We start from the raw sequence: 72,089 nt of genomic DNA on the forward strand, positions 1-72,089 counted from the left end.
CGTTTGTTTCGGTTTCATACGAACTGGTAATTATTATTACGCTTAGTAAATTTACCACACAAATGCATGGGTCTAGACCTACATTTGGGTCAAGTTTCGTAGAATTCTGAGAATGATCAAAATTTAGTTGTTTTGCACAATTTTTATTAAAGAATGTTTGTTTCCCTTTCATACTAACTTGTAGTTATTATTACGCTTAGCAAATTTTCCACATTAATGTATGGCTCTAGACTTATATTTGGGTCAAGTCTCGTGGAATTTTGATAACGTTCAAAATTTAATTATTTTGCACGGTTCTATTAAAGGAAGTTTTTTTTTCTCTTACATACTTACTAACTTGTAGTTATTATTACGCTTAGGTAATTTACCACACAATTACATGGGTCTAGACCAACATTTGGGTCAAGTTTCCTAGAATTCTAAAAACGTTCAAAATTTAGTTGGTTTGCACGGTTTTATTAAAGAATATTTGTTTTCCTTTCATACTAACTTATAGTTATTATTATGCATAGCAAATTTACGACATAAATGCATGGGTTGAGACCTATGTTTGTATCAAGTTTCGTGGAATTTTGAGAACGTTCAAAATTTAATTATTTTGCACGATTTTATTAAATAAAGTTTGTTTCCCTTTCATACTAACTCGTAATTATTATTATGCTTTGCAAATTTACCACTGAAATGCATGTGTCCAGACCTACATTAGGGTCAAGTTTCGTAGAATTTTTAAAACTTTCAAAATTTAGCTGTTTTGCACGGTTTTATTAAAGAAAGTTTGTATGACTTTCATATTAACCTGTAGTTATTATTATGTTTGGGAAATTTACCACACTAATGCATGGGTAAAGAAATATTTTTGGGTAAAGTTTAGTGGAATTTTGAGAACGTTCAAAATTTAGTAGTTTTGCACTGTTTTATTAAATAAAGTTTGTTTCCCTTCCATTCTAACTCATAGGTATTATTACGCTTTCCAAATTTACCACAAATGCATGGGTCTAGACCTACATTTGGGTCAAGTTTCGTGCAATTCTGAGAACATTCCAAATTTAGAGGTTTTGCACGATTTCATTAAAGAGAGTTTGTTTCCCTTTCATACTAACTTGTTGTTATTATTACGATTAGCAAATTTTTCACACTAATGTATAGGTCTAGACCAACGTTTGGGTCAAGTTTCGTGGAATTCTGAGAACGTTCAAATTTAGTTAGTTTGCACGATTTTATTAAAAATGTTTCTTTCGCTTTCATACTAACTTGTAGTTATTATTATGCTGAGTAAATTTAAGATACAAATGCATGGGTCTAGACCTACGTTTAGGTCAAGTTTCATGAAATTTTGAGAATGTTCAGAATTTAGCTTTTTTGCATGTTTTTATTAACTAAAGTTTGCTTCCCTTTCACACTAACTCGTAGTTATTATTATGCTTCGCAAATTTACAACACAAATGCACGGGTCTAGACCTACGTTTGGGTCTATTTTCGTAGAATTCTGAGAACGTTCAGAATTTAGCTATTTTGCACGGTATTATTAAAGAATGTTTGTTTTTCTTTCATACTAATGTATAGTTATTATTATGCTTAGAAAATTTATCACACTAATGCATGGGTCTAGACCTATGTTTAGGTCAAGTTTAGTGGAATTCTGAGAACGATAAAAGTTTAGTTGTTTTGCACGATTTTATTAAAAGAAGCATGTTTCGCTTTCATACTAACTTGTAGTTATTATTACTCTTAGCAAATTTACCACACAAATGCATGTTGGGTCGAGTTTCGTGGAATTTTGAGAACGTTCAAAATTTAGTTGTTTTACACGATTTTATTAAAGCAAATTTGTTTCCCTTTCATACTAACTCGTAGTTATTATTACGCTTCGCAAATTTACCACACAAATGCATGGGTAAATAGCTACGCTTGGATCAAGTTTCGTAAAATTCTGAAAACGTTCAAAATTGACTTGGTTTGCACGGTTTTATTAAAGAAAGTTTGTTTCCCTTTCATACTAACTTGTAGTTATTATTACACTTAGCAAATTTTCTACACTAATGCATGGGTCTAGACTTATATTTGGGTCAAGTTTCGTTAAATTTTGAAAACGTTCAAAATTTAGTTGTTTAGCATGGTTTTATTAAAGAAAGTTTGTTTCGCTTTCGTACTAACTTGTAGTTGCTACTACACTTAACAAATTTACCTCACAAATGCATTGGTCCGGACCTACATTTGGGTCAAGTTTCTTGGAATTTTGAGAATGTTCAAAATTTAGTTGTTCTGCACGGTCTTATTAACGAACGTTTGTTTCGTTTTCATATTTACTTGTAGTAGTTATTACGCTTCACAAATTTACCACACAAATGCATGGGTCTGGACAAACGTTTAGGTCACGTTTTTTTGGAATTTTTACAACGTTCAAAATTTAGCTGTTTTGCACGGTTTTATTAATGAATGTTTCTTTCCCTTTCATACTAACTTGTAGTTATTATTACGCTTCGCTAATTGGCCACACAAATGCATGGGTCTAGACCAACGTTTGGGTAAAATTTCTTGGAATTCTGTGAACGTTCAAAATTTAGTTGTTTTGCACGATTTTATTAAAGAAAGTTTGTTTCCCTTTCATACTAGACCTAAGTTTGGGTCAAGTTTCGTGGAATTCCACGAACGTTCCAAATTTAGTTGTCTTGCACGGTTTATTTAGAAAAGTTTGTTTTCCTTTCATACTAACTTGTAGTTATTATTACGCTTAGCAAATTTACCAAACAAATGCATGGGTCTAGACCAACGTTTCGGTCAAATTTTTTGGAATTTTTAGAACTTTCAAAATTTATCAATTTTGCTTGGTTTTATTAAATAAAGTTTGTTTCCTTATCATACGAACTGGTAATTATTATTACGCTTAGCAAATTTACAACACAAATGCATGGCTCTAGACCTACGTTTAGGTCAAGTTAAGTGGAATTCTGAAAAGGTTCAAAATTTAGTTGTTCTGCACGATTTTATTAAATTAAGTACGTTTCGCTTTTATACTAACTTGTACGTTTGGGTCAGGTTTCGTGGAATTTTGAGAACATTCAAAATTTAATTGTTTTTCACGATTTTATTAAATAATGTTTCTTTTGCTTTCATACTAACCTATAGTTATTATTACGCTTAGTAAATTTAACGTACAAAGGCATGGGTCTAGACCTACGTTTGGGTGATGTTTCGTGGAATTCTAAGAACGTTCAAAATTTAGTTGTTTTCCACGGTTTTATTAAAGAAAGTTTGTTTCTCTTTCATACTACCTCGTAGTTATTATTACGCTTCGCAAATTTACCACACAAATCCATGGGTAAAGACCTACGTTTGGGTCAAGTTTCGTGTAATTCTGAAAATGTTCAAAATTTACTTGGTTTGTACGGTTTTATTAAAGAAAGTTTGTTTCTCTTTCATACTAACTTGTAGTTATTACTACACTTAGTAAATTTTCCACACTAATGCATGGGTCTAGACTTATATTTGTGTCAAGTTTCGTGAAATTTTGAGAACGTTCAAAATTTAATTGTTTAGCATGGTTTTATTAAAGAAAGTTTGTTTCTCTTTCATACTAACTTGTAGTTGCTATTACGCTTAAAAAATTTACCTCACAAATGCATTGGTCCAGACCTACGTTTTGGTCAAGTTTCTTAGAATTTTGAGAACGTTCAACATTTAGTTGTTTTGCACGGTTTTATTAACGAAAGTTTGTTTCATTTTCATACTTACTTGTAGTTATTATTACGCTTCACAAATTTACCACACAAATGCATGGGTCTAGACCTATGTTTGCATCAACTTTAGTGGAATTCTGATAACATTCAAAATTTAGTTGTTTTGCATGGTTTTATTAAAGAAAGTTTGTTTCCCTTTCATACTAACTTGTAGTTATTATTCCGCTTGGCAAATGTTCCAAACTAATGCATGGGTCTAGACTTATATTTGGGCCAATTTTTGTGGAATTTTGATAACGTTCAAAATTTAGTTGTTTTGCATTGTTTTATTAGAGAAAGTATGTTTCTCTTTCATACTAACTTGTAGTTACTATTACGCTTATCAAATTTACCATACAAATGCATTGGTCTAGACCTACGTTTGGGTCAAGTTTCCTGGAATTCTTATAACGTTCAAAATTTAGCAGTTTTGCGCGGTTTTATTAAAGAAAGTTTGTTTCCCTTTCATACTAACTTTAGTTATTATTGCGTTTAGCAAATTTACCACACAAACGTATAGGTCTAGACCTACGTTTTGGTCAAGTTTTTTGAAATTTTGATAACGTTCAAAATTTAGCTATTTTGCACGGTCTTATTAAAGAAGCTTCCCTTTCATACTAACTTGTAGTTATTATTACGCTTTGTAAAATTCTGCGAACGTTCAAAATTTATCTGTTTTCCACGATTTTATGAAAGAAAGTTTGTTTCCTTTTCATACTAACATGTAGTTATTATGCTTACAAAATTTACCATACAAATTCATAGGACTAGACCTACATTTGGGTAGAGTTTAGTGGAATTCTGAGAACGTTCAAAATTTAGCTGTTTTGCACGATTTTATTAACGAAAGTTTGTTTCCTTTTCATACTAACCTGTAGTTATTATTACGCTTAGCAAATTTTTGCCACACAAATGCATGGGTCTAGACGTACGTTTGGGTCAAGATTGGAGGAATTCTGCGAATTTTCAAAATTTACCTGTTTTGCACAGTTTTATTAAAAAAAGTTTGTTTGTCTTTCATATGTAGTTATTGTTACACTTAGAAAATTTACCACACAAACCCATGGGTCTAGACCTACGTTTGGGTCATGTTTAGTGGAATTTTGAGAACATACAAAATTTAGCTGTTTTGCACGGTTTCATTAAAGAAAGGTTGTTTTTCTTTCATACAAACATGTACTCATTATTACGTTTACCAAATTTACCAAACAAATGCATGCACCTACGTATGGGTCAAGTTTCGTGGAATTCTGAGAATGTTCAAAATTTAGTTGTTTTGCACGGTTATATTAAAGAAAGTTTGTTTCTCTTTCATATTACGCTTAAAAAATTTTCCACACAAGTGCATGGGTCGAGACCTAGGTTTGGGTCATTTTTCGTGGAATTCTAGAATGTTCACAATTAAGCTGTTTTGCACGATTTTATTAAAGAAAGTTTGTTTCCCTTTCATACTAACTTGTAGTTATTATTATGCTTAGCAAATTTTCCAGACAAACGCATGGGTCTAGACCTACGTTTGGATCAAGTTTTGTGAAATTTTGAGAACATTCAAAATTCAACTGTTTAGCACGACTTTATTAAAAAAGTTTCTTTCAATTTCATATTAACCTGTAGTTATTATTATGCTAAGAAAATTTACCAAACAAATGCTGGGATCTAGACCTACGTCTAGGTCATCTTTAGTGGAATTTTGACAACGTTCAAAATATAGCAGTTTTGCATGATTTTATTAAAGAATGTTTGTTTCCTTTTCATACTAACCTGTAGTTATTATTGCTCTTAGCAAATTTGTACAACACAAATGCATGGGTCTAGACCAATATTTTGTTCTAGTTTTGTGGAATTCTGATAATGGTCAAAATTTAGTTGTTTTGCGCGGTATTATCAAAGGAAGTTTGTTTCTCTTTCATACTAACTTGTAGTTATTATTACGCTTATCGAATTAACCACACAAATGCATGGGTCTAGACCTACGTTTGTGTCATGTTCTGTGAAATTCTGAAAACGTTCAAAGTTTAGCTGTTTTACATGGTTTTATCAAAGGAAGTTTGTTTTCCTTCCATACCAACTTGTAGTTATTATTACGCTTACGAAATTACCACACAAATGCTTAGGTCTACACCTACGTTTGGGTCAAATTTCTTGAAATTCTGAGAACGTTCAAAACTTAGCTGTTTTGCACGGTCTTATTAAAGAAAGTTTGTTTCCCTTTCAGACTAACTTGTAGTTACTATTATGCTTAACAAATTTACCAACAAATGCATGGGTCTAGACCGATGTCTGGGTCAAGTTCCGTGAAATTCTGAGAACATTCAAAATTTAGCTGTTTAGCACGATTTTATTAAAGAAAGTTTGTTTCGCTTTCATACTCAGCTCTATTTATTATTACACTAAGAAAATTTACCACACAAATGCATTGATCTAGACCTATGTTTGGGTCCTGTTTAGTGCAATTCCGAGAACGTCCAAATTTAGTAGTTTTGCATGGATTTATTGAAGAAAGTTTGTTTTCTTTTCATACTAATCTGTAGTTATTGTAACGCTTAGCAAACTTTACCAGACAAATGCATGGGTCTAGACCAATGTTTGATTCAAGTTTCCTGAAATTCTAATTACGTTCAAAATTTAGCTGTTTTCCACGGTTTTATCAAAGTAAGTTTGTTTCCCTTTTATACTAATTTGTAGTTATTATTACGCTTAGCAAATTTACCACACAAAATGCTTGGGTTGAGTCCTACGTTTGGGTCAAGTTTCATGAAATTATGAGAACGTTCAATGTTTGTTTCCCTTTCATACTAACCTGTAGTTGTTGTTACGCTTAACAAACTAACCACACAAATGCATGGGTCGAGACCTACGTTTGGGACAAATTTCATATAATTCCGAGAACGTTCAAAATTTTGTTGTTTTGCACATTTTTATCAAAGGAAGTTTATTTTCCTTTCATACCAACTTGTAGTATTTATTACGCTTAGCAAATTACCATACAAATGCATGGGTCTAGACCTACATTTGGGTCAAGTTTTGTATAATTCTGAAATTTAGTTGTTTTTCATGTTTTTATTAAAGATAGTTTGTTTCCCTTTCATACTAACATGTAGTTATAATTACGCTTCGCAAATTTACCACACAAATGCATGGGTCTACACCTACGTTTGGGTCAAGTTTCGTGAAATTCTAAAAACGTTCAGAATTTAGCTGTTTCGCATGGTTTTATCGAAGGAAGTTTGTCTTCCTTTCATACCAACATGTAGCTTTTATTTTAGGTAAATGTAAATTTCATTAAGTAAAGAATGGTATAGTACAACAATGTGGTTTTCAAATGGTTTCTCCCTCGACAGAACAAGGGATACGCCACAGTCTATACAAAGCACGTGTACTGACTGATGAAGCCAAGTTAATGCCGAGGATCCTCTGTCGTACATCCTCGACAATCAAGCTACCCAAGATGTTCGGAGTCCGCTCGGTGTTTTCAAACTGCCTCAAGTTCCTCTCCCTCCAAATATGATATACACACGATGCAAGTAGAATACGGTATGCCATGTTAATAATGTGCCTACCTCTCCATTTTCGCATCGCCCATTCAATGTCAACTGCCCAATTCGTATTGGGCTAGTGAAACCGAATCTTTCTGCAAATCTCAGAAGGCACTGTCGGCTGAATCTGTATCGGAAGAATAAATGTGAATGGGATTCCGTAATTCCCTCGTCACATAATGTACAAGCCCCCAAGTGGGATAGCCAGGGTTTGTCCGTAGTGGGTAGCTTGCCAAGAATTGTGAGCCTCAAAATGAACGAGTGACGAGGGATCTTCAGAGGACCCGAAAGTAGTGAAGACCAACCTACTTTCGGCCTTGGGGGATCAATTAACTGATAGAGGATCTGTGTGGTGGATTGTCCTTTGTCAGATTTCCAAACAACCCGATCCTCTCCTCCATAAATATGCGGTAGAGTATGAGTAATCTCCAAACATTCGAAATTCGTGATGGGGGGGCATTGCCATTCTCCTCCTGAAATCACCAAGATGGCCTAGGCCCTATAGGAACCGCTCAATATGTGGTTCAAGATGGTTCCATGGGTCCTGCCAATAATAAAAACTCTCTTTGTTACCAATCTGGTATTCCATAATAGAGCGAAGATAAGGCCAGAGTCTCAGCATTTTCCGCCATCCCCAAGAACCACCATGTTCCCGTATAGTCCAGACCGATGCGTCCCGTAAATGGCCATGATATAGCCATTGCACCCAAATGGAGGTCCTATCACACCTAATAATATCACAAAGTTTCTTGTTCATTAGTGCACAATTCAAGGTAGTAATGTCCTTGAACCCAAGTCCCCCCTCATCCACCAGTCAACACACATCATTCCATGCTACCTTTCCGTAGCCACTATTCGTTGTGCCCTTCCAGAGGAACTTTCTAAGTCTCTTCTCAATTTCATTAATAACCTTCTTCGATAATATAAAACCAGAAGCCCCGTATAAGCTCAATGCTGAAAGTACTGATTTGATAAGCTCTACTCTCCCATCATATGATAACAAGATACCTTCCCAATTAGAGATATGTGCATTTATTTTAGATAAAAGTGGTTGACAGTCAGCAGTAGACAGTCTAGAAGAGATAAGAGGTAGACCCAGGTACCTCATAGGGAGCTGCCCCTCCTGGAATCCCAAAATCACCAATATCTGTTCTTCCATTCTTGAGCGGACCGAGAGATAATTAAGTGGCTCTTTTGTACGTTGAGCCAGAGGCCCGAAAACTCTGCAAATTAGTCCAATCCTACCTTGAAGACTCTGATGGAGTCCAAATCAGCTCTACAGAAGAGAAGAAGATCATTTGCAAATCCCAATTGGAAGACCCTCACTGGTTCGCACTTCCAATGATAAGTGAACTGCATATCTTGTTCTATCAGTTGTAAAATTCCCAAATGTAAGACTTCCATTACAAGCACAAAGAAGTAAGGAGAAAGAGGGTCTCCCTGTCGGAGTCCTCTCGCTCCTGCAAAAAACCTATGGGGTTCTCCATTGAGTCCAATCGAGAATGATGTCGTAGAAATACACTCTTCAATCCACCTTATGAAATAGGTGGAAATCCAAACAGTTGTAGAGTCGCAAGAAAAAAGTCCCACTCCACCGTATCATAAGCCTTTCTAATATCTACTTTAAGTGCACATCTCGGAGGGAGGCGCATCTGATTGTATCCCATGAATAGGTCTTGAGCTAACATAATATTATCCCCAATGCTTCTTCCCGGGATGAAGGCTGTCTGGCAGGGACTAATAATTTTGTCCAAAACCCTACTCAATCATTGGACAAGGAGTTTAGCAATGAGATAGGTTTGAAATCATTAACCGACATCCTGCGTGTTTACCTTTGGTATTAAGGCCAAAATTGTGGAGTTGACCTGCTTTAGAACTTTTTCGGTATCAAAGAATTCCAGTACTGCCCTTGTGACTTCTTCCCCCACTACAGGCCAGGCTGCCTTTAAAATCCCAAACGAGTAGCCATCGCGTCCCGAAGCCTTGTTTTCAACAATGTCAAAAACAGCCAGCTTCACGTCATTCTGTGAGAATGTAATGCATAGTTGGTTTGCTTCCTCATCAGTAAGGATGTGCCTCGCCCATGGTCTCAAAAAACAAACATCGACCGTCGATTGTTTTGTCTGTCAAAGCTCACTTATTGTTGGGCCTCATCAAGAAATCCTTTGGCCTTTTCGACATTCAGTGTCAAATCCCCCTTATTCCTCCATTGTAGACGGAAGACCGGTTTAAGAGGCTTCAGTTTACGTGTCACCGTGTACACAGACACACCAACAATCTCATGGTGCCAAATGTTTTGCACATTAGGGATAAAGTCAGGTGAAAGGGCAAGGTAGTTATTGAATCGAAACATACCTCCATTATGTTGTTCAGTATCTCCACATAAGACAAGTGGTGAGTGGTCAGACATCCTTGGTGTAAGACAATGATATGATGATGTGGGAAACCACGCAAGCCATCTATCATTAATAAGAATACGATCTAACCACTTTCATAAACTCCGTGTGGTCATACTACAATTATGCTAAGTGTACCATTATCCTTGCATTGGTAGTGGCAGCAATCCGACCTCTTGAATACCAATATTAAATTCATTAATGGCCAGCCTAATATCTCCAGATACACCACAAACTTCATTAAGGTCTCGAACAGCATTGAAATCCCCTCCGACCATCCATGGAACATTGGAGCACTGCTGGGCCAGTGTCCTAAACAAATTCCTACGATCAATCACCTCAGAAGCACCATAGACAACAGTGATAATTATATGTTCATTTATAATCCTGCTAGTAACCCGACAATGCACAAAGTGTTCTCCCAATTCAAGGATATGTACATCAACAACATTCTTGTCCCAAACAAGCCAAATGCGATTTCCAATCGAAGCATAATCAACAAACAATTTTCATTGTTGAAGTAAAAATGACTGGATATGCATGACATTACTAAATCGAACATGAGTTTCAAGAATACCCAAGAAGTGTAACCTGTATTCCGAGACAAGGTCTTTAACAACGAGCTGATGGTCTCATGTGTTTAGCCCACGGACATTCCAGACAGCCATGTTCAACATGGATCATTACTAACGGGGCTGAATGTGTTAGGGACCTCAGATGCCTCAATTGTGTCGTCAATTAAGTGCAGAGCATAAAAAGTATTGAATGTAACAACTTTCTTACCCCTGTTATCATGTTTGGAAGTATTCCGTTCGACTTGGAAATCACCCACATCTGCTTTCGAGCCATCCACTACTACACATTCACGGTTTGGTTTCTTTCGTTCCTTTGCAAGTGGTGGTGGTGGGGGTAGATTAAGTTTTGGCACATATACAGTAACCAGTTGTTTAGTTGGTTTTTGAGTTATGTTCATTGCACAATCCTTTGTCGTATGTCCCAGTGTCATGCAAGCAGTGCATTTTGGAGGGAGCCATTCTAATTCTACATCCACTTTACAAGGTGTCTCCTCTCCATCTTCATCTGGCGTCATGACAATGATATATTTAGGAATTTTCTGTCTAACGTCAATCATCATGCATACACGAGCGAAGTCCAGTCTCGTGCATGCTCTCGTAATAGCGTCTGGGTAAATGGGTCAACCCACTCCACTTGCTATAGTACTCAACCCTTCCGATGTCAGAATTCCATCGGGAAATGACGCAACTTAATCCAAATAGGTACTTGTGTATGTTTCAACTGCCTCATAGCCATTCCCGATTCCCATCTTTGGAGAATGATCGGTTGTCCTAAAAATAACCACGGTCCCCCTTCGATCACCTCCTCCATATCAATAACAGTCTTGAACTGAAAGAAGAAGAAGCCATTAGCAGTCGCTGTGACTTCATGTAAATTCCTTTAAGTGGTGATAGTACGGTCTTTTCCCCAAAAAGTAACCAACTGTCGTAGTTTTGCAAAGCCTAGACCCATCACGCACTGTGTCCAAAGAGGGACGAACCACGACCTCCCCGTTTTGCATCTTTGGGGTAATAAATTATAATGTTTTCCGTGATGAATTGTTGAACGCTTGAGCAATTTTATCATCAATAATCGCATTTGACCAAGCATGTAATGGAATGTTCCCGACAAACAATCTCGTGTGGACCGCATTAGTGTGAGCATCAAATGGACTGCAATCTGCCACATCAGCCCTTACCTCACTGTCCAAGTCAGCAGTTTCAGTAGCAGTGACGTCAGCCATGACGTTATCCATGACATCAGCAACTTCTACAGCGGTGACGTCAGCCATGACATCAACAAGTTCAGCAGCCACTGCATCAGCAAAATCTGCAGACAACTCAGCGTTCGCCAGCGCCACCTCATCCATTCTGGTCGCCGGTGAGTCTAGGATTGTCGCCATTGGTTTTTTGTACGTCGCCGGCGTCTAAATAGCCTGTGAAGACAAAACGGCAACAGTAGAAGACGATGTAGAAACAGCAGTTCGAACGCTTCTTTCATTCCCTCGTTTTCCGGCCAAATCGACGCCGGACATTGGCAAAAGGCATCCCAAAGCCTTGCGATGACTAACAGCCGCCGGAGCTATCCCTGTTTGCTGAAAACCACGTTGGCCAAACTTTGTCTCCCACCAGATTTTGAGTTCGTGTAATGCAGCCATGGAGGCTTCATTCCCGTCTACTACTTTGTTTGCTAGGTTCAGAAACTCCTCAATATTAAAGTCCACCGGCGAGGGAGGCGGCTGCCGATCACCATCAACGACAACTGAAGAGGGGCCGACACAAAACCCTAAAATCGATCCCCCATTAAACGACGTAAAGATTGTTTCTTTTTCAATAGGTAATGATCCTCCATCCCCCACGATGCTAGATCCACCTTGAGAAGTCGAAAAATCGCTTGAAATCATCGTCTTTATGCTGCGTGTCATTTTGTCTCCAAAAATCGCTAACAATGGTGGTGCCATTGTTGGAGCTTGTTCACGCCTCAGCTTTCCGTCAAACCCCACTGGAAGAGACTTGGGGTTCCATTCTTAGTCGAAAATCTGGCAGAAATAGCCGGAAAAATGAGCGACGAGTTTTCGGCTTCAACTCGAAAATCCATTTTTTCCATCGGAAATCCATCTCCGGGGACACCACTGGAGGTCTGACAACAACCAGTCGGTTCCCCATCGTCGGCCGACCTTTCCGCATCGGCCGAAGAGACAACCCCACCATCTCCTTCACCATCCATGCATTGAATGCTAGTGTATGTTTTTGAGTGTGTACTAGTGAGTGAGAGAGAAGAGAGAGAAAATTTAGTGTCCATTTTTTTCAAAACTTTGAATTCCAAGTTTAACTCGTAGTTATTATTACGCTTAGCAAATTTACCACACAAATGCATGAGTCTATACCTACGTTTAGGTCAGGTTTCGTGAAAGTCTAAGAACGTTCAATATTTAGGTATTTTGTGCGATTTTATTAAAGGAAGTTTGTTTCTCTTTAATACAAACCTGTTGTTATTATTACGTTTAAAAAATTTACCAAATAAATACATGGGTCTAGACCTACGTTTGGGTCAAGTTTCGTGGAATTTTGAGAACGATCAAAATTTAGCTGTTTTGCATGGTTTTATCAAAGGAAGTTTGTTTCCTTTCATACCAATTTGAAGTTATTATTATGCATACCAAATTCACCAAACAAATGCAGGGGTCTAAATCAATGTTTGGGTCAAGTTTTGTGGAATTCTGAGAATGTTCAAAATTTAGACGTTTTGCACGGTTTTATTATTACGCTTAGCAAATTTTACCACAGAAATGTATAGGTCTTGAACTACGTTTGGGTCAAGTTTCATGGAATTATGAGAACGTACAAAGTTTAGCTGTTTTGCACTATTTTATCAAAGGAAGTTTGTTTTTCTTTCATAACAACTATAGTTCTTATTACGGTTAGCAAAATTTATCCCACAAATGCATGGGTCTAGACCAACGTTTGGGTCAAGTCTCTTGGAATTTTCTGAACGTTCAAAATTTAGTTATTTTGCACGGTTGTATTAAATAAAGTTTGTTTCCCTTTCATACTAACTTGTAGTTATTATTGCGCTTAGCAAATTTATCCCACAAATGCATTGGTTTAGACCTACGTTTGGGTCAACTTTCGTGTAATTCTGAGAACGTTCACAATTTAGTTGTTTTGCATGGTGTTATAAAAGAATGTTTGTTTCCCTTTCATATCAAACTATAGTTATAATTACGCTTAGCAAATTTACCACATAAATGCATGGGTCTAGACTAATGTTGGGGTCGAGTTTTGTGGAATTCTAAGAGCGTTAGAATTTAGCTGTTTTGCACGATCTTATTAAAGAAAGTTTGTTTCCCATTCATACTAAACTGTAGTTATTAATACGCTTTGCAAATTTACCTGACAAATGCAAGTTACTTAGAATTCTGAAAATGTTTAAAATTTAGTTGTTTTGCACCGTTTTATCAAAGAAAGTTTTTTTCCCTTTCATACCAATTTCTAGTTATTATTACGCTTAGCTACAAATGCTTGGGTCTAGACTTACGTTTTTGTTTCAAGTTTCGCGAAATTCTGAGAACGTTCAAAATTTAACTATTTTGTTTCCCTCTCATACTAACTTGTAGTTATTATTACACTTAGAAAATTTACCATACAAATTCATGTGTCTAGACCTACGTTTGGTTCAAGTTTCGTGGAATTTTGAGAACGTTCAAAATTTAGCTGTTCTGCACGGTTTACTAAATGATGTTTGTTTCCCTTTCATACTAACTTGTAGTTAATATTACTATTAGCAAATTTACCACACAAATGCATGGGTCGAGACCTACATTTGAGTCAAGGTTCGTGAAATTCTGAGAAGGTTCAAAATTTAGTTGTTTTACCCGATTAAAAGGAAGTTTGTTTTTCTTTTATACCAACTTGTAGTTATTATTAGCTTTGAAAGTTTACCACACAAATGCAAAGGTCAAGACATACGTTTGGGTCAAGTTTCATCGAATTCTGAGAGCATACAAAACATAGCTGTTTTGCACGATTTTATCAAAGGAGGTTTGTTTCCCTCTCATACTAACTTGTAGTTATTATTAGCTTAGCAAATTTACCACACAAATACATAGGTCGAGACCTACATTTGGGTCAAGTTTTGTCGAATTCTGAGAGCGTACAAAATTTAGTTGTTTTGTAAGGTTTTATCAAAGGAAATTTGTTTCCCTTTCATACCAACTTGTTGTTACTATTACGCATTGCAAATTTACTAAACTATTGCATGGATCTAGACCTATGTTTGGGTCAAATTTCGTGGAATTCTGAAAAATGTTCAAAATTTAGCATTTTACCATGGTTTTATTAATGAATTTTTTTATTATCCTTTCGTACTAGCCTGTAGTTACTATTACGCTTAGCAGTTTTACCGCACAAATGTATGGTTCTTCACCTACGTTTGGATCAAGTTTCATGGAATTCTGCGAACGTACAAAATTTAGTTGTTTTGCACTGTTTTATCAAAGGAAGTTTGTTTTCCTTTCATACCAACTTGTAGTTATTATTACGATTAGCAAATTTATTCCACAGATGCATGGGTGTAGACCAACGTTTGGGTCAAGTTTTTTGGAATTCTGAGAATGTTCAAAATTGAGTTGTATTACACGGTTTTATTAAATAATATTTATTTACCTGTCATACCAACTTGTAGTTATTATTACGCTTAGCAAATTTATCTCACAAATGCATGGGTCTAGACCTACGTTTGGGTCAACTTTTGAAAAATTCTGTGAATGTTCAAAATTTAGCTGTTTTGCACGATTTTGTTATAGAAAGTTTGTTTCCATTTCATACTAACCTGCAGTCATTATTATTATTAGCAGATTTACCACATAAATGCATGGGTCTAGACCTAAGTTTGAGTCAAGTATCGTGGAATTCTGAGAAGGCTCAAAATTTAGTTGTTCTGCTTGGTTTTATAAAAGAAAGTTTGTTACCCTTTCATACCAACTTATAGTTATTATTACGCTAAGCAATTTACCACACAAATGAATGTATATAGACGTACGCTTGGGTCAAGTTTCGTGGAATTCTGGTAACGTTCAAAATTTAGCTGTTTTGCACTATTTTGTCAAAGGATGTTCGTTTTTCTTTCTTGTAGCTATTATAACGCTTAGCATATTTACCACACAAATGCATGGGTCTAGGCTTATGTTGGGTCAACTTTCGTGGAATTTCGAGAACATTCAAAATTTAGTTGTTCTACATGGTTTTATAGAGGAAAGTTTGCTTTCGTTTCATACCAACTTGTAGTTATTATTATGCTTAGCAAAATTATCACACAAATGCATGGGTTTAGACATACATTTGGGTCAAGTTTCGTAGAATTATGAGAATGTTCAAAATTTAACTATTTTGCACTGTTTTATTAAAGGAGGTTTATTTCCCTTACATACTAAGTTGTAGTTATTATTACGCTTAGCAAATTTACCACACAAATGTATGGGTCGAGACCTATGTTTGGGTCCAGTTTTGTCGAATTCTGAGAGCGTAAGAAATTTAGCTGTTTTGTACGGTTTTATTAAAGTAAGTTTGTTTCACTTTCAAACTAACTTGTAGATATTATTACGCTTAGCAAATTTACTACACAAATGCGTGGGTCGAGACCTACGTTTGGCTCAAGTTTCGTGGAATTCTGAGAACGTTCAAAATTTAGTTGTTTTGCAACGTTTTATTAAAGGAGGTTTGTTTCCTTACATACTAAGTTGTAGTTATTATTACACTTAGAAAATTTACCACACAATGCATGGGTCGAGACCTACGTTTGGGTCAAGTTTTGTCGAATTCTGAGAGCGTAAGAAATTTAGCAGTTTTGCACGATTTTATTAAAGAAAGTTTGTTTCCCTTTCATACCAACTTGTAGTTATTATTACGCTCAGTAAATTTACCATAGAAATGCATGAGTCTAGGCTTACGTTTGAGTCAAGTTTCATGGAATACCGAGACTGTTCAAAATTTAGCTGTTTTGAACAGTTTTATCAAAGAAACTTGATTTTCCTTTCATACAAACCTATAGTTATTATTATGCTTAGCAAATTTACCACACAAATGCATGGGCCTAAACCTACATTTCGGTCAAGTTTCGTGGAATTTTGAGAACGTTCAAAATTTAGCTGTTTTGCACGGTTTTATTAATCAAAGTTTGTTTCCCTTTCATACTAACTTGTAAGTATTATTACACTTAGCAAATTTATCAGACCAATGCATGGGTCGAGACCAACATTTGGGTCAAGTTTCCAGGAATTCTGAGACGTTCAAAATTTAGCTATTTTGCCCGATTTCATTAAAGGAAGTTTGTTTCTCTTTCGTACCAACTTGTTTTTATTACTAGCTTAGCAAACTTACCACACAAATGCATGGGTCAGGACCTACGTTTGGGTTAAGTTTGGGTTAAGTTTGTTAACAAAAGTTTGTTACCCTTTCATACCAACCTATAGTTATTATTACACTTAGGAAATTTACCACACAAATGCATGGGTATAGGCTTATCTTTAGGTCAAGTTTCGTGAAATTCCGAGAACGTTCAAAATTTAGCCATTCGGTAACGTTTTATAAAAGAAAGTTTGTTTTCCTTTCGTACTAACTTGTAGTTATTATTACACTTAGCAAATTTACCACACAAATGAATGGGTCCAGACCTACGTTTTGGTCATGTTTCATGGATTTTTGAAAACGTTGAAAATTTAGCTATTTTGCACCATTTTATGAAAGGAAGTTTGTTTCCCTTTCACACCAACTTGTAGTTATTACTGCCCTTACAAAATTTTTACCACACAAATACATGGGCCTAGACCTACGTTTGAGTTAACTTTCGTGAAATTTTAAGAACGTCTAAAATTTAGCTATTTTGCACCGTTTTGTCAAAGGAAGTTTGTTTCACTTTCACACCAACTTGTAGTTATTATTACGTTTAGCAAATTTACCACACAAATGCATAGGTCTAGACCTACATTTGGGTCAAGTTTCATGGAATTTTGACAACGTTCAAAATTTAGTTGTTTTGCAGGGTTTTATTAAAAAAGTTTGTTTCTCTTTCATACTAACTTGTAGTTATTATTACACTTAGCAAATTTACCACACCAATGCATGGGTCGCGACATTCGTTTGGGTCAAGTTTCGTGGAATGCTTAGAATGTTCAAAATTTAGTTGTTTTGTCTGATTTTATTAAAGGAAGTTTGTTTCTCTTTCATACCAACTTGTAGTTATTATTAGCTTAGAAAATTGACCACACAAATGCATTTCGAAACCTACATTTGGGTCAAGTTTCGTGGAATTCTGATAAGCTTAAAAATTTAGCTCTTTTGCCCGATTTTATTAAAGGAAGTTTGTTTCGCTTTGATACCAACTTGTAGTTATTATTAGCTTAGCAAATTTACCACACAAATGCATGGGTCGAGACCTACGTTTGGGTCAAGTTTTTTCGAATTCTGAGAATGTACAAAATTTAGCCGTTTTGCACGGTTTTATTAAAGAAAGTTTGTTTCACTTTCAAACTAAATTGTAGTTATAATTACACTTAGAAAACTTACCACACAAATGCATGGGTCGAGACCTACGTTTGGGTCAAATTTTATGGAATTCTAAGAACGTTCAAAATTTAGCTGTTTTGCAACGTTTTATCAAAGGAAGTTTGTTTCCCTTTCATAACAACTTGTCGTTATTATTACACTTAGCGAATTTACAACACAAATGCATAGGTCTAGAGCTACGTTTGGGTCATATTTCATAGAATTCTGAGAACGTTCAAAATTTAACTGTTTTGCACCGTTTTATCAAAGGAAGTTTGTTTCCCTTGCAAATCAATTTGTAGTTATTATTACGCTTAGAAACTTTTATCATACAAAAGCATAGGTCTAGGCTTATGTTTGGGTCATGTTTCGTGGAATACTGGGACGTTTCAAAATTTCACTGTTTTGCATAGTTTTATTAAAGAAACTTATGTTTTCCTTTCATACAAACCTATAGTTATTATTACGCTAGCAAATTTACCACACCAATGCATGGGTGTATACCTACGTTTAGGTCAAGTTTCGTGGAATTCTGAGAACGTTCAAGATGCAGCTGTTTTTGCATTGTTTTATCAAAGGAAGTTTGTTTCCCTTCATACCAACTTGTAGTTACTATCACGCATAGCAAATTTACCACACAAATACATCGGTGTACACCTATGTTTTTGGTTCAAGTGTCGTGGAATTTTGAGTACGTTTAAAATTTAGTTGTTTTGCACTGTTTTATTAATGGAGGTTTTTTCCCTTTCATACTAAGTTGTAGTTATTATTATACTTAACAAATTTACCACACAAATGCATGGGTCTAGACCTACGTTTGGGTCAAGTTTCGTAGAATTCTGAGAACGTTTGGGTCTAGACCTACGTTTGGGTCAAGTTTCGTAGAATTCTGAGAACGTTCAAAATTTAGCTGTTTTGCACCTTTTTATCAAAGGAAGTTTGTTTTCCTTTCATACCAACTTGTAATTATTATTATGCTTAGCAAATTTATCATACAAATGCATGGTTGTAGACCTACGTTTGGGTTCAATTTCGTGGAACTTTTTGAGAACGTTCAAAATTTAGCTGTTTTGCACGGTTTTATTAAAGAATGTTTGTTTCCCTTACGTACTAAATTGTAATTTTTATTACATTAGAAAATTTACCACACTAATGCATGGATCGAGACCTATGTTTAGGTTGAGTTTCGTGGAATTCTAAAAACGTTCAAAATTTAGCTGTTTTGTATGGTTTATCAAAGGAAGTTTGTTTCCATTTCATACCATTTGTAGTTATAATTATGCTTAGCAAATTTAACCCACAAATATTTGGGTCTAGACATACATTTGGATCAAGTTTCGTCCAATTTTGAGAACGTTCAAAATTAGCTGATTTGCACAATTTTATTAAAGGAGGTTTGTTTCCCTTTCATACTAACTTGTAGTTATTGTTACCATACAAATGCATGGGTCTAGGCCTACGTTTGGATCAAGTTTCGTAGAATTCTGGGAACGTTTGAAATTTAACTGTTTTGCACAGTTTTATTAAAGAAAGTTTGTTTACGTTTCATACTAACATGTAGTCATTATTACGCTTAGCAAATTTACCACACAAATGCATGGGTGTAGACCTACGTTTAGGTCTTTGTTCGTGGAATTCTGAAAACGTTCATAATTTAGCTGTGTTGCACCGTTTTATCAAAGGAAGTTTGTTTTTCTTTCATACAAACTTGTTATTATTACGTTTAGCAAATTTACCACACAAATGCTTGGGTCTAGACTTCCCTTTTTGGGTCAAGCTTCGCGGTATTTTGAGAACGTTCAAAATTTAACTGTTTTGCACTGTTTTATTAAAGGAGGTTTGATTTACTTTCATACTAACTTCTAGTTATTATTACGCTTGGCAAATTTATCACACAAATGCATGGGACTAGACCTACGTTTGTCTCAATTTTCGTGGAATTCTGATAACGTCCAAAACTTAGTTGTTTTGTACCATTTTATCAAAGAAAGTTTGTTTCCTTTTCACACCAACTTGTAGTTGTTATTACGCTTAGCAAATTTACCACACAAATGCATGGGTCTAGACATACGTTTGGGCCGAATTTCGTGGAATTTGAGAACGTTCAAAATTTAGTCATTCTACACGGTTTTATAAAAGAAAGTTTGTTTCCCTTTCATACTATCTTGTAGTTATTGTTACACTTAGCAAATTTACCAGACCAATGCATGGATCGAGATCTACGTTCGAGTGAAGTGTCGTGGAATTCTCAAAACGTTCAAAATTTTGATGTTTTGCACCGTTTCATCAATGGGAGTTTGTTTCCCTTTCACACCATCTTGTAGTTATTATTATAGCAAATTTACCACACAAATGCATGGGTCAAACCTTCGTTTTTGGGTCTACTTTTATGGAATTCTTATAATATTCAAAATTTAGTCGTTTTGCACGATTTTATCAAAGGATGTTTGTTTCCCTTTCATACTAATTTGTAGTTATTATTACACTTAGCAAAATTTACCACAAAGTTGCATGGGTCTAGAACTACGTTTGTGTCAAGTTTCATTGAATTCTGAGAACGCTCGAAATTTACCTGTTTTTCACCATTTTATTAAAGCAAGTTTGTTTTTCTTTCACACCAACTTGTAATTATTATCACGCTTAGCAAATTCACCACAGAAATGCATGGGTCTAGACCTCGTTTGGGTCAAGTTTCATGGAATTTTGAGAACGTTCGAAATTTAACTGTTTTGCACGGTTTTATTATAGAAGGTTAGTTTTGGTTTCATACTAACTTGTAGTTATTATTACACTTAATAAATTTACTACACAAATGCATGGGTCGAGACGTGCGTTTGGGTCAAGTTCCAGGGGTCTAGACCTACGTTTAGTTCAAGTTTCGTGGAATTCTAAGAACGTTCAAAATTTAGCTGTATTGCATGTTTTTATCCAAGGAAGTTTGTTTCCCTTTCATACCAACTTGCAGTTCTTATTACGCATATCAAATCTACCACACAAATGCATGGGTCTAGACCTATGTTTTTGGGTAAAGTTTTGTCGAATTCTGAGAATGTTCAAAATATAGCTGTTTTGCACGATTTTATTAATGAAAGTTTGTTACCCTTTCATACTAACCTATAGTTATTATTATCCTTAGCAAATTTACCATACAAATGCATGGGTCTTGACCTACATTTGGGTCAAGTTTTGAGAAATTTTGAGAACATTCAAAATTTAGTTGTTTTGCACGATTTTATTAAGGGAGGTTAGTTTCACTTTCATACTAACTTGAAGTTATTATTACACTTAGCAAATTTACCACACAAATGCATGGGTCGAGACCTACGTTTGGGTCAAGTTTTGTGAAATTGTGAGAACATTCAAATTTTAACTGTTTTGCCCGGTTTTATTAAAGTAAGTTTGTTTCTCTTTCATACCAACTTGTGGATATTATTAGCTTAGCAGATTTACCACACAAATGCATGGGTCGAAACCTACATTTGGGTCTATACATGTTTTAGTCAAGTTTTGTGGAATTCTAAGAACGTTCAATATTTAGTTGTTTTGTGCAGTTTATTTAAGAAAGTTAGTTTCCCTTTCATATTTACTTGTCGTTATTATTACACATAGCAAATTTACTATAGAAATGCATGGGCTGAGACCTACGTTTGGGTCAAATTTCGTGGAATTTTGAGAGCGTTCAAAATTCAGCTCTTTTGCAAGGTTTTATTAAAACAACTTCGTTTTCCCTTCATACTAACTTATAGTTATTATTATGTTTAGCAAATTTATCACACAAATGTATCGACCGAGACCTACATTTGGGTCAAGTTTTGTGGAATTCTTAGAACGTTCGAAATTTAGCTTTTTTGCACGATTTTATTAGAGAAAGTTTGTTTACCTTTCATACCAACTTGTAGTTATTATTACGTTTAGCATATTTACCACACAAATGCACGGGACTAGATCTACGTTTGGTTCAAGTTCCATGAATTTCTGAGAACGTTCAAAATTTTATTGTTTTGCACGGATTGTATTAACGAAAGTTTGTTTCCGTTTCATAGTAAGCTGTAGTTATTATTACGCTTAGCAAATTTCCACAGAAATGCATGGGTCTAGACCTACGTTTGGGTCAAGTTTCATGAAATTCTAAGAACGTTCAAAATTTAGCTATTTTGCATCGTTTTATAAAAGAAAGTTTGTTTCTCTTCCATACTAACTTGTAGTAAATATTACGTTTAGCAAATTTACCACAGTAATGCACGGTTCTAGACCTATGTTCTGGTCATGTTTCATGGAATTCTAATAACGTTCAAAATATAGCTGTTTTCCACGATTTTATTAAAGGAAGTATGTTTCCCTTTCATACTAACCTGTAGTTATTATTACGCTTTGCAAATTTGACATACAAATGCATGTGTCTAGACCTAGGTTGCGTTCAAGTTTCGTGGAATTCTGAAAAAATTCAAAATTTAGCTGTTTTGCAACGTTTTATCAAAGGAAGTTTGTTTCCCTTTCATACCAACTTGTAGTTATTATTACGCTTAGCAAATTTGCCACACAAATGCATAGGTCTAGACCTACGTTTGGGTCATGTTTCATGGAATTCTGAGAAGTTTCAAAATTTGGCTGTTTTCCACGGTTCTATTAAAGCAAGTTTGTTTTCCTCTGATACTAACCTATAGTTATTATTACGCTTAGCAAATTTACCACATAAATGCATAGGTCAAGACCTACGTTTGGGTTATGTTTTGTAGAATTCTGAGAACGTTCAAAGTTTAGCTGTTTTGCACGGTTTTATTAAAGAAAGTTTATTTCCATTTCATACTAACCTATAGTTATTATTACGCTTTGCAAATTTACCACACAAATGCATGGGTCTAGACCTACGTTTGGGTCAAGTTTCGTGGAATTCTGAGAACGTACAAAATTTACCTGTTTTGCATCGTTTTATCAAAGAAAGTTTGTTTCGCCTTTATACCAACTTGTAATTTTTATTACACTTAGCAAATTTACCACATAAATGCATGGGTCTATACCTATGTTTTAGTCAAGTTTTGTGGAATTCTAAAAACGTTCAAAATTTAGTTGTTTTGCGCAGTTTATTAAAGAAGGTTAGTTTTCTTTTCATACTAACTTGTCGTTCTTATTACACATAGCAAATTTACTATACAAATGCATGGGTTGAGACCTACGTTTGGGTCAAATTTCGTGAAATTTTGAGAGGGTTCTAAATTTAGCTGTGTTGCAATGTTTTATTAAAAAAACATTATTTCCCCTCCATACTAACTTATAGTTATTATTATGCTTAGCAAATTTATCACACAAATATATGGATCGAGACCAACATTGGGGTCAAATTTTAAACGTTCGGAATTTAGCTTTTTTGCACGGTTATATTAGAGAAAGTTTCTTTACCTTTCATACCAACTTGTAGTTATTATTACGTTTAGCATATTTACCACACAAATGTATGAGACTAGACCTACGTTTGGTTCAAGTTTCGTGAAATTTTCAGAACGTTCAAACTTTTGATGTTTTGCACGGTTTGTATTAACGAAAGTTTATTTCCCTTTCATACTAAGCTGTAGTTATTATTACGCTTAGCAAATTTTCACAGAAATGCATGGGTCTAGACCTACGTTTGGGTCAAGTTTCATGAAATTCTAAAAACGTTCAAAATTTAGCTATTTTGCATTATTTTATAAAAGAAAGATTGTTTCCCTTTCATACTAACTTGTACTTAATATTACGCTTAGCAAATTTACCACACTAATGCACGGTTCTAGACCTATGTTCTGGTCATGTTTCGTGGAATTCCTAGAACGTTTGAAATTTAGCTGTTTTGCACGGTTTTATTATAGAAGGTTAGTTTTGGTTTCATACTAACTTGTAGTTATTATTACACTCAATAAATTTACAACACAAATGCATGGGTCGAGACCTACGTTTGGGTCAAGTTCCAGTGGTCTAGACCTACGTTTAGGTCAAGTTTCGTGGAAACCTGAGAACGTTCAAAATTTAGCTGTATTGCATGGTTTTATCTAAGGAAGTTTGTTTCCCTTTCACACCAACTTGCAGTTCTTATTACGCATAGCAAATTTACCACATAAATGCACGGGTCTAGACCTATGGTTTTTGGTCAAGTTTTGTCGAATTCTGAAAATGTGCAAACATTAGCCATTTTGCACGATTTTATTAATGAAAGTTTGTTACCCTTTCATACTAACCTGTAGTTATTATTATCCTTAGCAAATTTACCATACAAATGCATGGATCTTGACCTACATTTGGGTCAAGTTTTGTGAAATTCTGAGAACATTCAAAATTTAGTTGTTTTGCACGATTTTATTAAAGGAGGTTAGTTTCGCTTTCATACTAACTTGTAGTTATTATTACACTTAGCAAATTTACTAAATGAATGCATGGGTCAAGACCTACGTTTGGGTCAAGTTTTGTGAAATTCTGAGAACATTCAACTTTTAACTATTTTGCCCGGTTTTATTAAAGGAAGTTTGTTTCTCTTTCATACCAACTTGTGGATATTATTAGCTTAGCAAATTTACCACACAAATGCATGAGTCGAAACCTACGTTTGGGTCTATACATGTTTTAGTCAAGTTTTGTGGAATTCTAAGAACGTTCAATATTTAGTTGTTTTGCGCAGTTTATTAAAGAAGGTTAGTTTCCCTTTCATACATACTTGTCGTTATTATTACACATAGCAAATTTACTATACAAATGCATGGGCTGAGACCTACGTTTGGGTCAAATTTCGTGGAATTTTGAGAGCGTTCAAAATTCAGCTGTGTTGCAAGGTTTATTAAAAAAACTTTGTTTCTCGCTCATACTAACTTATAGTTATTATTATGCTTAGCAAATTTATCACACAAATGTATGGATCGAGACCAACATTTGGGTCAAGTTTTGTGGAATTCTTAGAATGTTCGAAATATAGCTTTTTTTCACGGTGTTATTAGAGAAAGTTTGTTTACCTTTCATACCAACTTGTAGTATTGTTACGTTTAGCATATTTACCACACAAATGCATGGGACTAGACCTACGTTTGGTTCAAGTTCCGTGAAATTCTGAGAACGTTCAAAATTTTATTGTTTTGCACGGTTTGTATTAACGAAAGTTTGTTTCCCTTTCATAGTAAGCTGTAGCTATTATTACACTTAGCAAATTTCCACAGAAATGCATGGGTCTAGACCTACGTTTGGGTCAAGTTTCATGGAATTCTAAGAACGTTCAAAATTTAGCTATTTTGCATTATTTTATAAAAGAAAGTTTGTTTCCCTTTCATACTAACTTGTAGTTAATATTACGCTTAGCAAATTTACCACACTAATGCACGGTTCTAGACCTATGTTCTGGTCATGTTTCGTGGAATTCTAAGAACGTTCTAAATTCAGCTGTTTTCCACGGTTTTATTCAAGGAAGTATGTTTCTCTTTCATATTAACCTATAGTTATTATTACGCTTTGCAAATTTGACATACAAATGCATGTGTCTACATCTAGGTTGCGGTCAAGTTTCGTGGAATTCTGAAAACATTCAAAATTTAGCTGTTTTGCAACGTTTTATAAAAGGAAGTTTGTTTCCCTTTCATACCAACTTGTAGTTATTATTACGCTTAGCAAATTTGCCACACAAATGCATAGGTCAAGACCTACGTTTGGGTCATGTTTCGTGGAATTCAGAGAATGTTCAAAATTTAGCTGTTTTGCACGGTTTTATTAAACAAAGTTTATTTCCATTTCATACTAACCTATAGTCATTATTACGCTTTGCAAATTTACCACACAAATGCATGGGTCTAGACCTACGTTTGGGTCAAGTTTCGTGGAATTCTAAGAACGTACAAAATTTAGTTGTTTTCCACGGTTTTATTAAAGGAAGTATGTTTCCCTTTCATACCAACCTGTAGTTATTATTACGCTTAGCAAATTTGACATACAAATGCATGTGTTTAGACCTAGGTTTTGGTCAAGTTTAGTGAAATTCTGAAAACGTTCAAAATTTAGCAGTTTTGCAACGTTTTATCAAAGGAAGTTTGTTTCCCTTTCATACCAACTTGTAGTTATTATTACGCTTAGCAAATTTACCACACAAATGCATGGGTCTAGACCTACGTTTGGGTCATGTTTAATGGAATTCTGAGAAGTTTCAAAATTTGGTTGTTTTCCACTGTTCTATTAAAGAAAGTTTGTTTTCCTCTGATACTAATCTATAGTTATTATTACGCTTAGCAAATTTACCACATAAATGCATATGTCTAAACCTACGTTTGGGTCATGTTTCGTGGAATTCTGAGAACATTCGAAATTTAACTGTTTTGCACGATTTATTAAAGAAAGTTTATTTCCCTTTCATACTAACCTGTAGTTATTATTACGCTTAGCAAATTGACCACACAAATGCATGGATCTAGACCTACGTTTGGGTCAAGTTTCGTGGAATTCTGATAACGTACAAAATTTAGCTATTATGCATGATTTTATTAAAGAAGGTTTGTTTTCCTTTCATACTAACTTATAGTTATTATTACGCTTAGCAAATTTAGCACACAAATGCATGGGTCTAGATCTATGTTTAGGTCAACTTTCGTGGAATTCTGAAAACGTTCAAAATTTAACTGTTTTGCATTGCTTTATCAAAGAAAGTTTGTTTCCCTTTTATACCTACTTGTAATTTTTATTACACTTAGCAAATTTACCACGCAAATGCATGGGTTTATACCTACGTTTTAGTCAAGTTTTGTGGAATTCTAAGAACGTTCAAAATTTAGTTGTTTTGCGCAGTTTATTAAAGAATGTTAGTTTTTCCTTTTCATACTAACTTGTCGTTCTTATTACACATAGCAAATTTACTATACAAATGCATAGGTCGAGACCTACGTTTGGATCAAATTTCGTGGAATTTTGAGAGCATTCAAAACATAGTTGTTTAGCAAGGTTGTATTAAAAAAACTTTGTTTTCCTTCATACTAACTTATAGTTATTATTATGCTTAGCAAATTTATCCCACAAATGTATGGATCGAGACCTACATTTGGGTCATGTTTTGTGGAATTTTTAGAACGTTCGAAATTTAGCTTTTTTGCACGATTCTATTAGAGAAAGTTTGTTTACCTTTCATACAACCTTGTAGTTATTATTACGTTTAGCATATTTACCACACAAATGCATGGGACTAGACCTACGTTTGGTTCAAGTTTCGTGAAATTTTGAGAACGTTCAAAATTTTGTTGTTTTGCACGGTTTGTATTAACGAAAGTTTATTTTCCTTTCATACTAAGCTGTAGTTATTATTACGCTTAGCAATTTTCCACAGAAATGCATGGGTCTAGACCTACGTTTGGGTCAAGTTTCATGAAATTCTAAGAACGTTCAAAATTTTGCAATTTTGCATCGTTTTATAATAGAAAGTTTGTTTCCCTTTCATACTAACTTGTAGTTAATATTACGCTTAGCAAATTTACCACACTAATACACGGTTCTAGACCTATGTTCTGGTCATGTTTCGTGGAATTCTAAGAACGTTCAAAATTAGCTGTTTTCCACGATTTTATTAAAGAAAGTATGTTTCCCTTTCATATTAACCTGTAGTTATTATTACGCTTAGCAAATTTGACATACAAATGCATGTGTCTAGACCTAGGTTTCGGTCAAGTTTCGTGGAATTCTGAAAACGTTCAAAATTTAGCAGTTTTGCAACGTTTTATCAAAGGAAGTTTGTTTCCTTTCATACCAACTTGTAGTTAATATTACGCTTAGCAAATTTGCCACACAAATGCATGGGTCTAGACCTACGTTTGGGTCATGTTTCATTAAATTCTGAGAAGTTTCAAAATTTGGATGTTTTCCACTGTTCTATTAAAGAAAGTTTGTTTTCCTCTGATACTAACCTATAGTTATTATTACGCTTACCAAATTTACCACATAAATGCATATGTCTAGACCTACGTTTGGGTCATGTTTCGTGGAACTCTAAGAACGTTGGAAATTTAGTTATTTTGCATCGTTTTATCAAAGAAAGTTTGTTTCCCTTTTATACCAACTTGTAATTTTTATTACGTTTAGCATATTTACCACACAAATGCATGGGACTAGACCTATGTTTGATTTAAGTTTCGTGAAATTCTGAGAACGTTCAAAATTTTGTTCTTTTGCACGGTTTGTATTAACGAAAGTTTATTTCCCTTTCATACTAATCTGTAGTTATTATTTCCACAGAAATGCATGGGTCTAGACCTACATTTGGGTCATGTTTCATGGATATTCTAAAAACGTTCAAAATTTAGCTATTTTGCATCGTTTTATAAAAGAAGGTTTTATCCTTTCATACTAATTTGTAGTTATTATTACCTTAGCAAATTTACCACACTAATGCACGGTTCTAGACCTATGTTCGGGTCATGTTTCGTGGAATTATAAGAACGTTCAAAATTTAGCTGTTTTCCACGGTTTTATCAAAGGAAGTATGTTTCCCTTTCATATTGACCTGTAGTTATTATTACGCTTAGGAAATTTGACACACAAATGCATGTGTCTAGACCTAGGTTTCGGTCAAGTTTCGTGGAATTCTGAGAACGTTCAAAATTTAGCTGTTTGGCAACATTTTATCAAAGGAAGTTTGTTTCCCATTCATACCATCTTGTAGTTATTATTACACTTAGCAAATTTGCCAAACAAATGCATGGGTCTAGACCTACGTTTAGGTCATGTTTCATGGAATTTTGTTGAGAACGTTCAAAATTTAGCTATTTTCCACGGTTCTATTAAAGCAAGTTTGTTTTCTCTCATACTAACCTATAGTTATTATTACGCTTAGCAAATTTACCACACAAATGCATAGGTCTAGACCTAGGTTTGGGTCATGTTTCTTGAAATTCTGAGAACGTTTGAAATTTAGCTGTTTTGTACGGTTTTATTAAAGAAAGTCTTTTTTCCCTTTCATACTAACCTGTAGTTATTATTACGCTTAGCAAATTTACTAAACAAATGCATGGGTTTAGACCTGCGTTTGGGTTAAGTTTTAGGAAATTCTGAGGACGTTCAAAATTTAGCTGTTTTGCACGGGTTTATCACAGGCATGTCAAATGAATACTCTGAATAAAAAAATGTTGTGAAACATGCTAGCTGCCATTATTATGTCGCCCACTCAAAAATTTCAGTATGGTCAGTGAAAAGATGGCCGCAACGATTTCGTGTCGTAGCCAACATGCTTGCATTGAAGCTTCTCAAGCAATCTTCAAAAACAACACTATAGCTACGAGGGATTAAATTAACTCAATTACTGGAATAATGAACAAACGGAGAGCACATATTCTCATAACTTTCATATTGTACAAAATCCTTAGCAAACAGAATTTCAAGAAATACTGGCACGAGCCTCTTTAGAATCATATAATTTCCACATGTGATAAAGTAAATATAATCTCGAAGCCCAGGAAGCAATAGATATTTGTGGAGAATTGCAAAACATGCAAGCACGTCCACTTATAAACATATTAATATGCCGTTTTTGAGTAATGACTTACTTCCTCCAGTTGTTTCTTTTCTTCCATTATACGAAGTATCTCCTCCTTTGATATTCTCTTTTGTTTTATTGTTTCATATGCTTTCTTTTTCTCTTTCGTAAAGCATCCATTTTATTTTGTCGACTCAGGATTGAACCCCACAATCCATTATACAGGCTTTGTATTCACATGCCTAAGAAATCATCAATACAGTCATTTAAATAGGATAATAAAATAAACAATAGATCAATCTATATTAATTCACATATTTCAGTATGGTCGGTGATAAGATGGCATCAAGCCCTACCAAAGAAAATTCTCTCTCTTGGATAGCACTCAAAGAAACCTGTCACGGGCATGTCAAATGAATACTAAGTATCCAAAATTGTTCTGAAATATCCTAGATGCCATCAATATGTCACCCACTCACATATTTCAGTATGGTCAGTGAAGAAATGGCAGCAATATTTTCGTGACGTAGCCAATATGCTAGTAGGGAAGCTTCTCGGGCAAGCTTCAAAAACAACACTGTAGCTACAAGGAAATGAATTAACTCAATTTGGAATAATGAGCATGCCGAGAGCACATATTCTCATAACTTTCATATACTATAAAATCCTTAGCAAACAGAATTTCCAGAAATACTGGCACGAGCGTCTTTTTCCACGTGTGATAAAGTAAATAGTAATGTTTCTACACCAGGTATTACGAAAATTGGAAGCCTCGAAAGCAATAGATATCTGTGCAGATTCACAGAAAAATAAGTCCAGTTGTTCCATTCCATTTTGTCCTAAATGGCCTACTATACTCAATTCCAGCTGTGATGTGCTCAATTGAAAGGCTATTATTATATGACTGGTTTCCATGAACGAATGTTCGTGGCATTCCAACCACACAAGAACAGAAAGTGATTTCATTTTCTGTTAGAAACTGATTTCATTTTTTGTTTGAAAAGCTAGTTTGATTCAAGGATTATGAGTTACTATGAGTAACTTTATGAAGGTGATAAACGACTACCAACAAGTATGCAAGCCATTGTCTAGAATATTTATGGAAACTACTTGCTATAACAAAAATAAATTAAGTAATAGCACCCTCACTTAAACAACAAACTACTAACCAAGTACCTTGCATGCAGTAATATCGGCGGTTATGTCTTCATCTTATGAGCAGCAAAATCTAATTTTCAAGCACTCAATTGTCAATGCATCCAGAGCAACAACTCCAAGTTGGCAAGTGGATACTGCTATTTTTTCTTTTTCTTTTCTCATGTGGATATTGTTTTTTTTTTTTTCTGTTTCTTTTTCTTCTTTTTTTTATATATATTGCTTTTTTCTATTTTTTTTTCTTTTTTGTGGGGATTTCACTTTTTTTCTCTGTTTCTTTTCTTTTTCTTGGGGATATTGCTTTTTGTTATTATCTTTTTGTTCTTCTTTTTTTTGTATATATTGCTTTTTTTGTTTCTTTTTTTTTTTGTGCGCACATTCCTCTTTCTCTATGTTTCCTTTTTCTTCTTTTATGGATATTGCTTTCCTCATTTGCTTCCTAGTTCTCTTGTGCTTGTCTCCAAATGCATCTTCAGAAATCTGTAGAAAAAATACCAGAGAAATAGAGAGGTCAGTGTAGAACAACCAATCATTTATAAAATCGTTGTTGCAGTAGTATTGTATGGAGCAAACAAAATATGCAACTGCAGAATTTCACATAATTCTGTTGCAAATTTTTTCTGCACTAATTCGGCACATTCTACTAATGCAGAATTGAATTTTGGCAGCAACATAAATCAATATGCAGAAGAATTCATTTAAACATATTGAATTATGCAATTTATTTACACACAGAAGTTGGAAATGGAATGTGAGTTGCAGGATCCATGCATGAGGTTTAACACGTAATCTACGTTAGTTCTTACTTAAGATAGAGGTGCACAATTACATTAATTGGTTATCTAATCCTTGTGACTTACGTATTTCCTTAGAAACTTAACTATTTTCATGTAACATTGAAAATGCACTCCCTCATCCTCTTTCTCCTACCCAATCTTTAGGGAACCAAAAGAGCCTTAAATGAGTTCATCCGCTGTATCCTTTGTCATTCGACATCAAAAGATAATAATAGACACAACCAAGAATCAAAATTTAACAACTAGAAACAAGAGCACAAAAACAATCATTTTTTAGAGAAATCGAAAAACAGAGATAAGATGATCATTCTAGTTAATTCACATATTTATACACATATGTGTGCAAAGTGGTATTAATTAAAATAGCATTCATGGTAATTGAATGAATGAGAACATAGAAAATCTTCATAAAAACATTGACCACTAGGGAAAGGACAATTACCATAGAAATTTCTTCAGGAACTACCGTAGTTCATACAATAGTTCTTTCCATGGGGTTTGACGTTATGCGATATGTAAGCCTTTTTTCTGCAAACCTTGTGACCAGATGTCCTAAACTAAGAAAGCCAAAAATAGCTTAGGCGCCTTGAAGGTAGAGAATGGATTCCGGAGGAAGAAGAACAAAAAAAGGACAAATAAAGAAAATTCTTACCTCCAATTGATCCTAGTTCCACCGCATTTTTATCAATTTCAGCTACAATGGATTTTAGAGCATATTTTCCCTTTTCCCACTTCTACATCTCCTTCTTATATTTTTTCATCACAGCAGCTTCTTTTGCTATTTTCGAAGAATCAAGTAGATTAAATAATATGTTAGATAAATAAAAAACATGCAAGGACATACACATATAAACATATTGATATGCAGTTTTAGAGTAATGACTTACTTCTTTCAATTGTTTTTCCTTTCATTAGACGTAGTATCTCCTCCTTTGATTTTCTCTTTGGTGTATTATCAGTTAGACATTAGGCACCTGAATCATGATTGATCTTGATGTCCTCTTATCATCTTCTTCAATCCACGAATCAGTATGTAGTTTATCCTAAATATGGAATCAATTTGTCCCTCTCCAGGGGCAGATTATGTTTTTGGTTTCTTCCAAAGAGGTTTTTGCAATAAATCACAATGCTGCAAACAAAAATAATAAACATTTTTTCTTGATAAGTTACATGAACCTAAATCAATAAGGACAAGTGCCACCTAAGTGAAACCATAGCATGGTAGCATTACCACATTGGAAACTAAAAAGGATCCTAAATGGATGAAAAAGTTGGGAAATTTCTCAAGTTTAAAATATTTACAAGACTAACCATGCAAAAAGACACCCTACTCCATATACAGCTATTAATAGAGCTCATTATTTCATCAAGACGCCTGATGTTAACCACTTTGCCTGTATAACTTGGCACAATAATGGAAGGAATATCGAACATCAGAAACCTTGAAACATGATGAAGCAAATAACTTCATGCAGCTATAAGTACAAGAATGTCAAAAAAATGCACCATATATATCCATCACCGAAAGCATCCTCTATGAACTTTGATGGAAGAACATTAGCTCCTTCCCCAAACCAATCCTTGAAACTCTTGGTTTGGTTCTACCTTGCAATAAATGTTGAAATAAATTGATATTCTCGCACCAAGACTAGAAACTGAGTAACTTAGTCACCACCCCATTGGACTAACTGGTTGACTCAGTGCCAAGAAACTGTTTAGATAGCATATCAACTGTTGATACACACACACACATATATATATATATATATATATATGTGTGTGTGTGTGTGATTATGTATGCATGTGTTTGTCTTTTAATGGTAAAATAAATAAATATATCATATAACTGCAAATAAGATAAAACGAGTGAAAGAGATACACAGCAAAATCCCCTTCTCCACACACCATTATTCTAACCACAAATAGATAGACGCATACACCCTTACATATCCCTTAAACAGTTGTCTATTTCCACTGAATTTTTCTATTAAAGTATTTGCAGCAAATTCAAAGAATTAGACGAATTTCCTCCAAAAGAAAGACATCTTGTTTGACATGGGTAGAGAGAATTGTGGTACTATTCCCTTAAAGAAGCACCCTATTTACAACTCTCAACTTTCCTCTAAAACTCCTCCATATCAAAATCCTACATCAAATGACTGTCCTTCCATCAACAAGAGAATGCACTACTGGTAAGCAAATCTGTTTTATGCATCCTAGTTCAAGACCACATTGGTTCTTGAACTCACATTAATATTTAATGGTGAAATAATGAAATCGGATAGTTTTCAGTAAATTTTGTAAGGGATTCAACGAACCACAGATCAGTTTTGATCTTGTCACTGATGGACATGAGATTCGCTATTTAGAAAGTTGGAAGCAAGTAAGATGATTAAGCTAATTGGAGGCAGACAGAAAAGGATAAACACGTCATTCATGACACCAAAAGCTTGCGGAATGCAATGTCATAACATATAGCATAGTCCCTCAATACAAGCCAATTAATCAAGAAAGACAAGGAAAGGAACTGTAATGATTTCATTAATAGGTAGATTGGAGAAACCCTCTTCAAAAAAAAGGCAAGAAATGAAATGAAGAAACCCTCTTCACAAAAAATTCAAGAAAGGAACTGAAAGGAAGAGAAAAGTGGCTTTTGAGTATTTTTACCAGCAATTTTTTTCATTCTCGAATTTTTCTGTATTGTACCAACCTCCACCGCTGCTTCTCCTGCAGGTGTTGTCCTGCACAGGGGCACCATCAAGCTTAGTCACGTGCGCCTCCTTGACTCCGCCATCCTCAACATACTCCACTGAGGCTTTTTCACCAAACTAGGCATGCAGATTGGTGAATAAAGGCTTTTCTTGATTTTCGTTCCTTTGTTTTTTTAGGTGAGAAGAGGACAGAGGATAGGGGTAAAAACATGTCAGTGCGCTGTCACGAGGACGGTGATTTTGGGTATTTTTTCACTTTCTTGATTTTTCCGCATGGTGAGATGAAAGAAGAGGGGAGTTCAAATGAGGATTTATGAGGAGTGACTTTGAGGCTTTTTCTAGATTAAAAAGATTGAGAATAACTCTAACCAAGATAACAATATTTATACCAATTTAATCAAAGCCCCAAATAATCAACAAAAACCAAACTGCACTTCTACCCCCAACGAAGAGCAAAACAAATAACCAAAATCCAAAATAATTACCTGTGTTTTAACTGGATGGGTTGCGAAACAATTCTGGTACTATTTCCATGACCTGAACATGCTAAAACATGTAGAATTCAGTATGTTTTTCAGTTTGGAGAATGAGGATATGTGTGTTGGGAGTATAGAACTGGGAGTCTCAGGTGGGGTTTCAGGGGCTGCCCGCGCACTCGGCACCCTTGACACACATCAGCCACACAACAGCTCTACATGCCTGACCAAACAACCTTCTCCGAATGACGCTGGACTTCCACAGTCATAGAGTTTTAGGTGTTGGTCTTTTAACTTGTTTTGTTATTTTGCTTTTTTTGTTTTGATTGCTCAGCAGATCATTTTTCAATCTTTTTAATGTCTATTGCTTTCCATAGGATTTATTTTTAAGCCTATTATAGGGGGGGGGGGGGGGTTGGGGGGGGTCGGGGCGGACGGGGCGGGCGGGGGCAAGGCGGCCCCCCCGTAGCCCCCAAGCCTCGGCCGTCCTCATGGCTTGGGCGTGGCTTGTGTTGGCCTTGTTTTGGCGGCGAGAGTCCGGCAAAGGGACTCCGGTTTTATTGCTTTGTTACTGCTTTGTTATTTGCTTTCTGTTGTTTAGATTGCTCAAGGGGACGTTACGCCTCTTATGTTGCAAATTTCAGCTTTTCTAGTGTCTAGTGTAGACGATAGGATTTATTTTTTGAAGCCTTAGGGGGGGGGGGGAATGAGTTCAAGAAGTTTGGTTTAGGGACGTGTTAGAGTCCCCCTCAAGGCGATCCCCTTGCTCTAGCATTGTTGTCTACTATATACGCACTTTTCAATTTAATGCAATCCACTTTCTGAAATCATGTGTTCAAATTGCTGTCGTTGATGTTGTTGCTTTCTACTATGATTCCTGTTGGTGCGCTGCGTTAGTGCCGAGCGAGAGTGTGTGTTGCGATTGGCGAAAGTAGTTGGCGGACTACTAGCCACACTGTGCTCCTTTCTACGCATTGCGGAAGGAGCCTCGTGAGAGAGGGTCGGACACTCCCAGTTGACTAAATTGGAAGAGAAGGTATCTTCCCTTGAATCTAAGATCACGGTGCTGAATTCGGAGCTGGATGAATGTCAGCAGGTGATCCAAGAGATGGCTGGTGCCTTTGGAGGCGATGGTTTCGCTGATATGCAGAGTGACATGGAACAAATGTCTATTTAGATAGGTCTGCTCCAATGTGCACTGAGTAACGCCTTTGTTGTTGCTCATTACACCGGTCTAGGCTTCGGTTTCCCAAGCCGAAGGCCTAAGCGGTGTTTGTGATGCGACGGAGGTCGAGAACTTCCTCTTTGACATGGAACATTACTTCCTTGCCACAGACGTGCAGGACAAGACTGGGAAGGTGTTGACTGCAATCATGTATCTGACTGGTGATGTCAAGTTGTGGCGGCGTACCGAGTATGCGGAGATACAAGCACTTCAAGTGCGACTTGATACGTCGGCCCTTCTTTGGGAGGCAATTCGAGAGCAGTTCTTCCCAGAGAATGTCGAGTATAATGCCAGGTGGGCATTGCGGAAACTGGAGTATACAGGTTCCGTGCGGGAATATGTGAAAGCTTTCTCAGCACTGATGCTGAATATCCGAGACATGTTGAGAAGGATAAGCTGTTCATTTTCATGGAAGGTTTGAAATGGTGGCAGCGTCTTAAGTTGACACGCCAACGGGTGACTGATTTGAGTTCGCTATGACAGCGGTCGAACGCTTGGCAAATTTCAACTCAGAGACTCGGAGGGATAGGCAGACGACGCTTAGCCCCGCACATAATAAGCCGGGTGGGGTTAGATCATTTAGGAGTAACTCGAACAGAGGTGGGGGAGAGAAGCCCCATGCTCAGATTAGCTCATAGGGTAGTTCAGGCAGGAACAAGCCCCAAGTGAATAGGTAGGGGGCACGGCAAAGGAGCAGCGGGTGCTTCCTGTGCGATGGTCCGCATAGATTTTGGGATTGCTCGAAGAAACAATTGTTGAATACGCTGGCGACCTTTACCGACAAGGCGTCGTCCGCGAAGAGTGAGGAGCTACAAGCATTGGCAGGTGGCGAGAATGACTCAGAGGATAATGAGGAAAATTTGGGCACCGTATCCCAATGGTGTAGTACATTGTCCACGGTGGCGGAAAAGAAGGTTGCGCCACCCCTTGCGAGAAAGACTGTCCCGACTCTTACTGTGTAATAGCCGGAAGAAGAAGTACAGCCCCGAAATTCTAGGAAGAAAGGGTTGATGTTTGTTGATGTGAAGCTTCATAGCAAGCCCATTCATGCTATGATTGATATTGGAGCCTTTCACAACCACCTTGCGAGCGCCAAAGTTGCGAGACTCGGGCTCGTGCTGGAGAAGGGAGTTGGTCGAGTGAAGGCGATTAACTCGGCCACACAACCCATTGTTGGTGTGGCCAAGTTTGTGATGATTAAGGTTGGTGCTTATGAGGGTAAGACCAATCTTTCTATCGTGGTGATGGACGACTTCAAGCTTATCCTCGGACTTGAGTTTTTACGGGATAGGCGAACAACGGTTTTGATTCGCTAATGATGATGGGGGCAAAACCTTGCTTCATCCCAACATTGGCCGGACGCACAGGAGAAAAGAATCAGTCAACCATGTAGTTTGAGAAGGGGAGCAAGCAGAATGAGCTATCCTGCTTGTGCACTCTTCGTTTTGAGGAGATGGAGGAGGTGTTAGGGCCCATCCATGGCGAGAGAAAGAAGCTACTGAAAGAATTTCAGGACATGATTCCAGATGAGCTGCCTCGGAAGCTACCGCCGAAGAGGGTGGTGGATCACGGGATTGAGTTGGTGCCTGGCACGGACCTCCCACCAGGGCGCCATACAGAATGACGCAACCTGAGCTTGTGGAGCATAGGAAGCAGTTGAAGGATATGCTCCCTACGCATGTGTTGTGACTATCGAGCGTTGGATAAGATCACTGTGAAGAATAAGTATCCCATACCGTTGGTGGCAGACTGCATCAACCATTTAAGTCCGGCGAACTATTTTACAAAGATAGACTTGAGGTCGGGCTATTGGCATGTCCGAATCAAGAAGGGCGATGAGGCGAAAACGACAGTTGTCACGAGGTAAGGAGCTTTGGAGTTTCTTGCCATGCCTTTCGCCCTGACTAACGCTCCCACAACCTTTTGCACCCTGATGAACCAGGTACTTCACAGTTTTCTTTATGAATTTGTGGTGGTGTACTTGGACAACATTGCAGTATACAATAGAGCCTTGGTCGAGCACGAGGACCATTTGCGGCATGTTCTGACGAGACTTCGTGAGCACGAGCTATATGTGAAGGTGTCGAAGTGCTCGTTTGCTCAGGAAACCATCAGTTTCTTAGGGCACATTGTGGAGAGAGGACCCATTCGGATGGACCCCAAGAAAGTGCAGGCTATTGAGTGGAGACTGTCGAGCGATGTTCATGACTTACGCTAATTTCTTGGCTTGAGGAATTATTATCGGTGCTTTGTGAAAAGCTACTCCAAAATAGCACAGCCCTTGACAGATTTACTCAAGAAGATAGAGACTTGGAATTGGACGCCCCAATACTAAGTTGCCTTCGAGAATTTGAAGAAAGCGATGGTGATAGATCCTGTGTTGGCCTTACCAGATATGTCGAAGCCATTCATGGTGGAGACAGACACTTCAGATTTTGGGTTAGGAGGAGTCCTAATGCAAGACGGCCATCCAGTTGCCATTGAGAGCAGAAAGCTTAAGGATGTTGAGCGGCGCTATTCTGTGCACGAGAAAGAATTGCTAGCCGTGGTTCATTGTCTTAGACTATGGCGGCATTATTTGTTAGTCTCTCCCTTCGTGGTCAGGACGGACAATACTACAGTGAGTGATTTCATATCGCAGTCGCAGCGACCAGTAGGTAGACACATTGGCAGAAGTTGTTGTCGGAGTTTCATTTTATGTTGGAGTATCGGGCTGGCTCCAGCAATCATACGGCAGACGCCCTGAGCTATAGGGCGGATTTGGGGATTTGGATTCAGTACGAGCGCTCCCTCTAGCAGTTGCTACCTCTATAAGAGATCGAGTGCGGGAGTTACTACCGAGAGATCCTGCAGTCAGGGCCTGATCCAGCTTGTCGGGTAGGGCAAGGCTCGACAGTTTTGGATTGAAGATGGATTGCTGATGACCAAGAGAAACCGCCTATATGTGCCGAAAGGTCGGGACCTATGGAAATCATTATTTCTGAATGCCACGACACTTTTTGGGCGGGACATCAAGGAAAGGAGCGCACTTATGCTTTGGTGTAGAGGGCCTACTATGGACATAGATGCGGGACGATGTTGAGACGTATGTCCGCACTTGCTTGATATGCCAGCAGGACAAGACAAACAATCAGAAGAAAACTGGTTTGCTGCAACTACTTCCCATACCAAAGAGACCCTGGAAAAGCGTCTCCATGGAATACATTTGTGGATTGCCTAGTGTGGGATACCTTAGCACTATCATCGTCATGGTGGACCGATTATCAAAATATAGTACTATCATTGCAACCCCACAACATCTTACGGTGGAAGGGATGGATCATCTCTTCTTCAAGCATATTGTTAAGTATTGGGGCCTACAGAAGGACATCGTCAGTGACCGATACTCCCGTTTCACTGGCGCCTTCTAGATTGAGCTATTCAAAATGCTTGGGTCCAAACTTTATATGAGCTCGAGCTAACATCCACAATTCGATGGTCAAACAGAACGCTTTAATTCTATGTTGGAGGACTACCTTCGACACGTTGTGCGTGGTACGCAAAAGGATTAGGTGAAGCTCTTGGATGTCGTTCAGCTGTGTTTTCTTCCACTAAACAAGAGCGCTTTTGAAATCGTCACTGGGCAACAACCGCTCCTTCCTCACACTCTTGACACCCCAAAAAGTGTGAGATCCCCTCTCGCTCGAGTTTCTCTCAGGGGTGGAAGCAAAACATTGATATCACTAGAAGTTTCCTGGAGAAAGCTCAGAAGCGGATGAAGAAGTATGAAAATCAGAATCGATGCTTCATCGAGTTCAATCCGGGAGATCTTGTGATGGTGAAGGTCCCAAGCCCGAGATTAACAAAGTCATCAAGGGGGAGAGATCCTCGATTGATGCAGACGTATGTGGGCCCTTTATCTATCATCAAGCATATTGGGACGGTGGCTTACAAGATAGAGTTGCCTTCCTAGTAGAAAACCCACAACGTCTTCCATGTGAGCCAGTTGAAAAAATATTCGGCATATAAGGAGGACGATGCCTGCAATCAACACAGCTGCCCATAGCTTGAATTAACAAAGACTAAGGAGAAGGTGGCTGAAGCGATCCTGAATCATCGAGTTACGAGTACAGCAAAACGAGATCACATAGAGCACTTGGTAAAATGGAGGGGATGTAGCAGCGAGGAGAACACCTGGGAGCGGGTGACGAAACTCAAGGCGTTTCTACCACTTTTCGAAGCCTACCATGCTTCCCTGGCGCCGAGGACGTCGCCATCTCAGGAGGGCAGGGTGTCAGGGGCTGCCCACGCAATCGGCACCCTTGACGCACATCGGCCACACAACAGCTCTACATAGCCGACCAGACAACCTTCGCCGACAGACACTGGACTCCTGCAGTCATAAAGTTTTAGGTTTTGGTCTTTTATCTTACTTTGTTATTTTGATTTGTTTTGTTTTGATTGCTCAGGAGACGTTAGGCCTCCTGAGGTGTGTTTTTCAATCCTTTTAATATCTATTGCTTTTAATAGGATTTATTTTTTTAGGCTATTATAGGGTAGAATGAGTTTAAAAAGCTTAGTTTAGTGACGTGTTAGAGTTCCCCTCAAGGCGATCTCCTTGCTCTAGCATTGTTGTCCACTGTATACGAACTTTTCAATTTAATGCGATCTACTTTCTAAAATCGTGTGTTAAAGTTGTTGTCATTTCTATTGTTGCTTTCGTATTGTGATTCCTGTCGGTGCGTTGCGTTAGTGTCGAGCGGGAATGTGTGTTGCGATTGGCGAAAGTAGTCGCGGACTACTAGCCATACGGTGCTCCTTTATGCACATTGCGGAAGGCGCCTCGTAAAAGGGGAAGGAACCAGAATTTTTATTGCTTTTTGGGTTTGTGAAATGAGGGAATGTGAAGCAATGCACCGTTTCTCTCTCTTCCTCTCCCTTTTTATCTTTTATTATCCCACCTCTTCTCCTACCAATATTTCCTTGTACTTTTAAGGAATAATCCTTTTGCCTACTCTATACTTATTAATTGTCTTTTTTAATATTATCAATTTTATTTTTTCATATCATTAAATTTATTATCTCATATAAAATACATTAATGAAAAATCAGTTATTTTTTTTTCTTTTTTCCAAAAAATAAAATGAATGAAAAGTCAATTAATTTTCTAGTTAAAGAAATGAAATAGCATATTTAATATAATTTACAATAATAATTAAATATTGTAATAGGCCGAGCCCAATTTGTTGATAGGGCTCAAACCATATTGAATCTCACACTGTTGATGGGCTTTGTTTGCTATTATACTGGGTCGATTTGAATCTCACACAGTTAATATAATGTGATATACTCAAATGTATGTACACAATTAATTTAAAATTTAAAAAAAAACTAATTATTATATTAAAAATATGTTAATTAGATAAATAAATTAATAAAAGTAATAAAAAAAAAGTATGAGAAAATATTGAAAAAGAAGAAAAAGGCATATGGAAGTTGAGAATAGACAAAATGCAAAGTTGAGAATAGAGGGGAAAAAATATTAATAAAATATTTAAGAAATAAAAAAATTGATATACCATAAAAATTGAAGGCACCATTTGGATACTTTTCAATTATATGTAGTATAGATTTTTATTCAAAGTAACGAAGAATTGTGTTTTTGTAAAGATATAGACAAATATCTAATATTATTATCCTTTTCATGGTTAAGGTTAAATTTCATGAATGTATAATAAGTTCTACAAAAACAACATTGAGGGCAAGCCTCCAAATAGCTGAGCAAAAACACTAAAACATGATCGTATTTTGATAATTATTTACAATTTTTAACTTTTAATCGTAGGAATAATTTTTTTATCTACTTATTGTCATGTCCGTTAAGTAATATTTGTTTTAATTCCTTCAGTAACGTTATAAATTATGTTGGTTTTGGAATTAACTACAATAAGCATTTGTATAATTTATTATGTAAACAAAAATTATAATAATTCTTTCTAAAAATAATTTTTTAAAAATTAATTATATCATAATCCATTATATAACCGATGGGTCAAACTGGGTGTCCAAATATTTAATATACAATGGTCATCATAAACAAAATAATCTTGCATATCATTCCATGTTTACGGTTTTGTGGTAAATAATTCTGTAGGAACCAATATTTCGATTAGTTTTTGATAACCATTTAACATTTTTCTTGAATATTCTGAACGAATTTTGTAAGCAATAAAACCAAATAAAATTAAAAAAATTTTCATAAAGTGATAAATTAATACTATCAAGAACAAAAAAAAAAAAGCTTTGATATCCATAGAAATTTATACATAATTGAGAGACTATTAATATAACATCTAAGTCAGAATCCAACTAATAATTTAATTTTAACATAAATTAACTAATTGCAAAATTACTACACATAATTTAGTAATCAATTATTCTATGAAAAAGGTATAATTGTCATTACAAAAAAGCAAGAAACATAAAACATGATAAATAAAGTATTCTATTAAAATTCTATCTCAATTCAACTATAAGGAAAAAATATAAAACACAGCGTATAGATAGAAAACTTCAATAACAAAAGTGCGCTTATTATACTATATTATATTATATAGTATTATAGTATATCATACTATAACAAAAGTGTGAACTCCACATATGTTTATCTCAATTAGGAAAAGGCAGTTATTATCTTTTATGGACTCCAACCAAGTGCTCTTTATTATATTATATTATATATTATTATTATGCTTTACTACAATAAAAATGTAACTCCACCTATGTTTTATTTCAATGAGGAAAAGACATTTATACCTATAAGACTATTTTAAACAATAAATGAAAATGTATGATGTTGGAGTAAACATGAAAAGAAATTTACTAATCCAATTCTGCCTCACGTTGTTACCTGGCTCTCCTTAGTTCAACATTTGTTGCTGTTTTCACTTCCCTTCCTGCCAATTCTTACATGTCAGAGGGTTGTAAATGCTAGCAGTAACTTAGTTCAACCTCAGTCCGATCACGCAAGACCACCATCTATACCAGAGAAACAGATTACAATGTAGGGAGGGGGAGAAGGAAAATATACACTTTTTTGTAACTACATAGGATTCATCATCTCACGTTCTAGGACTCTTTTAGTTGACTGTGTATCCTGTGCACCAAAAAGCTGAAGAATAGAGAGCAACAACACAGTTCCAGCAAGGTGATAGAATAGAAATATTGTTCCTAAGTACAGTAAATTAGAGCAGCAAAAATACAGAAGAAATACACTCCAATCTGTTCAAAAACCACGAAAATAAAGAGGAGGAATTGATAATGCTTCACAATACCTCACTAACAATGCGCCACTTCTTAAGCTACTTAAATCCAACCAAGTCCTTTGGGAAAGCCTGGTTCTTGACCCTGCGACTCGTAAGCACTGCTAAATCAAAATCCCCTTCCTCTATTTCATGGATTAACGTCCTCCAATTCCTCTAGTCTCATCCACAACATCCTTAAATATCTCCACTTACTCTTCTACATGTTTACATATCCTCATATTGGCATCAACCAAATTCTCAAAACCAAAGCATTTGTTGGAAACCAAGAAACATCATTTATAAGACACACACTCACATTACATAATTTCACATAAAAATTGCAAAACCACACATAAAAACTCATTCTCAATGTCAATAACACAGTAGTGTGACAATCATTTCAACAAACATTCATAAATCACCATAAAAATGCAAATTTAGCAAGTACTAAACCCCTTATTATATGACAGTCAAAGAAAATTCTAAAGAGTGAAGCCCACAAAATCTATCTCCTCTGGATAGGGAGCTATAGAAGGGACCTCAGTACTACTACACAAAGAAGAAACTGATTTTGTATGCACAACATGTCCCCTAGCTTTTTTCCCTACTTCCACTCTAGCAAAATTTTTCAAGCAACAAATTATCTTTAAATATAGTAATAAAACTACAGCCAGGAAAGTTTAAAAAATAATAAAACAGCAGAAACAATTATGGCCAGCCATTGCACACTAACCTTACTTAACATCACATGATATGCCAAAAAGGGGATTGTTGAAGGCACTATTTAGCTCTTCTCTTTTCATTTTTACCAACCGTAATCATATTAGAAGCAAGAAGAAATCTAGATAAATAGAAAGAAGATACGATGTGGTAGAAGTTTACTGTTATAAAGTATCAATAAACTAAGAAAATATTAGTATTCATAATTAATCAAAGTCTTATTCTTATACATGTATAAACACCGATCCATTTGAGCATAATGTTAATCATGTTGTAGCTAAGTACTAATCATTTAACAAGCAATCATTTCAATAATTCAAACTCTGCACCTTCAATTCTCTCCCCTAGTTCCCCTTTCTCGAATTGAAGAACTAGCTCAGTGGCAAAAAATATTAATTGTGAGCAACTTATAATGGTGCACAAGCAATGCAAGAAAAAACGTTTTCTCAAGGATACATGAAATAATAGCACATGGCATTTGTCAATCAACTTTTTCCGCTTCCTGTCAATTATTTTTTAATTACACTTAATAAGCACTACTATTTCCTCAAGTACCTCTATCTCCAACCATGAAGGAAGAGAAGGTTGGTTAAGAAAGAAGAAACGTGTGCTAAAGCAACAAAACCCTAACATCCTTCTATTCTTTCCTTTGTTCTTTTGGCTATCCAAAACGTCTACTCCAATAAAATGAAAGTTTGAAAGCACCACTAAATTACCAAAACTAGAAATAGAATAGAATAGTATTAAGGAAAATGAAATTCACATGAGAGGATTTAATGTGAACACCAAAACTCAAGAGAATCCTTACTTTTCACATAGTTGAATCTTTGCATTGTTTGCAAACCCAACAATTTCTACAGACGACCAGAATGCAGCAGTGTATGTGCGCATCCATGCTGTAAGTGTACCATGACGAAGTCTTCCTTCCTGGGAGACATTGTTTCACCGAGCTGTGTAAACAAAGTAAGTTTGCATTCAAAATTATGATATGGAAGGACAATAACAACATCAAAATTGACACATGCTAAATAAAATGATCCCTACTTACAGCACCGAAAAAACCAAGCAAACTTTGCGAATTTAACCACGAAATTACCACAGTTTGGCAAGATGCCTTCACAGCTCTTTTCGTGAGTCCATTTGAGTTTAATTAATTAAAGTTTAGGCCAAAAAAGTCCAAAGATTCATTTAATCCAATTATATAAATCTAAGCCTAAAACACTAAGTAATTAATCCAATCAATTAATTAAGTCAAACCTAATAAATCAATGCAATTAATTCAAAGGTGTTAAGCCCAAAATTAAGTAATCTAATTAACTAATTCTTGAGACATCCCTCTAATGAATTATTAAATAAATGATCCAATCATTTATATATATTCTGCTTGAATTAATTTAATTCAAGTAAATTAATTCATTTCTTTCTGAATTAATTCTAAATCAAGTCCACCAATTCCATAGTGACTCGTGTGTGACTCTTTAGGTTCACCCTCAGCTAGACTTGAGCATTGTGTCCAACACAAATAATTAATTAAATTAAATTAAATTAATTATTTTCAATTAACCAATAATCAGAAACGCCTGTCACCATGGGTGGCCGTCTACCAACGGTCCACGGCACTAGAGACTAGGTGAATGTTGGCGTGAATGTTTAGGCTCTCGAGTTCATACAGGTACGGTCCTTCCATCGATCATCTCCCGACCTTAGTCTAGGGCATGAAATTGGGCGTCGGTTCCCACCATAGACCAAACAACTATGCTGAAACTTAAGATGCGTTTAGACTATTGATCAACAAAGAAAACCATTTTCTATTCGACCAATTGCTATGTCTAAACGATATATCCATCAAATACTGATAGGGGACGGATTCTATCTTGAAATCCATCGTCCTCAATACATAATCTGACTACACTAAACAAGGCTTATAATGACTAAATCGAAGACATAGTCATCTCTTCCCAAATCCAAGATATAGCAATCATGTGCATGCGACGGCCATCCTCAAGTCCAAGGACTAATCCTGTACTATCGGAGCCGGGAATTCAAGTCATACCGACCAAGCCTCCAAGACTTCCATATAACGATTCCCGCGAGTCAATTCAATCAGCTAACAACCTTATCAACTAATCCACTAAAATTGCATAGACATCCCATGTCTATCACCGATGAAACACGGAACTCGTCAATGAATGCAATACTTAGTGCAAGTCTCTATAGGACTCTCGATCTCCAGTTACAAGGTTCTCGACTTGGAATGTTTCAAACTAACCCTAAGAAGTTGGTTTCATAGCTGTCATCCAATACGCAACACAACTACATGGGCTATTCAATTGGTCTGCAGCAATTTGTTGTGACGTTCAAACACCATGCAACGTAAATGGTAAGCACAACAAACACATGATGTCACAGATGAATGCTTTCTACATTCATCAGGATAATATCACATTAATAAAGATTGATAAATGGTTCTCAAAATCGCAAATTCAATTGGCTTTCTGGTCACCATTCTAACAGTTCCTAATAATTTTTCAAATCTATTCATTTTAATATCCATACTTTCAGCAATTAAGAATAAAATACAAATACTTATGTCACCATTTTCATTAGCATTTTCTGAACAGTTTTTGGCAGCATCTCTGTTTTAACTTAAAAGTTCTTTCCAGTCGAAAATATAGTTGATAAAGGCTCTATTTTTACTCCAAATGTTGCGATTTGTGTCTAGTTTAATTTCTAACAAGAATCATACAAATTGGATCTCTATGTAATAAATTATAAAGGCTTTAGTACAGCCTGGTCAGATTGGAACAAATTTAAACCTCTTACTTTAATATTCTCTCAAACTCATTTACTCTTCCAAAAATCACCAAATTTTCATAATATAGTTTCCTATGTTCGTAGTTTCATTTTGGGAAAGAATTATGCAAATTGAACCAATAGAAAGCTACAAGGTTTTAAATATACTTTGTCTGATTCCCTACAGAGAGCAACAGAATATTTTCTTTTTTTTACCCATTCAAAAGACCGTTTTAGCTTCTAGTCAAAACTATAAAGTTTTAATACACATCTCAAAGTTTTCAAAGACTCAAGAATCACTAAATGTTAACTGGTATACGCTTTATAATTTCGATTTACAGAGGCTGATCGAAACAGAGCTTTTCCTACTGTCTTTCTTCCATCTTTATTGGTTTATTTTCTTTAATTTCAACTAACATCCAGTTCCTCTACGAATTTAGACATGTAAAATGAATAAAATTACCAAATTCAGCTGTGTAAGCAGTTTATGATTGATGGAAACGGAGGAACTTCCAACTCCCCCCCTCCTCTTCTCTTCTCTTTTTTTCTCCTTCCCTCTTCTCTCCACCGCCTCACTCTTTTTCTCTTTTTTCTTTTGTTTTCTTCCTACACTCTTCTTGTATATATCTACCTTATATGTCTAAATGTGTATGTATCGCTCTCTTCTCTCCTCTCTTCTCTTCTTTCTTCCACCGCTTCTCTCCTTTGTCTCTCCTTCTTTTTTCGTTCTTTCTACATTCTTCTCTTATATATATAACTCATATGTTTACATATATATATATATTTATATATTCATATAAGTTAAAAATGGGGGTGTGTGTGTGTTTATATATGAAGATATTAAGATATATATACATGTTGATAAAGATGTGAGAAAAGATTTTTCTTTTCTTGTCCTACTCCACCATCTTTATCCTTATTTTCTTTGCTAATTCGTTGTGTAGTATGTATATGTATATACATATTAAGAAAAGATTGTTTTTGACTCCCCTTCATTCTTACAAATCTACACTTCAATCCAAAAATTCTTATTTTACAAGTATTGGAATGCCTACAATAATTTATCTCATCTTTTTAATTATCACATTAACCCTAAATATTATATAACTCATAACTCTATATATCCATATTCATATCCTTATACTTAATAAATGAGAATTCTAGGTAATAACTCTAGGGGCGTTACAGAAAGGAGTCGAGAGTTGAAATATGTTTGCAGTAATCTACCAAAACTTGCTATACCACAAGACGAGGATGAATTGGTACTCTACACAGACACCGATGACTATAGACACTGATGACTATACAGGGGAAGAACCTTGTATATATAAAAGAGGATTATTGTTATTAGAACAACAAATCCAAGTCTAGCATATTAACTAGAAGGAGTTCTTTGCAATTTGGAAGGCTTTTAAAATTGACCTCTATTTTTACTTGCTAAAGAATTCATGTTAAAAGTTGATGGTACTAATGTAAAGGATTTTTTGAAGAATAAATTAGAATTTAAAATTGAGAAGGCTTGTACTATCAGATGGCAAGCATAATGCTAATATTATTGTTATAAAATCTCATAAGAATCTTCTTGCAAATTTTCAGACAAGAGATGGAGGCATCTTAAGCAAACTCCATCATGTTGAGGCTCAATCACCTCAGAGAAAATCTTTAGCAGCTTGACAAGAAGTTTGGATGGCTAGCGGTGAATAGGCCAAGTAGCCGGACAAGTTTAAAGAGTTGATCTTGACACTGTCTAGGTCACAATAAGGAGTTCCATGTTTGCATCGACCTTGCTATAGAATGACTTGATAGAATCAATTCGAAAGGCATAGCCCTCGGTGACGACTCGCAAATTGAATGAGAATGACCTTGAACATGCCTTTAGAGTACAGGACTCTAAACTTATAGCGTCAGATTCAAGTACCAGTTGTACAGGGCCATCACCCGATTCTGGTCAAACAGTAATAATTCGATCATAGAGATTGCAAACTCCTGATGATGCAAGTCAACCCAGCACCTCTAGGGTTAACAAGAGAGATATTAGCCTTACGCTAATGACAGGCACTTCTAGGGCTAATACTATTGGAATAGGTGACCAAAAGGCAATTAGATTGGCGGTTTGAGAATCATTGAAGCAATCTTTATTTAAGGAATATTCTTGCAACGAATATGGTAAGTATTGGTCTTTTGCGCATGTGTCTGTTGTGCTTACCAGATTACATTACTTTAACGTGACAACAGGTCCTCACAAACCGCTAAATAATCCATCTAGTTGGGCTGCGCATTAAATGGTGGCTACGAAACCAACTTCTGAGGGTTCGTTTGAAATGTTCCATGTCGAGGAGCTCGAGACTGGGCATCAAGAGTCCTATTGAGACTTACACTGAGTATTGCATTCATTAAATAAGTGTCGCATTTCATCGACGACAGACGTTGGATGTTTATGCAATTTCAGTGGGTTAGTTGAGAACGTGATTAACTGACTGAGCTAACTCGCGGAATCATCATAAGAACCCCTCGGAGGCTTGGTCGATATGACTTCAGTCCTCAGCTCTGATAGTACGGGAGTAGTCCTCAGGTTTGAGAAATTACGGCAACCACATGCATACGATGACTGTATTTTGGATCTTCACGAGAGTTGATTGTACTACAGACATGATCATCATAAGCCTTGTCTAGTACAGTCGGAGTATGTAGTGAGGATGGTGAGTTCCAAGAAGAGGATCCATCCCCTATCAGTATGTGACAAAGGTATCTCCTATGCACTCAGATATGCGTTCACGCCCACAATCATTGATCGAAGAGGAAAAGGAAGTTCCTATATCGAGAAACTAGGCATTATGCGATCTCAAGTATTAATCATAGATGCCTAGTCCAGGATGGGAACCAACACCTAATTTCATGCCCTAGACTAAGGTCAGGAGATGCTAGATGGAAGGACCATACCCGTATAGACTCGAAAGCCTAAATATTCACAACGGTAATTCACCTAGTCTCTAGTGCATGGACAGTTGCTAGACGGCCACCCAAGTCTAATTGAAAAATGAACCTAAAGAGTCACACACAAATCATCCAAAAAGAACAAGGAATTAATTTTTGAAATTATTCCACAAGTAATATGATTACTTACAAAGAGAGATCCATTGGATGGTAAAAAAGTCCAAAGAATAAATTAATGAAATTAATTTAGATTGAGCTTGTCCTTATAATTTAATAAGTTGGATCCTATGAAATAATAAGGATAATTTGGGCTAATGTATTTAATTAGAATAAATATAAGATTGAGCTCAATTAAATGGATTTTTATTAAATTGATTTAAATAAAAATTCATTGAGCTTGTATTTTTAAGGGTAAAATTCGGCCAATCCCATTATTTTTAGCCCATGGAAGATTCTATGGAAGGAAATAAATGGCTAAAAAATTGTATTTTCGTGAAGTTAGAGGATCTCTATATTTTCAGTAAAGAGAAATATGCCCTGAAGATAATAGAATGTATTAAGATTCATTCTTAATTATCAAACAAAGGTATATATATATATATAAAATATAATTACTTGAAAAATAATTATAATCATTATTACACAACAAAAAAAAAAAATAATCCCCCTCTACCAAAGGAGCTCTTGGCCGCCACTCTTTCTCTAGCACTAGGTGCATTTTTTTTTTTTTTGTCTTCTTCTCCTCTAGCAAATAAAACAAAGAGATCCGACTCTGGTGTGGTATGGACGAATTAAAGGACTGCTATATTGCAGCCTCAAGTGAAGAATATTTCAAGCGATTGTGAAAAAACGAAGGTATCGTTTTTCACTCCTTTAATTTTGGTTTTATTGATTTTATATCAGCCCCATGTTAGGTTTTATTTTAGTACATCGAACGCCCAGGAACTCTGAGGATACACCCATTGGATTGGTTTAATTTCTGAGTTTAATTTTTGTTACTGCGTATTTTATCTTATGGCTTCCGCTAGAGCGTTCCCGAGCCGTACCACGCTATCCCTTCAAGTGGTATTAGAGCTCGGTTCGATGTAGGGGCTGATAATTATGTGATTAACGTGATTTTACGGTTTTTGAAAGGATGCTTTATCGATTTTCGTTTAATGATTATATCATGAAAATGGCTCGTTCTTTTTTTGTAATTTATGGATGATTAAAGCATATACAAAAATTTGTATATGGCTGGCGCGCACACTGAGATCTCAGCAGGTAGGGCATGCGCAGACAGAAGCTCGAGCGCACTACAAGGACCAACTGCCGACGGTTGGGCCATTTTTTTTCGTTTTTCAAAAATTTAATTTTCTGAAATTTTTCTTCATTGTTAATTTTGTTGTTTTTAATTTTTGGATAAAATTGGATTTTTTCAAAAATTAAAATTGCATAATTAATTGAATTTATTATATGCAATGGATGCACATATTTTCGATTATCCTTTAATTGCAAATTAAGAACCTGTGCTTTCTTCATATAATTTTTATTTTGTGATATTGGATATCATGGATTGTTATATTACTGAAGTGCATGGATGGATGATCATGAAGCCCACGACCTCTTGTATGTTTATGGCTGGAATGCGATGTTCTCTCTCCCTCTCGTTTGTTGCCTTGGAATAATTAGGCTTGTTATCTTCGTCTATATGTACTCCACTCAACTTCTGATCGGATTTTCTTTTTAAATTATAATGAGAGTAGTATAGAGATTTTGATGAGGTTTTTATTTTTAAGCAAGCTCATGGAGAAGAATGTCAACAAGAGGAGGAGGCCCAGAAAAACAAATTAGAGGGCCCTTCTACATGTTGATGGATAAAATATTTTGTAATAGCATAGGGCCACCTTAAACTGACCATAGACTCACTGCGGGCTCAGTGGGTCGCATAGGTTGGGCTCGTGATCATCCCACAAGGGCGTGCTTAACTGTGTTGCATGCGGTGATTTATTTATTGCTTTAGCGTTTAACGTTATGCATGCAACACAATTATGTGATGGCGTCTCAGTCAAATAAATCAAAAATTACCTCTCACTTGGTTGGACCAAGTTAATGTGTTAGGGCCAAAATGAACATGGATCAAAATAGTTTGATGGATTAAATTGCAATTTTAATCCCATTAGATAAGGTTGTTATCACTTCTAGTCCCTTGCTTTACTTGGTTAACACTTATGGTCCCAAAGATTTTAGAATTTTAACAGAATTGGTCCTTTAGTCAAACCCTTCTACTTTTCTTTGATAATCTACCCCTTAAGCTAAAAATTAGGCCCAACATGCTTCTGAAATAAATTAAGACCCCATAAATTCATACCTTGTTTCGACCGCTCTGTTTTCAGGTACTCCAAGTCCTCGTTTTACGGACTTCCTCCAACCACACTACCGCGCCGTCAAATCCCAGGGCTCAACCCTGGACAGGCGGTGGAAACTACCAAGCTGGAGTACGGTAGGGGCAGAGGGAATTTCCGGTGGAGCGGTGAAATGCGTAGAGATCGGAAAGAACACCAACGGCGAAAGCACTCTGCTGGGCCGACACTGACACTGAGAGACGAAAGCTAGGGGAGCGAATGGGATTAGATACCCCAGTAGTCCTAGCCGTAAACGATGGATACTAGGCGCAGATGGTTTGTAGACACTTGGCTACTTTAGTAACAAAACAACACAACCCTATTTCATTTCCTACCTTAGGGCGTAAAAAACACTTTGATACAGGGACTTAATAGAATTTTGGTTAACAAATTGAAGAGAAGCCTTACTTTTATTGAAGAAATATATAGAATATTAAAAAGATATCATTCCTCCATTGGAGGACATAACTGTTTAGCCTCTCATATGATAGAGGACTTGACTCGTTGGGGAAACCCCCATAAACTAAGAAATTTGAAAATACAAAGACTCAAAATTCAAAATATTATGCTTTGAAGAGTTGGATAGGTTTTTTTATGATCCCCATTTCCTTTATTGCACCCTTATTTATAGACATCCGCAAACTTCAAATCCGGACTTCAAACTTATTTTTTGATGATGTCATTGCATTCGTCATCATCTTGTCTCTTTCGGATGACATCACTGCGTTTTCAGTTGTTTGCCATGTGACTACTAGCTAGCTTTGCTGCTTTGCTGACTGTTGGCCTTTGTCATTTTATGCCGATAATCTTATCCTTGAATTTTTTTACATTTTTCAACTTTTACTTCTTTTTGTAAAAATTCTTTCTTTTTTCCTTACCCTGGTTTGGTTCGGGTTTTTTTTGTGTTATCCGAATCTTTGTTCCAACCAGGGACTTCTCTTGTTTTCCACAACAAGGGCATAAATAGTTATTCCATTGCTGAACATGCAACATGTTGCACATCTTCTTTCTTGTAGCTTCGGTCGCTGGTAGCTTACTTTGCCATATTAACATCCTCTTCTTTTAAAATAAGCTTTCTGTGAACTCATAAGGTACAGTGGAGCGATCCATTCACTTTGTTGGAGAAAATTTTGAATTGATACAGTGGGACAGACCCATAATCCCCAAGCTCTTCTGGTAGGGATATTGTCTTCACTAATGACTCATACCAGGTGAGCTTCTCCTGAGGTAGCTTTGATTTTATTGAAAGCCACCATGTCTGGTCTCTGCAACTTCATGAAATGAAATGCTAGATGAGACCCTTTTTCTGCCGTTTTTGGAGCAACTGATACGAATTTTATCAACAGAACATTGCCTCTTTTTAGGTGGGGATTATTTTTCCATAAATCAAAGACCGTCCCACTAATCCATTCCGAAAGTTTTGAAATTTTCGGAAAACATGGTGACATAGTATGAACTGAAACAAGAGCTCCAAACTCATACCATTCTCTGACATCCTCCAGTTTGAACCTTTCTAACATCCAGACCCTATTGTACTTTCGAGATATTTCGATAATGGTATTGCCTTTCCCACATGTGTTGATAGTCCTGCCCAGCAGAAGAAGATATAAATTTGTTAGTATTAACCTTAGAAGTATCTGTCATTGGCCTAAGGCTAATCTCTCTTTCTTTATCACAAAAGGTGCTGGGTTAACGTGAATCCTCAGGAGTTTGCACTTCCTGTGACTCAATTGTTGTCGTTTCACCAGAGTCCAATGATGGCCTTGTGCAATCGGTACTTGAATCCGACGCTACAAGTCTAGTGCCCTGTACTCTAAAGGCATGTTTAGAGTCATCTTCCCTCAACTCGTGAGTCATCCTCGAATATGATGCCTTTCGAATTGGTTCTCGTAAATTGTTCCATAGCGAGGTGGATGCTAATAAGGAACTCCTTATGGCGACCTGGACTATGTCTAAATCAGCTCTTTGGATTTGTCTGGGAACCTGGGTGTTCACGGCTAGCTACCCGAACTTCTTGTCAAGTTCCTCAGGTTTTCTTGAAGGTACCTTAGACTTAGCATGATGGAGTTGTTTCAGATGCCTCCATCTCTCATCAAGAAATTTGCAAAAATATTTTCATGAGATTTTATAATGACAATATTAAAACAATAATATTGGCATTCAGCTTGATAGAACATTTTCATGAGATTCTAATTTATTTTTTTCAGAAAGCCTTAACATTAATATTATCAACCTAAAGTAAATTCTTTAGCAAGTAAAAGTAAAGGTAATTTCTTAAAAGCCTTCCAAGCAGCAAAGAATTCTTTCTCGTTCATATGCCAAACTTTGTCTTGTTGTTCTGAGAACAACCTTTCTGTATATCTACAAAGTTCCTATAGTTGTCTTCTTCATGAGCACTATTGTCCATCTATAGTCATTGGCGTCTATGTAGACTACCAATTCATCCTTATCTTGTGGTATAAAAAGCTTTGTTAGGTTATTGCAAACCTATTTCAGCTCATGAACCCTTTTTGTGTGGATTTCTTGCCATTTCCACTTTTAACTTTCTATTTCTTTCAGAAGTGGTCGGAAATCCTTCCTATATCTTGTAAAATCCTTAATGAAGATACCTGCAAAATTAACCCAAGAAGGTTTACAAATGCTTCTTGTCCTTGAGTACGTCTGGAAAATTGCGAATTTTCTCCACAATATAATCCTGTAACTCAATTCCTATTTCGTCAATAAGAACTCCTAGAAATTCAATTTTATTGACAGCAGTAGTAGCTTTCTTATCAGAATGTACTAAACCTTCTTTATGACATGCATCAAAAAATATTTCAAGATGTTTAATATGATCTTTCATATTTTTAGATGCAATCAGTATGTCGACAATGTAGATAAACATGAATTCAAAATAATCTTTAAGAAGATTATCCATTTTTCTTTGAAATATCTGGGTTGTATTAGCTAAACCCATTGGAAGCACATTCCCAGATATATTGTCCTTGTGATGTGGAAAATTCTTTGATTCACTCTCCATCTTAATCTGATAAACCAGATCTATAATTGAATTTAGAAGAAACTTTTGCTCGTTTAATGCAATCAATTAAGTGTTCTCTATTAGGAATATAATACAATCAAACTCTAATATTGTATTAATACCTTGATAGTTAATTACCAACTTGGGCTTACCTCTCTTTATCTCACCATGGTTTCTTACTAGAAATCTAGGACTACTCTAGGTAAAGATTCTAGGTTCGATGAGTCCAAGGTTGATATGCTCTTTAATAATCATTTGCATATCCTTCTTGTCTTCCATGTTCATCTAGATAGGTTTGTATCGAACATACTCATACTTGCATTCTTCTTTGACTTTTAGAGTAGCCTCGATCTTATTCTTGAAAGAATCAGTATGGCCCGGGAACGCGGAGGAAGCGTAAAATACAAAATATTTTTAAAACGAATCAAAGGAGTGTTCCCTTTGAAATTTTCCAGCATTCAGTGTTTGTCAAAAGCATAATAATAACATGTAAACATGCTAGACAAGTGGCTAGAGGATGAAACAAAAAACATAGAAAAAAAAGTGAAACTTTACCTTTTGTTTCTGTAGTTGAACAGCAACTTGCGTTATTTCCTTTACGTTCTCCCGTTCACTTTATGATTCAAATTAGAACCCCTCTAATTTGTCCCCACCACACTGAGGAAGAGATATAGTTCTTTTTCTATTGCTAGATTGAATAAAGAACAAGAAGAAAAATAACTCCAAACTAATAGTATGAACTACCCCTTGATTGTTGCAACACCTCATAAAAAGAGTGTCCCTTAGACTACGAACGGGAAGCATGAAAGCGAGTCGGTAGGCTAATTCCTCATCTGCAAATCAGCCCCTCCCGTAAGTTGTTTTCTCAACGAATAAGGAATTGTAGGAGTGAAATCCTAATGTAATTTGAAAAAGCAAACGACAAGTCCAAAGCAACAAAATAGGAAAAATATGTATTTTTCCTATTTCTAAGATTAAACAATTAAACAAAAGGATTCGCACTTTTCTTTCACTTCATTGCGGCTCTAAAACTAAAAGAGGGAGCGGACTTGGGAATGAAAGAAGCCTAGAAAAAGAGTGATGTCGATCCTTTGGAGTGGGAGTTCTTTTTTTTTTGGTAATGGTAAATTTCATTAATAAAAATGGTACAGTACAACAATTAATTGGGTAGTCCCTCGACAGGCCAAGGGATACGCCATAGTCTATAAAGAGCCCATGTAATAATCGAACTGGAAAGATTAAGGCTCAGAATCCTCTGCCTAACATCATCAATAATATGAGAAGCCAATACATTAGGCGGGTGTTCACTTTGCTGGAATCGTCTGGAGTTTCTTTCTCGCCACAAATGGTAAACCAATGACCCAAGTAACGCTCGGTATGCTGCATTGATGATATGCTTCCCTCTCCATTTTTTTACTGCCCATTCCACATCCATTGCCCATGTGCGATTGGGCCAATCGAATCGAATTATTTCCCGTATGGCTATAAGGCATCTTCTGCTATATTGGCATCGGAAGAATAAATGATTATGTGTCTCGGTTGGAGTGGGAGTTCTTCTATCTCCTACGGGGGTTAGAATCACAAGCCTCTCGAGGGGGCTCTCTGGCTTGGTAAGGCCCAGCTTCCTTGTTCTTGCTTTGGTTTTCTAGTTCTACCTATGAATGAAAAAGAGCTAATGGAATTCGACCAGTGGACGATAGGTCTCGGACAAGGCTTGAGCATGCCTCCTTTCTTCTTCTTTTCCGGCTATTTAAGTGAATACCTTCTTCCCAGCCAAATGTACCTTTTTCTCTAATCTTCCCGAGTGAAGAAACTGAACGTACTTTGGTTAGTCATTCTCTTTGTATCGACTTCCATCTGTCTCTTTGTCCCTGATCGTTTCAAGAATAGAATGAAGCAAGTGGGCCGGGTTTTAGGTTTTAGGCTTATAAATCATAGGGAAAAGGCAGGGGATTACTTCCTAAATAAATTTTAGGCTTATAAATCATAGGGAAAAGGCAGGGGATTACTTCCTAAATAAATGCTTTAAAAGGGGAAATTTGATCGTACCGCGGACGCCAGATGAAGCAAAAATCGTTTGAATGAATGCCTTAGTAAGGTATCATGCTTTTGAAAGCTGTCCAAAGGGAAGGGACCTTTAAAGCAGGAAGCACCCAATTGCCTTTGCGAGTGCCATCGTATAATATCATAGGCTCGTCCTCTCTTTCCTGTTGTCGCGGGAAACTTTACGAGAACTTTTAGAACTCCCCTTTTAGTAAGAAAACTAAACAGAACCGGGTTTTCTTTCCCCATAGGTTTCTATCTATCAATTACGAGGGTAGGTACGTCCAGTCAAGTAATCCAAGACTTGGACAGTACCGCATACCAAGACTTCACAACAAACAACTTTCTTTCCAGGAGGTCAGAGGAAAACATAGGACAAGATGAGCCCCCCATATCGAAAAATTTCATAAGAGAATACATCAGGTTTACAATAGCATTCCGCTTCTCAATTCACTTTAAGCGTCAAGTACCAATAAAGGTTCAGTGTGCCTTCATTCAGTGAAACAAACACGTGAAAGACTTGATGCCTACTCCTGATCTTAAAAGCTGAAAGGAAGATTTCCAGATAGAGAGAAAGATCCATTGAAAGAAGCCCGCATACCCACTCTTCTTTCCCCCAACACCCCTGTTGGGGGTTGGGGCCTCACCTTCTCTTGGAAAGGCTACAAACCTCTGCTCTGAGTGGTCTACTCTTCTTCCCCACCGGGCGCAGGCTACGATTTTTTGAACTGTCTTTGTGAACATGAAGAGATGTGATTGAGTTTTCACGCTTTCACTAAGGGATTTCTTTTTCCTTCTTCTATAAAATGCACATAGGCAAGATTTAACACAAAGAGACGAGATCGACGACCCGAGGTAGAGTTGATATCTTGCTACTGATTACTTGAGGGAGTGAACCCTATGAGATCGATAGATAACCCGTAAAAGGAAGCCAAGCCGCTAGACACCCACCCCGTTCTTTTCTTACACACCTGGATGGTGGTTGGGGATTTGAACTCGGTGAGCTCTCCGGAAGAAGTGTTGAATGATACCAGTCCATGAGAAGTTTATTAGGTGAATTTTTTATAATGAGTTGGTGGATCTTGGGTACTCTGGGAGCAAATTTACATGGAGTAGGAGACGCTTTGTAGTGCTAGGCTGGACAGAGCACTCTGCAGTGTGGATTGGAGGATGAAATTTGAGAATGCCTATGTGGAGCACCTCCCTCGTGCGCAATCTAACCATTGCCTCTTTTGATTAAGCTCAGCCAGCAAGAGCCATTATACAAACCATTCTCAAGTTTGAATCTGCCTGGATTACTAGGGATGATTTTCACCAAGTAGAGGATATGAACTGGGACACCAATCCACCGTTTGAAGATAACAAGAGCAATGTCACCAAGAAGTTGCAGGAATGAAATAGAACAAGTTTCGGTAATATTTTTTCATAACAAGAGGCGCTTGTGTGCCCGGATGAATAGGAGTTCGATCTTTAGGCAATCTCGCATTGCTGCCTCAGTTTGCCTGCTCACACCATGTGATGGTGTGGATGTGTGCAGAGAAATTGTATCCCGATAAGGTCTTTGACATGCAGGATAGCGGATGCATTGATTCTGTCGAAAGAGGTAGGGACTAACTAATCCTTCGGGACTCACGCTCGATAGCGAATTCCAGCGAAATATCATAGATGAGAGACGGAGGAAACAGCCTTCTTCAGGGATAAAGATTTCAAGTTCAGACAAGAAATTCCGATCAAGAAGGGGGAATGGGGCTTTAAGGTGTTGATTTTCTAAATTGGCATTTGGGTTCGAATCCCATTTCCTCCGCCCATACCTGCAGTTAGGTGGGATTAGCTTGCGTATTCCTTGCCTGCCCCAGCTGGAACTATTCTAACTTTGATTGCCCTAGAAAAGATTGCAACTGGATTGGAAATGGTGATGTGCTTACTAACCAATTTACTAACTAATGTATGCTAATGTAGAAGGGGCTTTCTTTCAGAACCTCTCTCTATGCGGCACCTGCCTTTACCTTGACGCCTGGGTGAGCACCTGTTCTTGCATATGAGCGCTTGCTAGCATTCCTCTGTGCTATAGTTTCATTCGAGTCGATATTGTACTTTAAAGAGATCCGTAGGTGAAAGCTAGTCTCCTAAACGAAGCTTTGGGAACTCTAGGATTCCTTGCTTGAACTTGATCGCTAAGCTAACACAATGAGAGTGTTTTCTCCCCAACGGCTAATAAAGGAAGAATGCTCCAAAGGGGAGGTCATTTTAGACGTAAAGAAGAGATTTGAAAAAAATGAAAGAGTAGTGATACAGGAAGCAGTTTCCAGTAGAACCTAAGATAAGGGTAGCTCAATTTCTAAGTAAGAGTTTGAAAGGGCTTTTAGACAGGTAGAGTGAAGCCGGAAGCTCGCCTAATAGTAGGAAAGGACTACTACTACTTATTCTATCGAATAAGAGCTAGTGACTGCAGGAAAATACCTATTCCCGGTGAATACACATAGCTATAAAGAATTATAAAGCTTATCACTCTTTCTCGATGCTTTGAATAGCGTAGTTTAGTCTAAAACTTACCTTTCGATCCTAGTGAGTTAAGCGCCCCAGGTAGAGATGTTCAAGTTCTTTTTACTGATTTGAGTTACAAAGAATTGCATAATAGCAAGATGGCTCTTTCTGCTTATGGTTGGACTGACGGTCTTTGGCAAGGTACTTAACTTACTCTAGCAAGATGGCTCTTTCTGCTTATGGTTGGACTGACGGTCTTTGGCAAGGTACTTAACTTACTCTACTAGAAAAGGGACGAGAAGGTGATGCCCAGTCGGGAGAAAGTATAAGGGACGGTGCGGGAAATTCTGTATGTAATAGTCTAAGAGACGTGGACTTCAATGCTGTGACTTTCGAAATCTTTATTCTTTTTACTTGCTGCTTCTTCTTACCCCACTGCTGAAATTGAGAAAGCTTTAGGCCTGAGGCCGCATTCGGAAGGAGAAAGGGGCAGACGCATCTAACCGTTGAACTAACATTAGAACTCATCGCCTTTGGCAGGACCGAAAATCAGAGCTCGAAAGTAAAAGTCAGCCTCAGGATCCTCATTCTGGGCACCAAAACATTTACAGCGCCTGGTTCTTACTCAGAGTTCAGCGGCAACATAGTCCCTCCTAGATAGAAAGAAAAAAGTAAACCTACCAAAAAAAAATGAATAAAATTCATCTCCCTCAAAGAGCTCATTAGTGGGTAACCCTAAAAGTAGAAAGGATGAAAAAACCTGTTGCTGGAAGGCAAGTAAGGAAACTTAAGGGCTACTGATTCAATTCACTAACTAAGCTTGAAGTGAACTATGGGACATCTCAATACGAAACCACCAATGAATGAGGAATGCAGGACTAAGCACAAGGTTACGTATTGGCACTTTCAGGATCCTAAACCTAACCTCGCTTGGCTTATTTCAGTACTACCATCTCCAGGACGAAGTGAGGCAGCTCGACCAAGAGAAGAGCAGCTCCACCAATAGAACAGGTCAGTCGAGTCCTCGACCGGGTACTCGGCCAGTAGATCCGCTATAGCTTGCCCTTTCTTCTCTTTTCGTCAAGTAGCTAGACTGAAAATTAACTTTGGTCCATGGTCATGGCTTACGAGAGAATAGGGCAGTTTCGAATGCCGACTGGAAAACTGGAAACTAAAATTCCCTAAAGCCCATGTTGTCATTCTGCCTAGAACACACTCGGATCACAATCCGATTCTCATTGACTCTCCTGATTACTTTTCTAATTTTCGTCAGAATATACCCTTTCGCTATGTCGATTCAAAGGATTAATATGCCCCCTCGACTTTTTTATGCTTATATTGGTATTGGAAGTGGTTTACGTGTGAGCGACCTATCTTTGCCCCTAAAAAAGTGGTCGAGATCCAGGCGGGGAAGGATCTTCTAATAGAACATAGACTTCTTCCCTTGCTTTTATTTTCATAAAGACAGAAAGCTTTTAGCACCGTTACTGGCTTTGTTGATTGGAAAAGTTCATAGCTCCATTTAATAGAGGTTAACCTGGTTCTATATTTTTGTGTTCTAAATTGAATCTAGTTCAATATAGAACAAAAAAGGAGAACATTTTGGAGAGAAAAGAGAGCAAATTTTCGTGGCTTAGGTTGTTAGTTGTACATGATATGTGTGTAATTTTGTATATTACATACAATTGAATTCAAAATTTCATAACTACCAAATTTGCCTCAAAGGCAACCTATACATAGACATGCATATAACCTTCAACCATGATGAAGTAATCACTCCATTATCTTCATCATGGTGATGTGTTTCAACTCCTTCTTAACTTGCTCTAACCTCCCCCAAATGGGCTTGGACTTCAAGTATAGACCGGGCTTGATTTAATCAAATTAAATTAAGCCCAACCAAAATCCATTGGACAATAATTCATTCAATTATTTTAGCCTAACTAAGTCCAAAGATTCATTTAATCTCAAATTAAATAAATCTATTCTCAAACTCTAATTAATTGATCCAATCAATTAATTAAGCCAAACCAAATAAATTAATCAAATTAATTTAAAAGTATTAGGTCCAAAATTAATTAATCAAATAAATTAATTCTTGAACCATCCATCATTAAATAAATTGATCCAAATCATTTATATATTCTTCATGAATTACTTTAATGCTATTAAATTAATTCGTTTCTTATTGAATTAATTCCACAGTAATTTGTGTGTGACTCTTTAGGTTCACCCTCAACTAGACTTGGGCATTGTGTCAAACACAAATAATTAATTAAATCTAATTTAATTAATTATTTTCAATTAACTATTAATTGAAAACTTCCATCACCATGGGTGGCCATGTAGCAATGATCCATGGCACTAGAGACGTGGTGAATATTGGCGTGAACATTTAGGCTCCCGAGTTCCATACAGGTACGATCCTTCCGTCGACCATCTCCCGGCCTTAGTCTATGGCATGGAATTGGGCGTCGGCTTCCATCCTGAACTAGACAACTATGCTAAGTACTTGACATGCGTTTTCTCTATTGATCGACAAAGAAAACCATTTCCTATTCGACCAATCGCTATGGCCATAGACATAGAGAGTTTAAACCATCTTAGAGCGCATAGAAGATACATTCCTCATATACTGATAGGGGATAGATTCAATATGGAAATCCACCATCCTCAATACAGATCCAACTACACTAAAAAAGGCTTATAATAACCATATCGAAGACACAATCATCTCTTGCCAGATCCAAGATATAGCCATCATATGCATGTGACTAGCATGATTCCTCAAGTCCAAGGACTAATCCTATAATATCGGAGTCGGGAATTCAAGTTTAACCGACCAAGCCTCCAAGGCTACGATTCTCGTAAGTCATTTCAATCAGTTAACAACCTTGTAAACTAATCCACTAAAATTGCATAGACATCCCATGTCTATTTCCGATGAAACACGGCACTCATCCAATGAATTCAATACATAGTGCAAGTCTCTATAGGACTCTCGATGCCCAGTCTCAAGGTTTTCGACTTGGAACGTTTCAGACCAACCCTCAGAAGTTGGTTTCATAGCTACCATCCAATCCGCAGCCCAACTACATGTGTTATTCAATTGGTCCGTGGGCATTTTTTATGACGTTAAAATCCCGTTCAACATAAATAGTAAGCACAATAAGCACATGGTGCCACTGATAAATGCTTACTACATTCATCAAGATAATATCACATTCATAGAGATTGCTAAATGATTCCCAAAACCACCAATCCAATTGGCTTTCTGGTCACCATCCCACTTGACCTAAAGCTAATTGTCTATAACCCTCAGACCTATCTGAGTGAGCAATCTGCAATACCTGCTCGGTCTCACGGGTCTACCATATTTTCTACTAAAATGGCACGGTCCAACCGCTCGTCACCTCTTCTACCATCATTCTAAACTGATGGTGGCGCCTAAAAATATTCCTTGGATCTTTGATGAGATCTCGGCCCTTTTGCTTGTGCTATTGCCTGGTTGTTATTCTCCAGGTAACTAATGGCTTGGCCACGCTAGGCTTCACATTCAACCATTGGATGTGGATTTTCATCCAAAACACTTCCTGAGCAACTTTTAAAATCACTATACATTTGACTTCCATGGTAAAAACCATTGTGACATCCCGCTTGAAACCATACCAAGCCACTACATCACCATTAAGTCTGAAAGTTCATTCAAACTGAGACTAGTCACCGTTCACATATAACTGGAAGCTAGTATCGCCATAGCCTTTCAGAATCAACTCTCCATTGATTTGCATCAAGAACAATTCATTAATCCTTATTCAGGTACTAAAGAGTAACCTTGACTGCTATGCAGTGCCTTCTCGATACTGTAGCACCCCTTTTGCTACAAGTGCTATACCTACCCTAAACGTCATAATTATTGTAATCCCTGTGTTTATATATATAAATGCACATAATAATTTAATCCATATGTATACATAACCCCAACGTCATAATAGGTATTATCAACCCACAACATTATATATATACATATCACACACCACAAGGTGATTCGTCACAAGTAATCCGTACGCTTATATTCTCTCTGTACAAACAAAATGTGGTTTGTACTCTAACTGACAAAGAGGAGAAAACTGCACACTGGCCCGACCTGTCTGAGTATAGCGCATGGACCTATTCTTCAACAGTCAAACACCTCAAAGTCTATTCCTGAAAGAAAATGTCAGCAGGGGAATGAGCCTGCCACTCAGTAAGTAAATAACCAGCCCTATCTATATATGCATATCAAACACAGCCCAAACAAGAGGAACATGCAGCACGCATGGAATACAGTCAATTTAACTCCAACATAATCAGCTTTATTACACCACATGACTATCTCATAACAAGACAATCAATCAAACTCTATTTTTTCTAGTTTGCTTACCAGAAGATGATATTGTGTTTTTTCCGCCAACTCAATCTCACAGTTATATAAATTTAAGTGAACCCCCTTGACAGCCGGCTCATCCATCTCATTTCGCACATAGCATTTTCTTTTCGCACATAGCTATTTCATTTCGCACATAGCTCTTTCTTTTCGCACATAGCACTTTCATATCGCCTTATAGGCTTTTCAACACATCAAGGGGTATTCACACCACAATTATATTCAATTTCTACCACTCCCTCATTTTTACATATCACCGTTCTTGTAAGCAACTAGTAACGTAAAACCATATATCAATACATTTTCATTTTCAGACACTCACAACACATCAAATAACAAACATAATATTTCAACGTACTTAGTCATTCTACGTACACATTATCGTCAATCAAGTTACATCAAACAACAAACATAATATCTCAACGTATTTCCTTATTCTACGTACACAATACCATCAATCAAATCAAATCATCCATCACTCATATACTTTCAGATAAATCCATGTCAACATGAACCACAAATTCAGATAACAGTAAAATCACAATTAAAGATACATATATAGATAATACTAATTATTTACTTACCTCGACCTTACAATGTTTCTTTCTACTCAATCGCTAATTGTCAGTCCTTTCACTTCACCCCCGTATCCTATAATGAGTTATACCATATACAATTAATATATCAAGAATATCGTAATTTCTTTTAAATATAATACTAAATCTTATTCGTACGATTTTCAATAATTCTTTAATATTCCATTTCTATCGAAATATATATTTGCGTTCTAGTTCTTCCCAATAACTAGACACTATAAGCTTCATAAAAATATTTATAATTTATCAAGTGATGCATAAGAATTTATTTAACGAAACTCGTTATATATTATAACTACCATTTTTTAATAACATTCTTAAATTAAATTATCATTAAAACCTTATTCTTCCTCTTTAACAATATATTATTTCTTAAGTATAGTTTTCGGAATATTCCTACGGATTTCTTATCAATTTCTCGCTATTATATAATTTAATTAAATAACAATATGTAGAATTGCGTATTTAGTTAACAATTCCGATGGAATTATACAAATTGGCTATAGCAACATTCAAATTTAATAATCTAATTAACCAACGATATCATTTTTATATTCGATTTGATATTTAATTCGACACTATTTTAAATAGCCAAACTCGTAAAATATTCCGGTTAAATAGTACATCGCTCAATATAAATAACATTTAATAAATGAGCTAATTAAATACTATAATTGTATAAATTAATGAAAATTATAATTATAATTCGTACCTCTGTTCCTTTCTCTTTCTTCTTGCCGAAAGTGTGTGTATGTTTGTGTGTGTGTTGTGTGTTATGTACCAAGACAAAGAAAAATAAAGATAATTTTATCTGCTCAAGTTTTATCATATTCCAATTATGGAACATAATTTATTTACTAATTAACTAAATTTCATAAAAATTCATCAATTAATCCCCCAATTATATATTATAATTTTTGGAGCGTGACAGATACACTTTTGATATGCACTGTTATGCTCAAAGAATACATGAGATTCTGCCTAGTGTATCGGACCACATATTCATGTTGTCAACGGCAAAAGACATAGGGGATGTCGAACATCTTTCTAAGCTCCTCATCAGTCTTTGAAGACTGAGTCTTGGATGGCTTAACCCTATGATAACGAAAGAAATCCAATTCCTTCATGGAGAATTGCATGAATAATATTTGTGTTTCAGTGTCTCCCATTGCATGAATAATATTTGTGTTTCAGTGTCTCCCAAAATCTTCATATTATTCGAACTGAGTAAGACGTTCACACCTAAAACACTAGGAACACAACTAAGCTCCCACTGACCTTCCAACTCATTCTTGACCTCAGTCATACCCTGTATGACCTTGTTTAAATGAATATTCCAGATACAAGAAGTTTCAAACCCAGTTAGTACTCCATGTCGAATCTCATGGCTCCAAGCCATTCATCCAACTAGATGTCCGACATCGCTTCTCCTCAATGACTTTGGATCACAATCCAATTGATTGGTCAGACTCAGAAACCTGTACCTATTAGGTAACAAAGGTGTATTAGTCATCCCTCAGGAGGCTGGAACGTAATAAGTTAGTGGAGGAATTCGATTACAAATTATGTTTGCTACATTTGACTGAAGTGTCTCTCCGCTTGATTCCTCAAGGAGCTACTCTCACCTCGGTTATCCAATGAAATTCAATTTCTCTTAGGATAACAAATAAACCTTTACATACCTAGTTTGCCTCCCATTAGTCTCTTAATGTATGCAGGACCATCCCATATACTAAAGTACATTGTGGAAACAGGTTTGCCATGCCACATGGGCCAAGGTAGTTCAGTGAAAGAACAATAGAACCAAGTCCAACAAGGTTTGATCTCTCCCTTATCAGAGACATCGTTCAACTATGGCACTCTAAGGAATTACTCCACTGAGTTAGAGTTCCATTCTCATCAAATATTTCAAGAATTGCCAATAAATACACACTGCCTCGATCCAATCGACAAATTTAATTTTACAACCAGTTTGGTTCTCCACTTCAAGTCTAATTCTTTGAATCTTCCAAAGGGTCTTAGACTTGTTAACCCTCTTTTAGCTCTGTGTATTCAATGACTCATAGATGTCTAATTGGATCCAATCCAATAGACCATTTGCAAGCACACTTTGTCCTACAAAGTATGCCTCGGTCCTCATCTTGCTCAAGAAGGACTTGCAAGCTTGTAAACTCAACTTGCCTATTTCTAGACTCGTTGAATTCATCAACTTTCTCATCCTAACGAGAGAAATATGACCTACCTTCTTATGCCAAATCTATGATTTGTCTTGACTATCCATTTTACCAGTTGTTTGATCATTCATAATCCAATTATGAGATAGTGTTGAAATAATTACGTAAACAACCTGGCAGACAAGAATAACCATTCTTTGTTGAAAAGAAATAACCATCATTGATAAAATCATGTAATCCAAATTGTCCAACAATGGAAAAACATTATTTGATCATGCTAGGTCACATAATTATATCCTATCAACTTTAGTCTAACATGACTACTAACAGCTAATACTATCTAGTCCTTTAACCACATAGCAACAGCCTTGCCACTGCGTCCGGACTATTTGTCTCAGCCTTCTACTCATTTTCACCACCTGCAAACCATTTACAGATTTAAGCACTACAACTGGTATCCAATACCTAAGAAGTGTAGTAGTAGTCATGTTAAGACTCAATAATAAATTATACCTTGATTATAGAGGATGAACACTCTCTCTTCTATTTCCTCTTTTCATGGCAATTAATGCAAACATCTTTTTTGGAATCCATAACTGCTGAGCCGCCTTCCGCTTCCCTTTCCCCATGCCAAGCTGGGCAATAGGAGCGCTGTGAGCGCTTGCAATAGCTGATTCTGTCTTTTCCTTCTTCCTCCTCCAATGTCCGGACCCTTTGCCTTTCGCTTCTGAGGTCTAAGCCTCCCCTACCAATACAGATGGTGCAGGCTTTTCATTCATTGCCTCGTACTGGACCAACATGTTTATCAACTCATGAAGGTCTTTGTCAAGCCCATTCATGTTACACTTCACCATAAACGTGTCAAAGGAGGGAGGAAGAGACTGAAGGATCACGTCAATGTACGTCACTTTTTCAAGATCAACCTTGAGGTCCTTGAGTTTCTCCATAAGGGATAGCATCTTAACCTCATGCTCCGAACAGAAGGCCCTTCAATCATCTTTGCAACGAAAAATGCATTTACCACAGTATATCCAATATGCCAGTCTGATAACCGCATAAACCTAGCTTATGCGGAGCATTATTGATTGGACATCATCATGCCTATCATACTATTTCTGGATTTCATTGGTTATTGACACCAGTATGATACTGCGAACCTTTCAATTGTCCTCATGCCACTTCTCGAGAACGTCAAACGTTTTTCGCATGAGGACTCTTTCAGCAAGGCCTGAGGAAGAGACCTATCCAGATAATAGGTTTGGTTCTCAAAATCTAGGACAACCCTAGGATTTTGTTGCCAATCATTTTACTTTGTTCCGTTAAATTTATTAGTCTCAAGAATTGCAGTGAGTGGATTCTTAGATATTTACATCAAATGTAAACAGTAATTAAGTAGATTATTGTAATATTATATTTCAAGTTTAAGACTTGGTCTTTAGTTATTAACCAATCCCACCATTTCTTCAAAAAGCCCACCACTCTCAAGTGAGGTTTTCAGGAAATCATTCCCTATTTGTCTTAGAGTCCACAAACGCAATTCTCCATACCCCGCTTTTACGATTCACAAGAAAAAAAGCTTTATGGGAATCTAATTCAATATAGAACAAAAAGAAGAACATTTTGGAGAAAAAAGAGAGCAAATTTTAGTGGTTTAGGTTGTTAGTTATACATGATATGTGTGTAGTAATGTATATAACATACAATTGAATTCAAAATTCAGTAACTACCAGTTTGCTTCCAAAGCAACCTATATGCACACATGCATATAACCTTCAACCATTATGAAATAACCACTCCATTATCTTCATCATGGTGAGGAGTTTCAACTCTTTCTTGACTTGCTCCAACCTCCCTCAAATGGGCTTGGACTTCAAGCATGGACCGGGCTTGATTTAATCATATTAAATTAAGTCCAACCAAGTCCATTGGATAATAATTAATTAAATTATTTTTAGTCCAACTAAGTCCAAAGATTAATTTAATCCAATTAAATAAATCTATTCTCAAACTCTAATTATTGATCCAATCAATTAATTAAGCAATACCAAATAAATTAATCCAATTAATATAAAGGTATTAGGCCCGAAATTAATTAATCCAATTAATTAATTCTTGAGCCATCCATCAAATGGATTATTAAATAAATGATCCAATCATTTATAAATTCTACTTGAATTAATTTAATCTAATTAAACTAATTCATTTCTTTTTGAATTAATTTCAAATTAATTCCACCAATTCCACAGTGATTCGTGTGTGACTTTAGATTCACCCTCAACTAGACTTGGGCATTGTGTCCAACACAAATAATTAATTAAATGTAAATTAATTATTTTCAATTAACCATTAATCGGAAATGCCTGTCACCATGGGTGACCGTCTAGCAACGGTCCATGGCTCTAGAGACTAGGTGAATGTTGGCGTGAACATTTAGGCTCTCGAGTTCCATATAGGTATGGTCGTTTTGTCGACCATATCTAGGTCATAGTCAAGGGCATGGAATTGGGCGTCGGTACCCATCCTGGACCAGACAACTATGCTAAGTACTTGAGATGCGTTTACTCTATTGATCGACATAGGAAACCATTTTCTATTCGACCATGGCCATAGACTTAGAGAGTCTAAACCATCTTAGAGCACATAGGAGATATATCCATCATATACTAATAGGGGATGGATTCTATCTTGAAATCCACCGTCCTCAATACATATCCAACTAAACTGAAAAAGGCTTATAATGACCACATAAAAGACACAGCCGTCTCTCCCTATATCTAAGATATAGCCATCATATGCATGCAATTCTCATGAGTCCTTAAGTCCAAGGACTAACCCTATACTATCAGAGTCAGGAATTCAAGTCATACCGACCAAGCCTACAAGGCTTGCATATGACGATTCCCGCGAGTCAGTTCAATTCGTTAACAACCTTGTCAACTAATCCACTAAAATTGCATAGACATCCCATGTCTATCGCCGATGAAACACAGCACTCATTCAATGAATGAAATACTTGGTGCAAGTCTCTATAGGACTCTCAATGCTCAGTCTCAAGGTCCTCGACTTGGAACATTTCAGACCAACCCTCAAAAGTTTTTTTCATAGCTGTCATTCAATGTGCAGCCCAACTACATGGACTATTCAATTGGTCTATGGGCATTTATTGTGACTTTAAAATCCCGTTCAACGTAAATAGTAAGCACAACAAACAGATGGTGCCACAGAGGAATTATTACTACATATATCAAGATAATATCACATTCATAAAGATTGCTAAATGGTTCCCAAAACCACCTATCTAATTGGCTTTTTGGTCACCATTTCTAACAATTCCTATCCCACCAGGCCAGAGAGTTTTGACTAAAGTTCCTCTGGATAAGTCTTTTGATGTTTTGAAGAGAAAGCTTGCTTCCTCGCTAATTTCTAGTGATTTTATTTCCGCAGTGCTTCTTTAAGGTTTTTAATTTCATCCTCTGATTCCTTATTCTACATTTTTGGATAAATTAATCTGGCATCAAAATCACCACATTTGTTGCGAAAATTTATAAGCACTATCCTATTAAATGCCTTTTTCTCTTTGTTAAACCTGTATTTCACTACCAAAGTTAGTACTAAAGATTAACAGATTCCTTGATTATCTTGCATATATTTTACAAATGCTTCAATGAAATTATTACCAAGCAAGATATCGGCACTTGTATCATGAAAGTAAATAGCAGGTTTTTTTACCCTAAATCAAGGTGATCCAAATGCTCTTCTGATCATGATCTTGGCTTCTCGTATTCCCTTATTGAATATTAGAATTTTCTATGAAAAATCCCATCTTACAATAACGCGTGAAGTTTTCCTTGCTTCTTTAGGAAAAACTCCAGGTTTTGCTGTGCAAATCTCTAATCCTGAATTAATATAAGCTGCAAAATACTCTGTTTTATACTGATCATACAACATACCAACGAATATTTATATGGTAAAGGGATTTGTCATTCAATCCTTATGGTAACACCATCAGGACTGAATTCCATACCATTACCTTTTAATCCCCATGGTTTATGATTTTCGAGAAAACTTAACCCCAAAGTTATACTCCCATTTTCTCGTCCTACAATACTTGCAACTAGAATTTCATGGCCTGCTATTTCTAACATACTTTCATATCTACCAATAACAGTTTGCTGCAAATTATATAAGTCATCACAAGGGAAAAAATTTCTTTCTTATTGATGTCAAATATAACTTGAATTTCTTTTCATCCTCCAAGGCATCTAAGTTTTACATTATCTACCCTAATCTCTTGAGGAGTTAAAGCTTTTAATAACTATTTCTCCTTTCCTTTATAGCGTGTAATCCTATCTTGCGAAAAGGACGTCCTGCTACTAAATTCAGTTCTAGAGCTAAATGTACTATCTAAAATTGGGTGATCTTTTATGATGATACGGACAACCACCTATTCTAGGTATCCTTATTGGATTGGTGTCATTACCTTAGTATATTCCTTAAAAGTTTTAGGAATCTCAATACTCTTTCTTAAGAAATAAATCTAAATCATGCGTATTGGAATAGGCATATGCAATTCTATAAGTTATAGAATATGGTCTACATTAGATCTTTCCTTTTAAAATTTTGATAAAGGGTTAAGACACTATTGAAATCTTGGTTTGCTAGGTTGTATGCGATTTTGGGATAAATGTCAAACATCAATTTTCTGCATACAGATTACCTATCATTGTTCCAAGATAGTCATCTCTTAGGTTATTGATTCTTCTATCCATAATAGATAAATGTATTTCTGAGTCAATTCCTTCCTTAAAAGTTGCTTTTATTACTACTTCAATAATTCTTATGTGGATCCATTTTATAGTAACAGCTATTTCTTCTCTAAGTTTACTTCTTCAAGAATTTAGGAATCAGTTGCATTTTCAATGACATTACCAGCAAGTTCCATAGGTATAGCAAATTCACTTGAACTTACTTTGTAGATTATATGATGCTTCCTTTGGTTCAGTCCTATCTGGTTTAGGACTTTTTCAATTCCTCCAATCCTAAATTCATGGTATGGGCTGAGGTGGAATCTTGTCTCATGATTCTATCCATAGTTTTGTTTGACACTATCATCCTTGAAAAGAATCCTGATAGGCTTTCAGAGGTTTGAACCCTATCTCTCTTATTGTAATTACTCTGACTCAATTAAAGATCCATCCAAATCCATCTTAACTTCTTCTCATATACACTTTCGTCTGACAAAAGGTCTTCGAATTGGTAAATAGATACCAAATTGCCATAGTAGACTACATCTAAGATGTCATCTATGGCTTCAATTTTTTGTACTTCACCATGTTTTTGCTGGCAGTCGGGAGAGATATGTCCTCTTGCTCCTTAAGTCCAGCAATTGCAGTCTTTGAAACTTTCATTGGCTCGAGTATGGGCCCATCTGAAAGTTCTTCATGTAGGGATTCTTCTGATGGATCTTGCAATTGTTCATCTAGATCCTTGGATGAATCCCTAGTTGGTCCTATTTTCTGTCCAGATTTGTAAGTTCTGGCTTTTAACTTGGACCACCATGATATTTGTCGGGAAAAGGTTCTTCTGGAACTTCTAGGTTAGGAGTCACTATTTTTCTTCCTCCTTTTCCCTGGCTCTCTTGATTCTCTTATAATAGTTGAAAAATCGTTG

The 72,089-nt window shown here is 36.4% G+C and overlaps 2 long non-coding RNA genes across 2 annotated transcripts; both read right to left on the reverse strand.

Moving 5' to 3' along the window:
• Positions 30,658-34,193, reverse strand: LOC105171220. The gene is made up of 5 exons (XR_848556.2): positions 33,819-34,193; positions 32,039-32,280; positions 31,804-31,929; positions 31,594-31,708; positions 30,658-30,834 (listed from the first exon to the last, which is right to left on the reverse strand). It is a non-coding gene; the product is annotated as an uncharacterized LOC105171220 (long non-coding RNA).
• LOC105171221 lies at positions 42,372-47,077 on the reverse strand. The gene is made up of 3 exons (XR_848557.2): positions 46,823-47,077; positions 44,375-44,516; positions 42,372-43,063 (listed from the first exon to the last, which is right to left on the reverse strand). It is a non-coding gene; the product is annotated as an uncharacterized LOC105171221 (long non-coding RNA).

The sequence above is a fragment of the Sesamum indicum genome, linkage group LG9 (assembly GCF_000512975.1).
Source record: "Sesamum indicum cultivar Zhongzhi No. 13 linkage group LG9, S_indicum_v1.0, whole genome shotgun sequence".
NCBI classification, from domain to species: Eukaryota; Viridiplantae; Streptophyta; class Magnoliopsida; order Lamiales; family Pedaliaceae; genus Sesamum; species Sesamum indicum.